At 38.0% G+C, this 72,089-nt stretch overlaps 1 protein-coding gene and 2 pseudogenes across 1 annotated transcript; 1 reads left to right on the top strand and 2 right to left on the bottom strand.

Annotated features, from left to right (window-relative positions):
• Positions 1–36,393: 36,393 nt before the first annotated feature.
• LOC130679410 (olfactory receptor 6C2-like) lies at positions 36,394–37,329 on the bottom strand (annotated as a pseudogene).
• A 12,544-nt stretch (positions 37,330–49,873) lies between these two features.
• Positions 49,874–50,824, bottom strand: LOC130679268 (olfactory receptor 6C2-like). The gene has a single exon (XM_057487892.1). It carries the CDS (start codon positions 50,822–50,824, stop codon positions 49,874–49,876), a length of 951 nt encoding a protein of 316 aa, XP_057343875.1.
• A 13,483-nt stretch (positions 50,825–64,307) lies between these two features.
• LOC130685091 (olfactory receptor 6C6-like) lies at positions 64,308–65,249 on the top strand (annotated as a pseudogene).
• The last annotated feature ends 6,840 nt before the right edge of the window (positions 65,250–72,089 follow it).

The raw sequence follows: 72,089 nt of genomic DNA, 5'->3' as shown, positions 1-72,089 counted from the left end.
AATAGCATCAAAAAAGAATAAAATAACTAGGAATAAAGCTAACCAAGGAAGTGAAAGACTTATACCCTGAAAACTATAAGACACTCTTAAGAGAAATTAAAGGGGTCACTAACAAATGGAAACTCATCCCATGCTCTTGGCTAGGAAGAATTAATATTGTCAAAATGGCCATCCTGCCCAAAACAATATACAGATTTGATGCAATCCCTATCAAATTACCAACAGCTTTCTTCAATGAACTGGAACAAATAGTTCAAAAATTCATAAGGAAACACCAAAGACCACAAATAGCTAAAGCAATCCTGAGAAGGAAGAATAAAGTGGGGGGGATCTCACTCCCCAACTTCAAGCTCTACTACAAAGCCACAGTAATCAAGACAATTTGGTACTGGCACAAGAACATACCCACAGACCAATGGAACGGAATAGAGACTCCAAACATTAAACCAAACATATATGGTCAACTAATATTCAATAAAGGGGCCATGGACAGACATACAATGTGAAAATGACAGTCTCTTCAACAGATGGTGCTGGCAAAACTGGACAGCTACATGTAAGAGAAGGAAACTAGATCACTGTCTAATCCCACACACAAAATTAAATTCAAAATGGATAAAAAAATTGAATGTAAGTCATGAAACCATAAATCTCTTAGAAAAAACCATAGGCAAAAATCTCTTAGACATAAACATGAGTGACCTCCTCATGAACATATCTCCCAGGGCAGGAGAAACAAAAGCAAAAATGAACAAATGGGACTATATCAAGCTGAAAAGCTTCTGTACAGCAAAGGACACCATCAATAGAACAAAAAGATATCCTACAGTATGGGAGAATATATTCATAAATGACAGATCTGATAAAGGGTTGACATCCAAAATAAAGAGTTCACACATCTCAACAAACAAAGAGCAAATAATCCAATTAAAAAATGGGCAGAGGAGCTGAATAGACAGTTCTCTAAAGAAGAAATTCAGATGGCCAACAGACACATGAAAAGATGCTCCACATCGCTTGTCATCAGAGAAATGCAAATTAAAACCACAATGAGATATCATCTCACACCAGTAAGAATGGCTACCACCCAAAAGACAAACAACAACAAATGTTGGAGAAGTTGTGGAGAAAGGGGAACCCTCCTACACTGCTGGTGGAAACGTAAATTAGTTCAACCATTGTGGAAAGCAGTATGGAGGTTCCTCAAAATGCTCAAAATAGAAATAACATTTGACCCAGGAATTCCACTTCTAGGAATTTACCCTAAGAATGCAGCACTCCAGTTTGAAAAAGACAGGTGCACCCCTATGTTTATCGCTGCACTGTTTACAATAGCCTAGAATTGGAAGCAACCTAAATGTCCATCAGTAGATGAATGGATAAAGAAGATGTGGTACATATACACAATGGAATATTACTCAGCTATAAGAAAAAAACAGATCCTACCATTTGCAACAACATGGATAGAGCTAGAGGGTATTATGCTCAGTGAAATAAGCCAGGCAGAGAAAGACAAGTACCAAATGATTTCACTCATATGTGGAGTATAAAAACAAAAGAAAACTGAAGGAACAAAACAGCAGCAGAATCACAGAACCCAAGAATGGACTATAGTTACCAAAGGGAGAGGGACTGGGGAGGATGGGTGGGAAGGGAGGGATAAGAGCAGGAAAAAAGAAAGGGGGCATTAAGATTAACATGTATATTGTGGTGGTGGGGGCACGGGAAGGGCTCTGCAACACAGAGAAGACAAGTAGTGATTTTACAGCATCTTACTATGTTGATGGACAGTGACTGTGAACAGGTATGTGGTGGTGGGGGACTTGGTGAAGGGGGGAGCCTAGTAAACATAATGTCCTTCATGTAATTGTAGATTAATGATACCAAAATAAAATTTTTTAAAAAACTGGAAAATCCAAAATATGTGGAAATTAAACAGAATGCCCCTGAACAACCAATATTCTAAACAATAGGTTAGCCACTAAAAGCTTTTTTATAGAGTTAAAAATAAATAAACCAAAAGTATACATAATATGGAAGCATAACAAACATTAATTATTTCTAGGTCTTATTGAATTCGTTTTTGGAGAATGAATATTCTTGCATTTCAAATCTCCAGATTTGTTAAGATATTGTGATGCTCCAGAATATTGATTACATTGGTAAATTGTCCATGAGCACTTAAGAGGAATGTGTGTTCACCTTCACTTTGGGGGTGTTATCCCTAAAGGTCATTTTGGACAAGGCAATTGTTAGTATTATTGCAGCCTTCTAGGTCTTTACCATTTCTCTGGACATGGTCTATCAATGCTTGAAAAAAGGGTTTTGAAATATTCTGTGTAATTATGTATTTGTTTATTTTCCAACCTTCCACTTTTAAAATATCTGTATATTTGTATTTCAAAAGAATGCCTAGTATAGCACATAGTTTGACTCTGTACTTCATCTAATATTACAATCTCTGCACATTTAGATTTACATTTATCATCTTTTTGCTTGTTTCCTATTTTTCATTATTCCAAAATCACTACAATATCTAAAATTAAAAAAAAGAATATCACATGCTGCTGTGGATTTGGTGCTAGAATTTTCATGTACCACTGGTGTGAGAGCACTAATTAGTAAAATGATGTTGGAGATCTGTTTCTGGCACCCATTATCACAAAACATACACCTTTGATACAATAATAGCACTCCTAAGTATATAATAGTGAAGCAAAAGGAATATTTATATGTCCCTCAAAAGAAGAATAAAAAGTGCATAGCAGCATTGCTAATAAATACCACCAACAAATGAAGTATGAAAAATGAGCATAGCAGCATTCCTTATGAATACCACCAAACTGGAATCACCCTACAGATCTTGAGAAGTAAAAGAATGAATTGTTATACATTTTTGCAATGAAAATGGTCAATGACTTAATAAAACAACATGTATAAGCTCACAATTATAATTTTGGATGCAAAAAAACCAGAAACTTTGTGATTTGACTTATATAAACTCAAGAAAAGTTAAAAATAATTATTGCAACTGTTAAGGTGAAGACTGTTGTTAGCTTTGAACAGATAAGTATTCTTTGGTATGGAAGGGGATTCTTTGATAAAAATTATCTTTATTCTGACTATGGTTACAAGGATGCACTCACTTTGTGAAAATTCACTAAAGCATACATTGATCTGTATACCTGATATATATATTTATACATATATTTATATGTGGTTCAATATACATTATAGCTAATAATGTTATCCTTCATCCAAGAAAGATATCCATATGACCAGAAAACATAAAAAAAGGTGTTGAATATTGTTAATCATCATGGAAAAATAAATCAATGAAACGAGACACCACCTCACAGCCAATAGGATGGATAGAATAAAAAAGTCAGTTAATAACAGGGACTGACAAGTTGTGGAGAAATACGAATGCTCATACAGTGCTGGTGGGAATGTAAAATGGTGCAGCCATGCTGGAAAAGACTTGCATTTACACAAAAGATTAAATGTAGAGTATAATATGACTCTATTCACCACAATTCCATTCCTAAACATATACCCAAGAGACATGAAAACATATATCCACATAAAAACCCATATACAAGTGTTTATGGAAGCATTATCCACAAAAACAACAATGTAGAAAAGAACCAAATGACTATCAGTGGATGAATGAATAAATTAAATGTGCTATATTCATATACATTTATATTTCAAAGGGGTCCTATTCCAGCATATGCCTGTGCCTGTACTATAGTCAATACGGCAATCCCTGCATGACTGGTTATATTAAATACTCTGATGAATGGTATAGGCCATGAAAATGAAGAAATAATAAATGCTATGACTTGGATGAATTTTGGAAACATTGTGCTGAGTGATAGAAGCCTGTCACAAAGACCAAATATCATATGATTTCATTCATATCAAACCTCAGAATAGGGAAATATAAAAGACAGATATCAGATTAGTGATTGCTTAAGGATGGGAAGGGGATATGTGTTGGACATAAAAACTAAAATGGGGGCCTCTTTGGAAGTGATGGAAATATCCTAAAATGGACTATGGTGATGGTGGTACATATGTATGAATATAATAATAACCATTAAATCATACACTTTAACTGGGTAAAACGTATGGCATATGAATTAAATCTCAATGATGCTGTTTTTCAATAATACCCTGTCACACATTACAGGAAAGGAATATTTCAGAATAATCTCTCTTGTGATTAAACATACAAATGTCCCAAACAAATGTTAACAAAATAGGTCTAGTGTAATACAGAAAGGATGGTAAACCAACATATACTTCTATAACTTTCTGAGATCATAGGCTGGTTTGATATTTGAAAATAATTAATACAGTCTCATTACATTCATAGAATATGAATAAAATCCTATGAATCTCTCAGTTGATTTTAAAATGTATAAAATTCCAAATCTATTTATGATAACCCATCAAAAAAAAGGGAACTTCTCTAATCTGACAAACTGCTTATATACCCACACATGCTTTGCAAACATCATGCTCAATGTTGAATGTTGATAGCATACTTCTGAGTCTCTAATAAGAAAATGATCTTTGATACATCATTTTTGCTCAACATTATATTGGAGCCTGTAGATAGAAAAATTAACAGAAAAGGATAATAGATATAAGAATTTTTTAATGCATAAAGTTGTTAATTGAGAAAAGAAATTATGTCTGTGTTGAAAATCAAAAATAATCTAAGAAAAAGTTTTAGAATTTATGACGCAACTTAAAGTTCATGGACAAGTCAATACACAATAATCAATTTTGCTCCTATGTACTGAAGGTGAGAAATTAGAAGATAAGTATTTGCAATCATTTCCTTTATAATATCATTCAAAACCAATGAATACTAATAAATAAATTTAATTTGTCATTTGCAGTAATTCCAAGTGCACAGACAAATATGCACTCAAAAGTAAAACTGTAAGATATTGAAAGAAGTTAAAGAATAACTAAATGAATGAACAGGGATACCATATTAATAGATTGGAAGGCTCTATACTCTGCAAATGTAAATAGTACACTGACCAATTGTTGCATTGATTTGGTCAATCAATCCATTTCACAAAGTCTATCAAAACACTTGCACACTATTTTTCTGTTAAGTAAATGTCTGATTCTAAAATTTGTTTGGCAATGCAGAAGACTAAGTCTCGAAAAACACTCCTGAAAAAGAGCAAAATTTTATTGACAGTAGTATGAAAAATAGACCAAAGGATAAGACAGGAAGCAAGGAAACAGACCCATGTGAATATGCCCCTGACTGTTTCTCCAAGCCTGTCTATCTCTGTGTCCCTAGGTAACTCTGGGGGGAAAAATATGTTCCCAGCCCAGGGCAAATAACCTTTCAAGCCAAAATCAATCAAAACGAGAAATAAAGTGGAAGAAATCAATTTATTGCTTTCAAGCATTCGTCTATCCCTGCTCTCTAATATCTATCCCAACCCCACTGTAAAAGGACCCAACCACATCTTTAAAGTCCAGGTAGGCCCTGGCCGCCAAAAGCTCCTTGTAATTACCTATTGACATAGGCACACTAAGGCCTGGAGGGAGATTCTGGAAGTATTTCACTTTTATCCACATCCCACCCTTCAGAAACTTCACCTCACAATCTACTCACTCCCTATCTTCTGCAATGGGTCCTGTTCAAGAAAACAGGAGTACTGTAACCAGACTAATAACAAACAAAAACAACAGCAAAAAAATCATGATAATCCTCAATCCAGAGAATTTACCAAGGTTCAAAGTCCTATGCAGATTAAGTCCTTAGCTTGCCCATTCCACAGAAAGCCAGTAGCTAGGGAGTTCAGAGATGTCATAAGGTGGCATCTGGAGAAATGGCGACGGTCAAAGCCACAGAGATTATAGAAGAAAATAACATTAAGGGCGATAAAATACATGTTTCAATAACACCAGAATATGCAAAACTTATCCATCTGGTATTATGCATGCAAGAGAGTCATCCTGTGATGGCACAGTGGCAGGAATGTGATCTCATTCTGGTCTGGGAGTTACAGGTGGGTCAGTATATATTGCTGCAGGATGTACATGTACTGGCAGTTTACATTAAAAGAAAACTTCCCCATAAGATGCTCTTACCTCCCAATCATTTTGGGAACACTACTGTGATCATTGGGAACCACTCTGCTGTTACTCCAGGAACACAGAGAAGTCCAGCTTCCAGACCTTTTTCCAAAGGTAGCAGAAGGGCCAGCCATCACTGGTCCATGAGTCAAAATCTCCAGGATCACGTCCACTCGACAGAGTCTCCAGGGTAAAAAGCAGATGGGCCTGGCAGGAGGATTTTGCCCCACTGGCCATATCCTGGCTGCAATAACTCCTTTTTGGAAGTCAAATACAACTGTATAGGACAGACAACAATGTGTGTTAGTATGTCCACAGGACTCAAGGCTCTCCTTCAGTGATTCTCACCCAAATGCTGTAGCACCGCCTGTCCATAAGCAAGATGACAAGACCTGCTGAAAGACTATTGGTATCTGACTTCAGACCAGATTTCTACAAACCATTTTACCTCTCTATCATGCCTTCCCCAATAGGTTTATGTGGTACATGAAACTTCTATTTTATTCCTAATTGCTGAACCCATTCTTGTACTGCACGTCCAGTAGAGTGCATGCCTTGATCACTCTCAATCACCTGCAGTCGGCCACAGACTGCAAAGAGACATTCTAGGTACCTTTTGGTCGTTTCATATCTGCAAGATGTGCAGGAAAAGAAAAGAAGAGTCCAGTAGCTGTGTCAACACAAGTCACGGTATACCAATACCCTTCTGATATTGGCAGGGGCCCAGTGTAATCTACTGTCACCGGACAAGTGGTATCAGCCCCTTTACTGCTGTCCCATGTTGCTGCAGGACTCAGTGTAAGTCCCTCTTAGAACACACAAGGCATTCCTTCTGGTCTCTGCTGACTTCCTAAAAGGTCAGCAGCATGCCCCACAGACAGACTACATCTAACATTGTATTCTGCCCTGTGTGCAACAGATTCTAATGTAACCATTGAACTACCTCAGAGGTAGGCTTTCCTTCTAGCCGGCAGACCTGTAATAATAAGTCTGCTTTATCTTTCCCAGGGGATACCAAAGGCAAATGGCCAATCATGTGATGTACAGTAACTGTCCTAGTCTGACCAGAGGCCCATAGGTCTTGCCACACCTCTTGCTCCCAATGGGGCCGGTGACCAACCATCCAGATGGCATGGTACCGTGTTAGTAGCCACATGGTCAAGCCCTGATAGATGGTCTACCTGTCAGTGCAGACAACTATAGTGTAGGACTCCTGGGTGATTGCGAGCCATACTGCCCACAACTCAGCCCATTGACTGCTCTTGCCCTCTCCATCCTCCATCCATATTGTCTCAGTCTTAGGAAGGAAGCCACAGCCCTCCACTTTGGGGGCTGCCCACAACTTGAGTTATCTGTATAACCAGTATCTTCAAGTATTAGGGGCTTTTCTCTCTTGATAAGGACTCTTGGCTACCATGGCTCAAAGGCAAGTTTATACTGCTTTCCAATACTGTATGTCACTGGCCCCATTACTCACTGGAGTTTTCCACTTATGGTGCTGGAAGACAGAGCACTATGCTGCTGTAAGCATGCACCCCATTTGGCCAGAGCAAACAAATGTGCCCACCACTTTGGGTACAGTTTGCACCCACCCTGCAATGGCATAGGTGGTTATTACCTTAGCTGGAGCTTTTCCAGTGATTGGTTCCATAGTCAGCAAGGCATGATACACAGCAGCCAGTTGATTCCTTATCAAGTTGTACCAGAAATCTTCTCCTTTCCATAGTTGTGACCAGAATCCAATAGGTTGGCATGTTCAAGTCACTGCTAAAACCCAATCCATAAACATCTTTGGTTACATGAACATCTAACTCACATCTTCATGAGTCCATTACACGCAAGGCCCATATGGCCTTGGCTGCTTTGCTGTTCAGTCAGCAGCAATAAAATCAGCTGCACATGTTTCATCCCAGTCCCATCTGATGCCATCTTGTACCAACCAGTATAAGGGGTCCAGAATTTGTGCCAAGTGCAAGATAAATAATCTGAAGTAGCCCAAGAGACCCCAAAACTCTTGTAATACTGCCACAGTGGTAGGGGTAGGGAAAGCCTGTACCTTGTCTGTGTCTGCTCCTGGGATAACTTTAGTTTTACAAGCCAGACAACCCCTAAGAATTTACAGACAACCCAGGTCCCTGAACCTTGATGCTGTTCAGAGCACATCCTTTCTCTTGTAGATGTTGCAGCAGTATAGCAACTGCCCCTTCTAACTCTGAAGGAGAATCAGATCTGAGCATGATAATGTAGTGATACAACCACATTGTTTGCGGTTTCTTCCGTGCGGCCGCAAGTCCATGAAATATGGTGGGTCTGTGGAGGAATCCCTGTGCGTGGACAGTGAATGAGCACTGCCAGCCTTCCCACATGAATGCAAACTGTTCCTGAATTTTCTGTGCTATGTCAATAAAGAAGAAATCATTAGCCAGGTCTACAATATAATTATGCATCCCAGTTCATGATTGAGTGTATCCATAATGGTCAATTCCCTATAATCCATGATTATATGCCAGGAGCAATCTGGACTTTTTACTGGTCAGACTGGGGAATTAAAAGGACTATGAGTGGGCTTTATGATTTTCCAACACTTGTAGAGCCACACCAATTTCATTGTGCACCCCAAGCAATTTAGACTGCTAAGTATTTGTCATCTGCAAATGTACAGTCAGAACTACACATGGATGCTTAGCATGTCCCCTCAGAACGGCCTTCACCACATGCATCCTCAGTCTGCACTCACCTGTAGTGGTGTGTTGCCACAGGCCCTGTAGGATATCTCCCTGAAAAGTATAATCAACGATTGAAGAAATGTACACAGTACACACTCCTTTGGGGGTACATGCCCAAGCCCCAGTGGGATGTGGACTTTCTTCACTCTAATTTTCTTACCTCCATAGCCATCTATCACAGCAGAAGTTCTAGGAAAATGCTCTGGTTTGCTATAAATTAGAGAACACTCAGTTCCTGTGTCCACTAGCATCAAGACACATTGTACACTTTTTGTACAATTCATTGACAATTAAGGGTACCAAGGAATTGCTAATTCTACATGTGACCTCTGTTCCCCACCATGTCCCCCAAGATAGGGATCTTTGCCTCCCCGATTCAAACCATGATGCCCAGTCGCCGTCCTGTGGGGTGAGGGCCCAAGCAAATTCTGAGTACTTTCCCCCAGGAAGTTTTGCAGGGACTCAGGCCGGATGTGAGGCTGTGACTCCAGCTTCTGTGTCCTGGACCTCAGCAGCCAGATGCACTGCTCAGGCTTTAATTGGTGCCACAGTCCTAACTAATTCCTATGAGCTGTCCATCAAAGTTTTATTTCACTACCCCAGCCATTATCAAATCAACCCTCATCTGGGTCCTCGATGGGTCTTTTGCATCTCTCCTTTCAGTCATAGCCTATACCTACTTCTCTGATCTTATTGTTTCAATCTCCCCCAGTTCTGCTATAGTTCAAGTAGCCTCACTTTGGGTTGCCCTATGTGGGGGACAAGAGTAGTCACTAGGGACCCAAAGAAAGATGTGGAAGCTGTATGGAGCACCAGATTTCTCATTCCCACTTTGAACAACTCCTCACTGGAGTCTTGATGTCCATACTACAGACAATATTTTTCATGCCCAATTTCAGCCATACCTGTTGGAGCTCTACATATGTTTTCCAGCTAGTGGGTAAGTATGATAAATCACCCTGATTAGGCCAAACTGCCCTGATGGCAGCTATCAGCCAATCCAGAGGTGTCTGATTCCCTGAGGTATGATGGGCACTTTGCAACCGCTGCCAGAGGGAAGGGTGAGTCATCAGGGAAGCCAGTCTACTCATTTCAGGACCAGACATGACAATATTTTCCACCCCCATATCCCAGAGACATTAAAGCCATGCAGGAAGAGGTTCCGAAGGCTTCTGCCTGTACTGGACGCTCAAGTCCCCCAGCTCATCCTGGGTGTAGGGGCGAGGCATTGCCTGCTTCACAACCTGGGGAGGGGGTGACTCCTCCCACTGAGGAGCCCGCGGTTGTTTCACTTTTATTTTTTTAATTACAGCTACGTGTGCTTTTAACACAGTAGAGACTGGTGCATCAGGCAGTGCCGTGGCAGCAGATCAGCTCCTGGCCCCGCCTCCTCATCCTCTGCACCACCGCTTCCCTCCCCCAGCTCCAGCTCCTCCACCATCTCCGGGCTGAAGGTACCGCTCCTTCCTTCCACTCCCCAATATCCTTCTGCAATGTGGCTTCTGCTTCCTCGTCCCAGGAGCGTGATCCATCGTCTCAATAATGGTCTCTCTTCTTTAAGGGCATCCCATAGGTTACCACCCAGCACCTCTAAGCGATGCAAAAGTTTGTCTCTCTCCTCAATAAACCTTTCCACTATCTTGACAAAGATCCTACAATGTCTGCTGCTACAAAGACACTCAGGCCTCTAAGCACCCTTCTATCACACAGTGGGCTAATTTTGCAGCATCTGATGCCTCCAACCTTCCCCAATTCTGGGGAAGGCCCAAATCCTCTTGGAGGTACTTTATACGAGACCAATTCCCCCACTAAGAGCTCCTCAATTGGAAGCGACACAGGTAGGGGCTTCCCAGGTGAAGCTGCACCTTCAACTGCTGCAGCCACTGGTGCCTTCCCATTATCTACATTGGAGGTTCTAGGCATCTCCTCACTATCTCTAGGGTCAACCTACCAAAGGGTCACACCCGTGGAGACAGATTTCAGGTTCAGAGGTCCTGCCAACTACAGCCCGTTGTAACTCCAGAGAGGAAATTTCAGGGCAAAATACCTTTGAAACTGTAATCAATCAAAGGGAGAAATAAAGTTTAAAACCCATTTATTGCTTACAAGCATTCATCCCGCGTCTGTCTCTCTCTCTCCTATTGCATCAGAAGCGAGCAAATACTTCCCCCAACCTTTCTGGTTCAGATGGACTACTTCTCTCCACCCCTTGGAAACACCTGTTGATATGAAGATGCACTAAAGCTGGGTGAGAGATTCTGGAAATGTTATAATTTTACCCACACTGTTATGCACACATTCATGTCAAATGTTAATTCTGTGTCTTTTCTACTCACATATTAGTTCTCACTTTTCATTGTCAGAAGTTTCAAATCATCATATTGGAAAATTGTCTATTAAGTAAATAGTATTTGTCTGTGTCAGGCATAAAACTTTCTAGAATTTGGCCTATGAGGAGACCTTGTCAAATGTATTTGCCGTTGAGAGTAGAATAAGGAGAAGTAAACATGCAATTGCAGTTTGGTAAGGAATGAAAGCAGCCGGTAAGTGATGACAGTAGTAGGAATGAGTTGAACTAACCCAGGCCTGGGGTCCTGCTGGTGGAATCATAAGACAAGGTCAGCAATAAATTCTTGTGGGAATGTCATCTAAACTGGAGGTTAGGAAGTTAAAAAATGAGGGGTAAATTCATGCCTACACTGTCCATGAAATGAGAAGTGACCTGAAATACAGAAAAAGAAACAAAGGAAATTTTACTATGTTGCTTTATGGATGAGGAAGTTGGAACAAAATGTACTGAATAATGAAATGCTGGTGTTTCTTTGAGGGATTATAATTAGGTGTGTAATTTGGTTTCTTGAATTGACATATTTTTCATTTAAAAAAACATATCATCACATTGATATTTGTATTCACATTTTATGCCATTTCTCATTTGTTCATTCCTTATATAATTGGCTTAAGGCTCATTAATATTTCACTCTTCTAGCCCTATATTAGTTTTCTTGGACTTGCTGCCATCCTTTTGCTAAAATACTCTACTCTACATACAAGATTAAACAACTTAATTGGGATACCAAAATAAATACATTTTATGAAATTTCAGTGAAGGATTTATCTTTAACAGAAATTACAAATGCATTGTTACTTAATTCATGACACTTTCTCAAATTTTAAATAACGTTCATATTAGATAGGATCTAGTCAATAAAATATGTGAATTGTGTGATTTCAAAGATTTTCCATTAGTAAATGCTTCTTTCAAATCCTAAATCTTATATTTATTCCTCATTTAAAAATATATCTTCAGTTTATGAAATTTTTCTTATAACACTTAGACAAGTATTGATTCTTTTCAAAATTAAGTCTCTTATTTAAGTAAGGTTTTTGGTTTGTTTTTTGTTTCTGTTCTATTTAAAGGAATGGTGTTCACTATTGTGTTAATATTTCAAGATAAATTTCCCAAACCTCTTAGAATTGGAAAGTAAATGTTAGGAGTGAAGTCATGCTTAGATTTCCTGAGACATCTATTCTAATTTTTTTCATTACAATTATCATCTGAAAGAAACTTTTTATAAGGAGATCAATGGGGTGACTTGACCAGGGCTGGTTCAGAATGGATGCCAAATCTAGATCACGAAAACGCAAAAGGAGACATAAACTGAAGAAAATATGCTTAGGGATACTGACATCAACATTCCCCTAATTCTTTGAGAGCAATTTAAATCTTTTGACTAAGTCATTAAAGGCTCTTTTCACTTGTTTGTTCCTCAGAGTGTAAATGAATGGGTTCAGCACGGGGGAAATGGAAGTAGTGAGTATAGATACTCCCTTATTAATGGCCATTTCATCTTTTGCTGAAGGTTTGATATAAACAAAGATGCAGCTGCCATAGGTGATGGAAACCATGGTAATGTGGGAAGAACAGGTGGAAAAGGCTTTTGTCCTCTGCTGGGCAGAGGGGAGTCTTAGAATAGTTCTGATGATGTACATGTAGGACAGGACCACACACAGCAGAGTCATGAGGAAAGTCATCACAGCACTGATAATAATCATCTGCTCTATGAGCCATGTATCTGAGAATGAGATCTTCAGCATAGGGTTAGCATCACAGAGAAAGTGGTCAATGGCATTAGAGGCATAGAATTCCAGGTCCAGTCCCAAGCAAAGTGGTGGCAATATGATCAACAGAGAAATCATCCAACAGCAGAAGATGAGCTTTTTGCAGACCCTGAAGTTCATAATAGTCATGTAACGCAGGGGTTTACAGATGGCTACATATCGATCAAAGGACATGGTAGCCAGGAGAAAAAATTCTGTTATTCCAAAAACATATGTAAAAAAAAGTTGGCATATGCAAGCATTATACGTAATAGTCCTGTCACCTGTTGATATACTGTACAAGAATCTAGGAATGCAGGCAGACGTGAACGAGATTTCTAAGAAGGAAAAATTTTGGAGAAAAAAGTACATTGCAGTTTTAAGGTGAGAATCCACTAATTTGAGGATTATGATGCTCAGGTTTCCAGTTACACTCAAAATGTAGGTGATCAGTAGAAATATAAAAATCAGAATCTGTAGCTGAGGGTCATCTGTCAATCCGAGAAGGATAAAACTGGTTACAGATGTGTGGTTTCTCATTCCAGGGGCGCTGAATTTTGCCCAAACAGCATGTAAAAGCGTAGGATGTAAGTTCTGAGAATATGGTGGTAAAATAGTCTTATTATGGTTTTGTTCAGATAAGTAACACGTATTTTACGTGTGTTTTGTTTTATTTAATAATGAATTTTAAAAATAATTCATACTCAGCTGTGTTGATAGCATATCATTACATGGATCAGAAACCTGGTTTTCAAATGTTTTTACTACAACATATGGTAATTTAGACATTTTAACTGCATCCCAGTGTACAAGTTCACACACCACAAATACTTAAATACATATACTGGGAACAAAAATGACAATAAAATACTGATCCTTTGGTGCCCTGATCTCTGATGTTTTATGTTCTAATGTATCTCATTTAAAATAAATACAAATAGCATCAAATTGATTTTATAGCCTACTAAATGGTCATGACATGTGTTGGGAAAAATTTAAGTTTTTATGGGTCTTTTGAATACTGTAGTGTAAAGAAAACAAAATTTTCCCTGATAATTTTTTTAATGTGCACTATTCTTTTAATTTGCACTTTGGAATAGATTAGTTCATCACACATTTGTTCCCTTAAGACTATTTCCCTTATCAGTAACCAAAATTTTACCCAGTGTCACTATCTTTTTGTAGCCCTTTTTTTCCCTGAATAAACTAAAAACACTTGAGGCATCTTTTTGACACAAGATATATCTAGATCCATGTACTAATGCCGTTGAAGTCTCTGTTCCCCTGCACAAGTCACGTTACATGAACTACCTGCTGTCTGGAAAAAAAATATTATCTAATTGTCTTATTTTCTCTCTCCCCCTTACTTCATCCATTTGCTGATTCTGACATATACCTGACTCTTTGTGATTCATTCGTCTGTTTTCTACTTGCACTCTTTAGAGAAGTACTTCCAAATCTCCCAGGACACTTTAAAATTTTTCTATGTGTTTTTGTCACACTCTATGTTAATTAGAGGGTGTAAAAAATTTGTTGGAAACAGGATTTTTATCTTGTATAATGTAATAACCACAGAGCAGTGTGGACTGAGATACAGAGTTACTTCAAGGTAATATATAACCTCACATCTAGATAAGTCATTTGTTTATAATGTGGATTCAATTTTAAAACTACTCTGACAGTTGCCAAAGGGAAAGGGCCTGGGGGTGGTGGGTGGGAAGGGAGGGAGAAGGAGAATAAGGAGCATTAAGATTAGCACACATAATATAGGAGGGTGATGGGGAAGGCAGTATAGCACAGAGAAGACAACTAGTGACTCTATAGCATCTTACTACGCTGATGGACAGTGACTGTAATGGGGTGTGTGGTGGGGACTTGATAATGGTGGGAATCTAGTAACCACAATGTTGCTCATGTGATTGTATATTAATGATACCAAAATGAAAAACAAAACAAAACAAAACAAAAAAACTACTCTGACAACTGTTACTTTTGCCAAACCCCTTTCTCTACTTTACGTGACTCTTGTTGGCTTTTATGTGTGGTGGAGGAAATGCTCTGAGTGACTCCTGAGTCACACCATAGCCTGACTACCCACTCAGCATGTATGTAATACCTGCAAAGGCAAATTGTTTTACTTGACATCACTAGTTTTTTTCATAGAAATAGCTTTCCTTTATGGATTCCATTCATACTTCTTCACTACACCTGCCAGAAATATATTAACACCACAGATTAAAACTCTTAAATCCTGCATTAAGACCATCAACTGCTCTGTGGTTGATCCTTATTAACACCAAATAACTACACTAATTCCTTCCAAAAATGATTTCAATACCCAATGTTTGTTTAAAGCCATAAGTAAATTGAAGAATAACCAAGTCATTTGTTATAGAAATTCTAATAAACTGGCTATGAGAATGTTTCACTTAATTACTTTAAAAATAGTCCTTTCCTTCAGAAGTGGGACATACTCTGTATCAACCAGTTGCCTATTACCCGTAGTAAATCTCCAAGAGTTTTCAGGTTTCATTAAAGGAATGAAAGGATGACCCTGGTTTGATGTTTTAGGATGAGCAGGGCATTCCCATGAATGTGAACATCACACAACTAACAATAAGTTAAGTGAATAGTTATAATAGGTTCAGTAATTAAAATAATTAAATAGTTGAGTCAACAGAAGATATGGAAAAGGAAACATATACAGGCCACCTACCTCTCCTTTCTTCTGTCATAACACAACTCTGCCCTACACTAGTCTTGAAACTTTAGGCCATGTCCCTCCCTGCTCCTAAATATCGTGAAAATAAATTAACACTATTGTTTGACTACTGTATGTTTACTTCTCTTATCTTATAGAAAACTAAACATTTTAGAGAGTGCAAGGGTCTAAATTATGTCAGCAGATGATTTCCAATTCAAGGTTGCTTCCAGAAGTCCTTTGTTTCACCTATTTTAGGTGACCTAATATATGTTGATATACAAATCCAGCCCTATCAAAGCCTTCAATCAACTCAAAATTATAAACTCTTGTTTCTTTTTAGCACAATTCAATTAACTATTCATATCTCTCTAATCTTGGTAAAACATATAAAACTGTTTCTTAAAGAAAATAATTCTCTATGTCTCTCAAAGACTACATACATGGTGGTTTCAGTTGCTTGTTTATCCCTGATCATCCTGAGGGTTAGAAGGATGAGGAAAGGTTTGCATGGCTTGTATGTGGACTCAAGTCCCAGATGAATTAGGATCCAAAGTTATTTATGAATCTTTTGTGTAATATTTTGGCAAGGACTGTGAAACAAGCTGCAGTGGGGACAACGTCCTCAGAGAATTGAAGATTCCACAATGCTATCCAACAAAGGACTTTACACAAAATATAAATCAAATGAGAAAGAGCAAGCCTACTTTGTACTCCTTTTCTTCAATAACACCTATAGTGGCTAATTACTGTAAGAGAATACAATAACACCTTTTCTTCTTTGGTATCATATTTTTACCATAAGTAATGCCTATTTATTATCAAAAATTTAACGTAAGAAAAATGGAAAAATAAGGTTAAGGTAATAACCACCCTTAGTCTATTATACACTTCCATATAATCCAATGTAAAAATATTCTTATGAACTGGCATATTCACAAATATGAAGCATCCTTTATGTGATGGCTTTCCAATTATTTTGACAATTAAAAACAAACCTTTTTACTCAATAGTTAGAAATATCTATCATTTGGAGAAGATGCAGGGTTTCATTTTGGTGCATTCCATCACAATTTGAAATCAATTCTAACAGTTGACACTTTGTGATTGCTTAAAAAACCTTTCACTATTATAAAAAATGACTATCTTGAGCTTATTAAGTGATTCTACAATTTTTATTATAAATATATAAATCTTTTTAACTCAACCTAAACTGTGATGCAGACATTTTTGTACAAATATCTTCTTCTACTGACAGTATTTCCTAAAACTAAGCATAAATTACTATTGCTAATGTATATATATCTTGTTATCTATGTACATATATCTTGTTATGTGTATTGTGACTATTTCACCACTTGTAAGATGGTCTTTAAATGTGTTTATTCTATTTTATCCACATAGAATCTCATTACTTTACAGAAAAAATTTATATTTTTTAAATTGGCCTCATACATTTTTTGTATCTTTCATACTCAACACTTTTTAAATGAGTCATGCTATTTATTTTTGAAATTCTTTCTGTTAAATATTTGTTAATTTTATTACCACTAATAAAATATTTAATTACTAAATATTGAATAATGTTAAATAAAAATTTTCATTTAATATTTAGTAAAAAGTTAAATATTTCAATATTGATATTAATAGCTTTCTATGAAACAAGCAGAGTAATAATCAGAAAAAATAATAATCTGGAGGCATCACACTTCCTGATTTCAAACTAAACAAGAAAGCTACAGATGGTCCTGGCATCAAAACATTCATACAGAACAACAGAGTAGAATAGACAGGCCAGAAATAAAGCTCCACATATATTAATTGACAAGGAGTGCAGATGACATGATATTGTACATAAAAAGCCCTAAAGAATCCACTCCAAAACTACTAGATCTAATGCCTGAACTCAGCAATGTTGCAGGATACAAAATTAATACACAGAAATCTGTTGCATTCCTATACACTAGAGAGGAACTAGCAGAAAGACAAATCAGGAAAACAATTCCATTCACAATTGCAACAAAAAGATTAAAATACCTAAGAACAAACCTAACCAAGGAAGTGAAAGACTTAAACTCTGAAAACTATAAGACACTCATGAGAGAAATTAAAGAAAATACCAATAAATAGAAATACATCATGTTCTCATGAATAGGAAGAATTAATATTGTAAAAATGGACATTTTGACTAAGGCAATCTATAGATTGAAAGCAATTCCTATCAAAATACAAATAGCATTCTTCAATGAACTAGAGAAAATCCTTCTAAAATTCATATGGAACCACAAAACACACCCCAAATAGCCAAAGCAATCCTGAGAAGGAACAATGAAACTGGGGAGATTATGCCCCCAACATCAACCTCTATGACAAAGCCAGAGTAATCAAGACAATTTCGTTCTGGCACAAGAACAGACCCATAGACCAATGGAACAGGAAAGAGAGCATAGATATAAACCCGAACATATATGGTCAATTAATATATGATAAAGGAGCTATGGACATACAATGGGGAAATGACAGTCTCTTCAACAACAGGTGTTGACAAAACTGGATGTCTACATGCAAGAGATTGAAAATGGATTATTGTCTAACCCCATACACAAGAGAAACCGTGAAATGGATCAGAGACCTGAATGTAAGTCATGAAACCATAAAACTCTTGAAGAAAACATAGGCTAAAATCTCCTGAATATAAACATGAGCAACTTTTTCCTGAACGCATCTCCTCAAGCAAGGGAAACATGCAAAATGAACAAATGGGACAACATCAAACTTAACAGTTTCGGTACAACAAAGGACACCATCAACAAAACAAAAAGACATCCTACAGTATGGGAGAATATATTTCTAAATGACATATCTGACAAGAGGTTAACATCCAAAATATATAAAGAACTCACACACTTCAACACCCAATAAGCAAATAACCCAATTAAAAAATGGGCAGAGGATATGAACAGACAACTCTCCAAAGAAGAAATTCAGATGGCTGACAGGCATATGAAAAGATGCTCCACATTGTTAATTATCAGGGAAATGCAAATAAAAACCACAATGAGCTATCACCTCACACCAGTTAGGATGGCCAGCATTGAAAAGACTAAGAAAACAACAAATGCTGGAGAGGATGTGGAGAAAGGGGAACCTTCCTACACTGCTGGTGGAAATGTAAGATAGTTCACCCATTGTGGAAAGCAATATGAAGGTTCCTCAAAAACTAAAAATAGAAATACCATTTGACCTGGGAATCCCACTCCTTGGAATTTACCCAAAGAATACAACTTCTCAGACTCACAAAGACATACACACCCCTATGTTTATCACAGCACTATTTACAGTAGCCAAGATATGGAAGCAACCTAAGTGTACATCAATAGATGAATGGATAAAGAAAATGCAGTACATATACACAATGGAATACTATTCAGCCATAAGAAAGAAACAAATCCTACCATTTGCAACAACATGGATGGAGCTAGAGAACATTATGCTCAGTGAAATAAGCCAGGTGCAGAAATACAAATGCCAAATGATTTCCCTCATTTGTGGAGTATAACAACAAAGCAAAACTGAAGGTACAAAATAGCAGCAGACACACAGACTCCAAGAGGTGACTAGTGGTTACCAAAGGGGAGGGGTGGGGGAGGGTGGATGGGTAGGGAGGGAGATGAGGATTGAGGGGTCTTATGTTTAGTACACATCGTGTGGGGGATCATGGGGAGAACAGTGTAGCACAGAGAAGGCAAACAGTGAACCTGTGGCATCTTACTACACTGATGGACAGTGACTGCATTGGGGTATGGGTGGATACTTGATAATAAGGGTAAATGTAGTAACCACATTGTTTTTTCATGTGAAACCTTCATAAGAGTGTATATCAATTATACATTAATAAAAAAATTTTTAAGTACATTATAGCTGATAATTATATCCTTTTATCCAAGTAAGATATCCAAATTACCAGAAATCCCACAACCACTAGGATGGCTAGAATCATAAATTCAGTTAATAATAAATGCTGAAAAAGTTGTGGGGAGCTTAGAATGCTCGCACAGTGCTGGTGAGAATATAAAATGTTGCCGCCATTTTGGAAAACAGTCTAGCATTTACTTAAATGATTAAACATAGAGTTATCATATGACTCTACTCCCAGCAATCCCATTCCCAAATATATACCCAAGAGAAATGAAAACATGTATCCACACACAAAAACCCATATGCAAGTGTTCATAGCAGCATTATTCATAAAAACCAAAATGTAGAAAACAGCCAAATGTCTACAATGGATGAATGAGTAAACTAAATGTGGTATATTCATATGCATTTATATTTCAAAGAGATTCTATTACAGCATATGCCTGTGCCTTTTGCTATGGTCAATATGACAATCTCTTCATGTTTGGTTATATTTACTAGTCTTCTGAATGATATAGGCCATGAAAATGAACAACTAATACATACTGTGTCTTGCATGAATTTTGAAAACATGGTACTATGTGATAGAAGCCTATCTATCACAAAGACCAAATATCACATGATTCCATTCATATGAAGTCTTAGAATAGGGAAATCTATAAAGATAGGAAGTACATCGGTCATTGCTTAAGTATGGGAAAGGGAGGTTAGTTGGGGATAAAAGCTAAAATGGGGCCTCCATTGTAGTGATGAAATTATTGCAAAATTGACTATCGTGATGGTGGCACATATGTGTGAATATACTAAAACCCATTGAATTATACACTTTAAGTGGGTAAAATGTATGGTATATGAATTATATATCTCAGTAAAATCCTGTCACACATTACAGGAAAGGAATATTTCAGGATAATCTCTCTTGCAATCAAACATACAAATGTCCCAAATGAAATGTTAGCAAAATAGATCCAGTGATTCCCAAAAGGGATGGTAAACAAAGATAAACTTTTATTAATTCCTGAGGTTCAAGGATAGTTTGAGATTTGAAAATCAATTAATATAATTTTATCATATTATTAGAATTATGAATAAAATTCTATGATTCTCTCAGTGGATTTTAAAATGTTGAGTAAAGTTCCATATCATTTATAATAAACCAATAACAAACAAATAGGTAACTTTTCTAATCTAATAAACTGCCTATATACCCAAAAAACTTAGCAAACATTGTGCTCAATATTGAAATGTTAATGAATTATTTCTGAAATCAGTAATAAGACAAGAATATTTGATAGATCACTTCTGCTCAACATTATATTGGAGACTCTAGCTAGAACAATTAATCAACAAAAAGGGTTAAAACATATAAGAATTTAAAAGGACTGCATAAAACTGAGTTTTGTTACAAGAGAATTTCAATTTATGTTGAAAAAACAAAATAACCTAAGAAAAAATTTTAGAATTTATTATGCAACTTAGAGCTCATGGATACCAAGTAATTATAAAATAATCAATTTTGCTTCTTTGAACTAGAGGTAAGAAATTAGAAGATAAAGTATTTGCAATGATTTCCTTTACAATAGAATCTAAAAAATTGACTAATAAAGAAACTTAATGAGTCATTTGCAATAATTCTAAACACACAAACACATATGCATCCAAAAGGAAAACTATAAAATATTGAAAGAAATTAAAGAATAAGTAAATAAGTGAACAGGGATACCATGTTAATAGACAAAGAGACTCAACATTCTAAAAATGTAAATTGTTACGTTGTCTGACCAAATTGACAATTGATTTGGTCAATTGATCAATTGATTTCACAAAATCCATCAAAATCCTAGCAAAATATTCTGTGTAAAGTAAAAGTCCAAATTTTTATGGAAATGCAGAGGACCAAGTCTAGAGAAATACTCCCGATAAAGAAGAAAATCATATTGGCAGTAGTAGGTAAAATAGACCAAAGGATAAAACAAGAAGTACAGATACAGACCCATGTGAATGCGCCCCTGCCTCTGTTTCTCCAAGCCTGTCTGGCTCTGTGTCCCCTTGTAACTCCAGAGAAAAAATATATTCCCAGAAAATTCTTCCTGCTTTCTTCTGTTATATGCCACTGGCTCCAAAAAGAATGGAGTTCTGCACTTAAGGGGCTAGTAGAAAAGGTGCTATGCTGCTGAAATTATGCACCCCATTTTGTCAATGTAGGCGTCAGTGACATAACACTCTGTGGTCTTTGGATCCAGTCTCATACCACCCCATGATTGGATAGATTGTTATTACCTTGATCAGAGCTGCTCCACTGATGGGCTCCATAGTCAGCAAGGCATGATATTCAGCAGTCACTTGCTTCTCTATCAGGTTGTACCAGACCACTGCTCTTTTCCATAGTTGTGACCAGAATCCAATAGGTTGGCAGATCTGTTTAACCTGCTGCCAAAGGCCCCATCCATAATCATGTTTGGATACATTAACATGTCGCTCATAGGGCCTTGATGAGCCCATTAGATATGGCCTTGAATGCTCGCTAAGCAGCAGTAAAAGCAGCTTCATGTTTTGTCCCAGTACCACCTCATGCCCTTTTGTACCAACAGGTATAAGGGCTTTAGAATTTGTACCAAATGTGGGATGAACAATCTCTAGTAACCCTAAAGAGTCAAAAACTCTTGTAATAATGCCACAGTGGTAGGGATAAGGAAAACTTGCACCTTGACTATTACTGTGTCTGGGATAACTTTAGTTTTACCTGACCAGACACAACCCTCAAGAACTTAATGACAGACCAGGTCCCTGAACCTTGGTGCTGTTCACATCCCATCCTTTTTCCTGTAGACAGTACAGCAGTCTAAGAACTGCCCCTTCTAAATTTACAAGAGAACAGCCATACCATTTGTGGTTTCTTCCACCTGGCCAAATCCTAGGCTAAAAACCATGAAAATGGTGGGACTAGGGAGGTATCCCTGTGGACGGACACTGAATGTCCGCTGCCAGACCTCCCATGTGAAGGCAAACTGTTCCTGACATTCCTGTGATATGTCAAGAGAGAAGAAAGCATTGGCAAGGTCCACAATTTAATTATACATCCCTAGTTCATGACTGAAGGTGTCCATAAAGGCTGCTATAGAGGAAACAGCAGCATGCAAAGGGGGTGTGACTTTATTCAGTTCCCTGTAACCACGGTCATACACCAGGAGCCATCTGGCTCTTTCACTGGCCACACTGAGGAATTAAAAGTACTATGAGTGGGCTTTATGATGCCTACCTTCTCCAACTCTTGTAGAGATTCTCCAATTTCCTTGTGTCCCCCAGGCAATATATACTCCTTAGTACTTGTCACCCACTGAAGTAAAGGCAGATATACAGGTAGATGTTTAGCATGTTCCCTCAGAACTGTCTTTACCACACATGCCTTCAATCTGAACCCACCTGTTGTGGTCTGTAACCACAGGCTCTGCAGGATATTCCCCCAAAATATATTCAGAGATGGGAGAAATGTACACAGTATACTCCTTTGGTGGTAAATGCCATATCCCAATGGATTTACTTCCTTCACTCTTATTGCAATACAATTATAGTCATCTATCAAAGCAGGGGTCCCAGAAAAATGCTCAGGGTGCCCCTATATCAGAGAACACTCAGCCCCTGTGTTAACCAGCACTACAAGAAATTGTACATTCATGGGGGACCAATGCATTACTATTTCTATATGTGGGCTCTGATCCCCACCATGTACCCAAAGTAGAGGCCTTGACCTCACCCTCAATCACACCACAAAACACAGTTGTCCTCCTGTGGGGGTGAGGGCCCAGGTGAAGCTTAAATATTGTCCTCCAGGAAGTCCTGCCGGGAGAGAGGCCAAGCATTGGGCTTTGCCTCCAGCTTACATGTCCTGGACCTCAGCACCTGGAATTACTGCTCTGGCTTTAATTGATGCCACAGTTATCACAAGATCCTACTGGGATTCCCATTAAGTTTTTCTTTCCCTACCTCAGCCTTTATCAAATCAACCTACATCTGGGTCCTTGAGACCTTTGTGGGGCCATTTGCACCTCTCCTTTCATTCATAGCCCATACTTCCTTATTGTTTCAACCTCCCCCAGGTCTGCTAAAGAACAAGTAGCCTCATTTATGGGTTGCCTTATGTGGGGCAATATATAGAAACAAATTAGAACAAAAATACAACAGTCCAAAAATTGTGGGACACCACAAAAGCAGTTCTAAGAGCAATACAGGCCTACCTCAAAAGCAAGAACAATACCCAAAATACAGTGCAAACTCAGAACAAAAAATATAAACCCAAAGTCAGTAGAAAGAGGGATATAATAAGGATCAGAGCTGATATACATAAAATAGAGAAAAATAAAACAAGAGAAAAAAATCAATGAAGCTGACAGCTGGTCCTTTGATAAGAGAAACAAAGTAAACAAATCTCTAGCCACATTTATAAAGAAAAAAAGAGGACACAAATAAAATCAGAAATGAAAGAAGAATAGTTACAACTGACACCACAGAAATACAAAGAGCTATTAGAGAGTTCCATGAAAAATAATATGCCAATAAATGGAACAACCTAAGAGAAATGAACAGCAAGAGCTATTAGAGTGTTCCATGAAAAATAATATGCCAATAAATGGAACAACCTAAAAGAAATGAACAGCTTCCTAGAAAAGTCCAACCTTCCAAGACTGACCCAGAAAGAAGCAGAAAATCTGGACAGACTAATGACCAGTAATGAAATTGAACTGGTAATCAAAAAACTCCCAACAAACAAGAGTCCAGAACCAGAGAGCTTCACAGATGAATTCTACCAAACATTTAAAGAGCTAATACCCATCCTTCCTAAAGTATTCCAGAAAGTAGAGAAGGACGAATTACTTCCAAACTCATTCTATGAGGCCATCATCACTCTAACCAAAACCAGGCAAAGACACTCCAAAAAAATAGGCCAATATCCCTGATGAACATAGAGGCAAAAATCCTCAATGAAGTATTAGAAAACCAAATTAAAAGTCCATCAAAAGGATCATCCACCGTGACCAAGTGAGATTTATTCCAGGGATGCAAGGATGGTACAATATTCATAAATCAATCTATGTAATACAAGAAATTAACAAAAAGTAGATTAAAAACCATTGATCATCTCAGTAGACGTTGAAACAGCATTTGACAAAATTCAACAACCATTCATGATAAAAACTCTCAACAAAATAGGTATAGAGCAAGCAGAGCTCAACATAATAAAGGCCATATAAGACAAACCCACAGCTAGTATTATACCCAATGGCAAAAAGCTCAAGGCTTTTCCTCTAAGTTCAAGAGCAAGATAAGTATGTCTACTCATGAATTTTACCCAGCATAGTACTGGATGTCCTAGCCATGGCAATCGGACAAGATAAAGAGATAAAGGCATCTAAATTTGTAAGGAAGAAGTAAAACTGTCACTATTTTCAGATGACTTGATACTATATATAAAAAACCCTACAGACTCCATCAAAAAACCATTAGAACTAATAACTGGATTCAGCAAAGTTTCAGGATACAAAATTAATACACAGACATCTGTTTCTTTCCTATATATTAACAATTAACTAGCAGAAAGAGAAATCAGGAAAACAACTCCATTTACAATTGCATCAAGAAGAATAAAATACCTAGAAATAAACCTAACAAAGAAGATAACAGACCTGTACTCTGAAAACTGTAAGACACTCATGAGAGAAACTAAAGACAACACAAATAAATGGAAATCTGTCCCATGCTCATTTATAGGAAGAATTAATATTGTCAAAGTGACCATCCTTCCCAAAGCAATTTATAAATTCAAGGCAATTCCTATCAAATACCAATGGCATTTTTCAATGAACTAGAGCAAATAATCCTAAAATTCATATGGAACCACAAAAGACCCAGAATAGCCAAAGAAATCCTGAAAAAGAAGAACAAAGGTGGAGGTATTACATTTCCTGATTTCAAGGTACACTACAATGCTACTCAAACAGCACAGTACTTGCACTAGAACAGACTCATAGATCAATAGAAAGCACAGATATAAACCCACAAATATACATTCAATTAATACATGATAAAGGACCCATGTGTATAGAATGGGAAAAAAACAGTCTATTCAATAGTGTTGGGAAAACTGGACAGCTACATGCAAGAGAATGAAACTGGGTTACTGTCTAATTCCACATATCACAGTACACTTAAAATGGATTTAAAACCCAAAGGTAAGACAGGAAACCACAAAACTCTTAGAAGAAAACATATGCAAAAATCTCTTCAGTATCAGCATGCATAATTTTTTTTCTGAACATATTGCCATGGGCAGGGGAAAGTAAATAAAAAAATGAAAAAGGAGGACTACAACAAAGTAAAAAGCCTCTGTACAGCAAAGGAGACCATGAACAGAAGAAAAAGGCAACCTACGTTAAGGGAGAATATAAGTAATTTATTTGATAAGGGGTGAATACCCAAAATATATGAAGAACTCAGACAACTCAACACCAAAAAACCAAACAACCCAATTAAATCATGGCTGGAGGACTTGAACAGATTTCAAAAAAATACACACAGATGGCCAACAGGCACGTGAGAAGTTGCTCCACAATGCTAATCATCAGGGAAATGCAACTCAAAACTACAATGAGCTATCACCTCATACCAGTCTGAATGTCCTCTACCCAAGAGACAAGAAATAACAAGTGTTGGCAAGGATGTAGAGAAAGGGGAACCTTCTAACTATTGGTAGGAATGTAAACTGGTGCAGCCACTGTGGAAATCAGCATGGAGGTTTCTCAGAAAACTAAAAATAGAAATACTTCTAGGAATCTACTTGAAGAAAACAAATCCCTATTCAAAAGGATATGTGTGCCTGTATGTTTATTGCTACGAAACAGACCCTCTCAGAGCCAACACTTGAGATGAGACCAGGCTGGATGGTGCTGTGACTGCAGCCCCATGACAGCCAGTTAAGCTCTACCCTGGACACCTTCCCACAGAAACTGAGATGTTTGTTGTTTTAAACTGTTATGTTTGTAGTAATTGATACCCATAATATATTACTAATTTAAAGAATTATCTACTCTAACTATTCAAATGTATTGAGAGAAGGTTTCCATAATACTCCCATCATCATCTTAAAAATTCCAGCAACTATGATTATGTCCACTTTCTTCACAGTACTTTTCTACTATGAAAGGAATGGGGCTATTCATCAAAGAGTAACAGGCTTCAGAAACTGAAATGGCATGCCTGGGACTGCATCTTGACAATGATGAATGTGGAGATGAGTCACATTATGAGGCTGGATAAGGAAGAGATTATTGACATTGAAGGAGAATTCAGGATCAAACTCAGACATGGATATCTGGACATGATGCTAAGATAGTGCTGGGACGGCTCTCTGAAGGTATAAAATAATAGACCAAGGTTAATAAGGTAGAGCTGCTGAAACCACCATGTCAGAAAAGGAATTAAGATTCAAAACAGCCAAAAGGTGAGCAAGCAAAAATATATTTATAAACTAAAACTAGAGAATCCATCAACTGACTATAAATCCTAGAGAGGCACAGAGGATCCTACCTTCATTAAACACTAAGGAATGCATTGGTGAGACTGGGCGCCATGGAAACAATTTTTATTATCCTTTCAGATTCTCTAGAGGAGTAGAATCTGTTATGGAACTAGATTCCCTGTTGCCAATGGAGACAACAGATTTCAGTAAAACAGACACCAGACAATAGAACTTAAGTATCAGAGGCAAGGTAATATAGTTATTGTACAACACCAGAAGAGAAAGTAGGGAACAAAAGAGCACCTGATCAGCAGAAATTTGTGGTAATGGCTAGATGACCATGGTGATGGTAAAGGTGAGATAGAAAAAGGCCACCAAGGATGTCAATATACTATAATAAAAACTGATTGAGAATGCATGAGCAGAAGGCTGATAGAGCAGCCACAGTGGGAAACTCATGTGTCTCCAGCCAGGTCTCAGCACTGGTCCACCTTTCAGGCTCAGAGCTCCTTCAGGACAGGGAGACTATATGCCTTCAGTGCAAGACTCTGAAGGACATGAAGAAAGGTAATGAATCCTCCAGTCCCTCCCCTAAACAATCCAAAGGCATGTACCTAATTAGATGGACACTGAAGAAAGAATTCTAGACATTTATAGGACTATTGGGTAGAATCTTAGCTGAGGAATATATCAGATACAAAATTCTATAATGAAACCAATATATTTCAGGTGATGGGAAAAGAGGTGACACATGGAGTCCTTACCCAAGACTAGCTCACAGTGCATTCAGTGCTTCTGTAATCATACCTTATTTAATTTTCCTGATCTTTGAGTGCCATCAGAAAGCATAGTTAGAAATGACAGAGCCCTCATTACAGGTCACTTTACAACCTGTGGAGTAAACACCAAATGTAACTGCCAAGTGAATTGCCTGCCTTGGCCAAGTTTAATAAATCAAAAATAAGAATACATCCTGTGAGAATGGCCAAGATAAGGGGCACCCTAAATTATTTAAACAGTGCAGGATTTATAGGTCCCATCAGAGCCTCACTTAAATTATCAGTTTGCTTCCTGCAAAACTTTTGGAACATAGTGATGATAGCAGCTGTCTTAAACTTAAACAAGTCCGGCTGCTTTGCAGACCAAATCTCTACCACATCTGACACTTGCTATTCAGAATTTCATTTGATGAATTCTCTTTTTGCAGTTCCTATAGAGAAGTTGGCATCTGAAGTATTTTGCATTCACTGCAATGACCAGTAAAAGCATTCACAATCACATCTCAAGGCTGTGTTTATTCTACTCTTTATCACTTTAGAGACCAAAAGGAGCCTGATCATCTGGACATTCCTCAGCATGTCGTTCTGGTCCACTTTAATGATGACACTGTGTTAATCAGACCTAGTGAACGGAAGCTTCAGGTGTCCTGAATGTCAGGTAAGAGTGTATACATGGAAAGTGGGAGCCTGCTACATGAGCAAAACTTTAAAGGTCCATCATCAGGGGCATCTGAGGACATCCCCTTTAAGGATAAAAAAGAAATTATTAATTCCTGCACCTGAAGCGTTTGGTAGGCTTCTTCACAGACTACGCACAGATCATATCACCCTTGGGAATGCAATTCTGACAGCTTTATCGGGTGATTCAAAAGTACCCACTCTGAATACAGCCTGGTGAGCATAAGGAGGGTGTGCAGCAGACTCAGGCTGAAATACAGCTGCTCCTGCTATTGGACCATAGCATCCAGCAAATTTCGTGTTGCTAGAGGCATTCATGGTACATAAAGTTGCTGGGGGTAATGTCTGGGGGCCAAACAACAGAGATGCTGCATAGAGATCAAAAGTTCTGGAACAAAGCCATTCCATTGCACCAAAAATGTATTCGTGATTCAAACCAGTTCCTGCAACCTACTGGGGCCTTATAAAGACTGAACACTGAGACAATGAAGATTGGAGATGACATAAGAGGTTGAAACTATGTGACAGGCAACAAGTGTGTATCTCTCTATCCTGTATCAATGGCCATTTGAAAGCATCTATTGCACATGAAGCCCTGACCAAGCAGGTGGATTGCCTCCTGGCATAAGTAGCCTAAAATGACCAGGCAAAACTTATTTTGTTCCTGGTAGAAATATTTCTCCCACTCGCAGCCATACTAGCATTTCTAGTCCAGCAAACTGTAAAGTTTCAGGAATGAGAAGCACAAATTTAACAACTGCTTCACTGAAGATAGAGAGGCCAGGGCCACTTGTCTGTCTATCACTTGGATCCTAGGCCTGTGTATCCTACCTATCAGGAATCAGTATCTTTAATAATCATTGTTTCAAGTACATACTTCATCTTTGGACCAGTGCCCAATCTTCACAGGACGTCACTGGTACCCAAGTTAAACAATTGCCTTTTATGAGGCCTTTGCTGTGCTTCATCTTCTGGGTGATGCAGTGTGTGTTGGTACAGGAGACACCATGGTCAGGTGCCTTGGTTCAACCTGTTTTCCATAAAGTGGTTCCTTGAAATGAAGAGATAATCTGCAGCATCCTGTGAAGATAAGTCAGATCATGGATAAACTCTCACACATTGGTCCTGGACAAGGCACTGAGGAAAAGAAACATATCTCCAACATGTTTCAATCCAAGGAAGCCTGAATCACTATTCACTCCAAGATACAAGGGTTCTAACATAATCATCTTCAACTATGGCTGCTTGCTTTAACTTGGCTGATCCATGCGTAAACCAAGCCTGGGCACACAAAGAACTTCCATATGTCAAACCCCAACAAGTACAAAGCACGGTCAGACTCCAGCACAGGAATAGGTGCACGAAGGGTTCAGGCCACTGCTTCGTGCAGCCTGACTTACTCCTGTCTTAAATGCACCATTTGTACTTAAAGATGGGTGCTTGGTGGGCAATACCTTCCTTCTTGGGGCTTTGCTCTAAGCCACGCAAAAATACTGATGTCAGGAGAGAACAACACTTGTGGTTGATTAGTAAGAATTTCTGTCCAAATAAAGGTATACTGGGCAGCAGTGTCTGGCAAGCACTGTATCCAAGACCCCACAGGGCACGTTGGATGAGTATCAATGTCTTTCTGTCACAGGCTCCATTTCTACATAACTATAGGTCAACTGAGTCAAAGTCTCACTAGAACTAATGGCCCATTTGGGAGAACCGTCTGTATAGCCTCTTGGGTAATAAGCCTAAACACCCCAGCTTTTACCAGCTCACTAATCAGTATAGTGATTTCTTCATGTCTCCTGTTCTGCACTGCTTTAAGATAACCACTTTGGTGAACAGAGGAAGCCTATGGACTCCAAGGTGTGCATGTGATCCGCCTCCACTGTTCAATTGGTGGCAGTTCCTTATTGGAATATCAGTTGTCACAAGGAGAAATACTGCACGCACTTAAAACGTCTGGTCCCTTAAAACAATACATTCCTCATTATCAGTTACAACCCCATGATTGTATTGAATATCCATAAAACAGGATGACTATTGGCCCATGGCTACATTGCTTTGCAATGAAAGGTGCACCATGTCAGTTATAGATGTTCTGAAATGCTGACAAATGATAGATAATTCAAGGACCACAATTATCTATGTACAAAAACTTGGAGGGTAGATAAATACATCTTCAATAAATAAAACTACCTACAATAAATCTTGACCCACTCACTTGTTGCTAATGGCTCGGGAGCTTGTCCCATCAGACCTCTCTACTTTTGACAGGGTCCTGAACAGGGCAATGTTTCCTGACACACTATGGACATACACAGGACAAGAAGGAACACATCAATTTCATAACACATTTAGCAATGGGAGTTATAATAGGTGTACCTTGAACCAATGAGAGGCTCCATCCCAATGGTTACTTTAACTTTTCATCTCACAATGAGTCTTGATTTAATCCTCTCAGTTGAATTCAGGCACCCTTTTTCTCTAAAACAGACCAAGGTGCCCTAACACTTGTACATTAGGGTTTATAACAGCTGCCAGAAAGTCATGTCATCTCCAGCTGGGAGCTAAGGGAGAGCAGAGGATGGGAAAGGTACCCAGGGAGCAGGGAGATGGCCAGACAGGCAGAGAGCTGTTCTTTCCTTTGACTTTTCCCCCCCAAGCTCAGTGCCCCCTCCTCCTCTGCACATCTCTCAGTGTCAGGAGAGACTGGGGCACAAGGGGCTCTTACTTTTGGCCCCTGCACAAGCACCACAGCTTTGCCTGCATCTCTGGGAGTGCACTGCCAACCTTCACTTGGAGCCTCCTTCCCTGTGGGACTGGGTACGGTGGAACCTGGTTCGCTGATCCCAGAAGATCTATAAAGATGTCTACTCCTTCTCTTCCCCAAGTTTCACAACTCACATGGCTGTTTACAGAAAGCAGCTGAGGCCAGGAAATAGAACTCCTTCATGCACAGCAAACAGCCGTCCACCAGCGGTGGCCCAGAGGTGCTTGGTCTTCACCCTCTGCCTTCTGTAGATGTTAACCTTTCAGTGACCTGGGGCACTCGAACTTCCCTCATGCTGGGGACAGATACCTGGACTATGAAGGGATGGCAGTGCGCAGGACATGAGGTCATTGTTCTTGATGGAATAAAGCAAAACCAGATCAAAATCCACAGTCTCAACAAAGATGTCATAATGGGGAGTATTTTCTTTTCTTTCTTTCTTTCTTTCTTTCTTTCTTTCTTTCTTCCTTCCTTCCTTCCTTCCTTCCTTTCTTTCTTTCTTCCTTCCTTTCTTTCTTTCTTTCTTTCTTTCTTTCTTTCTTTCTTTCTTTCTTTCTTTCTTTCTTTCTATTTTTTTTTATTTTGGTATCATTAATCTACAATTACATGAAGAACATTATGTTTAATAGTCTCCCCCTTCACCAAGTCCCCCCCACATACCCCTTCACAGTCACTGTCCATCAGCATAGTAAGATGCTGTAAAATCACTACTTGTCTTCTCTGTGTTGCACAGCCCTCCCCGTGCCCCCCACGCACTATACTTGCTAATTGTAATGCCCTCTTTCTTTTTCAATGGGGAGTATTTTCTTACATAATCTAATACAATAATTATATAAATTCTTCTGGAGAATTCTCCTTTGGAGGAACATTGTCATCCTCTGCCAGATTTGGACCAAAGAGCACAAAGCCACATTTTTTTTAGTGTGACTATTGCCCAGATATTGAAGCTTTAAATAACCTCACTAAAACAAGTACTTCCTGGAGTGGAATTGTGGCCTTATCTAAATCAATACGGGACTGTACTAGTTCAGTGTTCTGAGAAAGCAAGGTTTCTCTCACAGCCATCTAAAACCTAAACAAAGCTTCTATCAGAACAGTAATCATGGATTTAGTAAAGTAGGTTATAAATAAGAATGTGTATCTATAAGTAGAAACATAATTCCATAATAATTCCTAAAAGAGACAAAAAGATAAAATACACCCAAAAAAGAAAGCACACACAAGAGCTCCTAAGACTGTTCAGAGGGAATACTATAGCTTCATTAATCCTAATAGTATTACTCCTGAGTGTGTAGGCTACCATCTAATTTAAAAATCAACAATGACAAAACAAAACCAGAGAAACATAACTAGAGAAGCCAGAAGTTAATAACTTTTCCTTTTAAGTTTAAAAATATCAGATTATATGTGGATTCCCAGGGCATAAAATCATATATTAGCACATGGAGAAAGATGAATAATCATCTCTGTAATGTTATGTTCATCTAATCAGTAGCAGAACTATCCAGCCCGGTAAAGGGACATAGAAAGTTGTGTTTCCCAAAAGTGAAAGAATGTTCAGTCCCTGATCAATATTCATTGTGAGAATTTTCCTGAGTCACATCCAATAGATTACAAAGTAAGGTGATAGTTAATTATAATCTTGGGCCATTATTCCCACGGAATCCACTAATAGATGGAAAGCCCAATAGAACTGATACGTATCTAGTAGAAAAGCCCAAACACCCCTTTGCCCTCACTTGCACACTACCCCTGGGGGAGCAAGACAGCTCAGCTGTTCATGGCAAAACACAACTTCACACAGAGCACCTGAGGGAGTGAACAGAGAACCTAAAGTTCTTTGTCTATTACTTTTAATAAGTAATGAAGAGGGTATGAGAAGCTTTTGAAAGACCACTTAAAAATTCTTACATTAAAACAATGATGTGTTATGACTTAATAATTATTTTATCTTGGAACTTTGTGTGGTGTGTGTGTGTGTGTGTGGTCCTGAAAACTTCCCTTATTGTTAGTTTACAATGTGCCGTGGACCTTTCCTCCATGCATATGGGTGAAAATTCCCTCATGAGAAAGCGCTGTGGCTGGATCCCAGCCCTGGGAACATCAGGGACACAAGCCAAGTATCAGCTTAAGGCTAAAACACAGGGCCTGGCAAAGTCTTCTAGGGGAAGAGGGATCTGCAGCATTCTCATCAGAGAAATCAGAACCAAAGCCCTGGAGATGCAGGACTTCAGGTAAGTGCCTTCAACCCTGCCTCCACCCCTCACTCCCACTGCACTCCCTTGGCCCCTTGGGACAAATGAATCCTTTACAACTCTTGGCATCCAATGAACCCCTCCCCATTTTCTGTTTTTTCCTTAGCTGTCTGGGAGGCCTTGACATCTTGACATGCCTGCATATTTCTCAACATCTCCTCACTGCCCACTGCCAGCCTGAGAGGCCTATTAGCCTTGGGGTATCGTGACACCTGTGAGGAGGCTCCGGGAGCTGGTCCCCATGACCATGGAGCACAGCGCCAGGACCAAGTGCGGCTGCTGGCTGCTGGCGGCACCTCCCCCTCCCTGAGAAAATGTTCTACTGTGATGTGCCACTGTCATGATTTAACCTCAGCCTGTCTTTGTAAATGAAGGCTTTTCCTGAGTCAGTCTTTTAAACCACCTGCTGAAAGGCGATTGTTCCTTGGGCCACTGACAGGTACTGGAATTACCACAGCTTTGGAGTCACACAGAAGAGGATTTGACTCATGGATCCATCCAGTATAAACCTGCCGGGAATGGCCAGCAATCCCTGAGATGACGGATGAAGGATTACTCCACACCTTACCTTACAGCAAGAGAGGAAGAGGAGGGAGTCAGTGCTCAGAGGCGAAGAAACTTTTCCCCTGTTCTCTCTCGTATTTATTGTGTGCTTTCAAATCCTTACATCATGATTAAAAATGCCACAGGTGCAGATCACAAGAGTGCAGAAAGTTGCAGGATGTGATTAGTCTTAAACCTTTCATACAGTTAAAGGTTTTCAAGTGTTGATTATTATCAGAGACACAAAGCAGAGCTCTATGTGTGCTATGTGCTTAGTTTAACTTAGAACTATAGTGTGCAAAAACAACATTTGTGAAAAACACCTTCAGGCTCATGGGAACAGCTGGAGCAGGTGACTCGCGTGGCTTTTCAACGATGAAGGCTTTACACAAACCCTGGCATCCCAAGGGTCTACGCCCCATCCAGTAGTCACATGACACCCTCTGGAAGTTTCTATCTATATCTTAGCAAGCCAAGCACTGTGCACAGCCCTGTCAGTAACATTTCCATCCCGCACATAAATCTAAACTTTCATGAATCTTGTTTTCTTTACCTGTAAACAGTTACAGTGTAAAATGTTGTTTAGATGATTCTCAATAATGTAAAATGGCAAGCACCTAACAGTCTAAAAACATTAGCTTTCCTAATGAATTGAGAGTATTTCCATTTTTAGATAAGTCTGCCAGACTCCAATAATTTTTATTATAGTCTCTGGAAACTTTGGAAATGTGATGTATTTTCAATAGGCCTGATTGATTTTATTATACAATATTAGTATATCAAAGCTTTGGGAGTTTCTCAAATGTGTGAGTTATACCTTTGAAATATACTGTAGAAAGATGAGCAAAATTAAAGGTAAAGCTTAAAGGATGTGTATGTGGTACTTCCACCCCCTGGAGTGTCCACATTGTCACTCTGGCCCTAGGAAGCCACCACAAGTTCTAAAAATCCCCCTGTCCCCAGGCAGCCCTTTCCTGTGCCCTTGTTTCAGTTATCAATTGCTTTGTAACAAATCACCCCAAATCTCAGTGTCTTAAATATATCGACTTAAAACCAATTATTTTCATGGTTCTAGGGGCTGACTGGGATGAGGTAGGTAGTTCTTGGGTCTGTCATTTAGTTGTAATCAGATGGTACTGGGGTTGGAATGGTAAGAAGGCTGTAGTGGGCTTCTTTACTCATGATGGCTTCTTCAACCATGTGCCAACACCACAGCTGAGAAAGGCTGAAGAGATGGGGCTGACCAGGCATCTCCCTAGGTCTCCCCAGGGGGCTAGCTTGGGCTTCCTCACTGCATGGCAACCTCAGGGTATTCATGCTTTTCACATGGCACCTGGACTCCGCAAGGGCACGTGTTCCCAAAAAGAAGGGGGAAGTTACAAAGCTTCTTACCTCTCACATCATGCACTTTCATGTCTACCACATTCTCATGATCAAAAGCAAATCATAGACCTGACCAAGCTAAAGGGGAGAGGAAGGAAATTACATCTCTGCTGGGCAAATGACAAACTGAAGAGTTTGAAAGAAGAGTTTGAAAGAACCTTTACTCCACCCCAGCCATGAATCTGAAAATGCCCCTAGTGGAAAAATTACCTGCACATCATCAGTTCACCCTTCATCATATCTACCCTTTGCAGAATCATGGCCCTTTGATCTTCACTGTATCACCAGCAATCTGATCCTTAAGCCCATGATTTTTGCATCACATCTGGCTTTCCTGGGAGTTCTTAAAGCAATTACTAGAAGAGAGGAAAGTTTATCAATAAACTTGAAAGGCTATGTAGTTACACTTTTTGTATTGCTGGGACTTTTGCCAGTATTTTTATTATCATTTTTAAATACATTCAGATAAGAAGGAACACTGAGTATTATTACATTACATTTTGTACTACCATTTTGTATTGTGAGGCACCATTGACAAGCCTGAGTGAAGATCAAGACAGTTTTACATTTTCTGAAAATTTATCTTCTTGAAAAGGGAAGACACTTCAAACAGGTTGTATTACAAGAAGAGAAAAGGAGTAACATGTCTATACATAAGAATCATGACTAGTGAAAATTTGCAAAGTCTGAGTAGAATTGATTGAATTGTATTTAGAAGGCGATATAACATATTCATACTTTTAGGGGAGTATAAAAGTGCCTGCCTCTTAATGCTTATCCTTTAGTATTCTTTCTTAGAATTTCTTCTCATCTTTCTTTAACACCTGTCAAGCGTTAGCAGTCTCAATACCTTCAATTTCCATCCATACTCTGATTATTTATTTTTTTATAGTGAGTTCCCAGTTTACTCTTCTACTACTTCTTTGAATAGAATACAAATCTTTTGAGAGTGTCATGGAAAGACTGTTTTACTTGCTTATTTCTTAGGGTATAAATGAAGGGATTGAACAGAGGGGCAACAGATATAGTAAGCAGAGAAACTGCCTTATTAACAGCCACTTCTTGCTGGACTAAAGGTTTGAGATATATGAAAATGCAGCTGCCATAGGCAAAAGAAACCACAATTATGTGGGATGAACAAACAGAGAAGGCCTTTTTTCTTTGCTGGGTCGAGGGTAATCTTAGAATCCTCCTAATGATGTATATGTAGGACAGAACTACACATACAAGAGTCATTATGAAGGTCAACACAGCACAGAATAGAACCAGCTGCTCTATGAACCATGTATCTGAGCATGAATTCTTCAGTATTGGAGAAGCATCACAGAAAAAATGGTCAATAACAGAGTCACAGAATTCCAGATTAAGGCTTAAACAAAGGGATGGGAGGATAATCAATAAACCAGATACCCAACAACTGAGGATGAGATTCCTGCAGACTCTGCTGCTCATGATGGTCACGTAATGCAGGGTTTTGCAGATGGCCACATAGCGGTCATTGGACATCACAGCCAACAGATAATATTCTGTAGCTCCAAAGAAGATAAAGAAAAATTCTTGGCTGAAGCAGGCTTAGATGGTAATGATTTGGTTCCCACTTGATATGATGTACAGGTATGCAGGGACACAGGAAGTTGTGAGTGAGATTTCTAAGAAAGAAAAATTTTGAAGAAAAAAATACATAGCTGTTTTTAAATGAGAATCCACCAAGACAAGGAAAATTATGGTCAGATTCCCAATTACACTTAACATATATGTAGTAAGCATGAAGAAAAAGACCAGAATCTCCAGTTGTGGGTCATTTGTCAGTCCCAGTTTGATGAAGGTTGTTAATGTTGAATGGTTTCTCATCATTGACCATCTATTGCCACTCTTCACATAAAACTCACAGAAACAGGATCTGAGAAGAAATGTGAAATGTGATGGATCAAATACTAACAATAAATTGCAATTAAAACTATCATATGTATTTCCTTCTATAGTTCATCTTTCACGCGGTGATACTTCCAACCCCACTGAATAGACACGGGGAAGACTGAAACAGTGTCTCTGAGGTTATGTCATATCTCTGTCTTCTCCTAGCTGAGCAACCTTGGACAAATCACTTAACCATTCTCTGCTCCCAGTTTTCCATTCTGTAAGAAGGGGTTAATTACAAGACCACACCACAGAATTACTGTGAGCTTTCAAAGACTTAAACCATGTGAAATGCTTATAATAGCACTAAGGAAATAATAAGGACTGTACAGATATTGTTTTTCTTATTTTATGAAGCCAATCTCTGATATCTCAAGAAGGCATTTAGCTCTTCAGGTAGCATCTCTCCCTCTCTGTTTTTTACATTATTAATTTCTTCCACGTTTCTAGAGCATATCATCAGCATATGAATCTGCTGTTCCCTATATAACTTTTAATAGTCCTTCCCATTAGAGAAAGATGCTTCTTATACTTTACTATAGTTTCATATAGTTTCACCCTTCAGAAACTTTTCATAATGAATATTCAAAATAAAGTTAGTTTTAATTAATGGAGATGGTAAAGATGACCTAACACTGAGAGCAAATTGGATAAAAACAGACCATTTTCATCTCAAGTGAACACCATTATCATACCAATTCAGGGAAAAGGGAGGACTAATATAAGTTCTTATGAACATATTATCTAGCTGTATCCACTCAGCCTTGGTCTGAAACAGGAAGAACTGGAAACAAATCCTGAACTCTTTTTAGTATGCTTCTGTTTTCTAGTGGTATGGACAAAGCTATGCTGACTATTTTAGATCTATTATGAACTAATCAGAATATGCTAACTATCAGGGTTTTCAACAAGGAATAAGTACAAATGCAGAAAAACAACTAAGAACCTGAATGGATAGACTGGAATGGGAGTTATCAGTGTAAATTTATAATTCCTAAAATGTATATATGAAGGTATATATACATCTATCTATGCACATATGTATGTGTACACATATATGTTAAACATGCATGTGCAGATATTTATATGATGTTATATAGGTATATATATGCTTGCTTACACTTCTAAAGCCTACTACAATTGCTAAGCAAAAAGATATCCAGTTAGTAATGAGCTTACCTACATCGCAGATTTGGGGCTGTGTTCTCAACTAAAATGATCCAATACTCCCTAAAAACTGCTTGATCCAGGACTGAAGTAGAGTAGGTACAAGGTGGGCATACGACATCCAGTTATGCCAAAAGCCAGGGATAAAATTGAAGTATGGACATTAAATCTGAGTCATGCCAAGGTCCAGAGAAGCCAGCTCGAAGAGTGTCTCAATGACATAATATATGACAATTTGAGCACCGTGATTATTAAGTACAGCAATTATTTACAGGCATTGAAAACTAGGAATTCATTAATCCATGCATATTAATCCAGTTGCATCAATTATAATTTGATAAGAAGGGAAAGCTGTTGGTTATGATAGAAAGCCAAGGACCAGCTACAGGTGGAAGGAGGGCTGGAGTTGGAAATCATCCTTTACAATCATCACAATAAAGAGCAAATTAGTTAAAAACCATCAAGACATGCAAGATCAAGGGGAACATTTTGTTGAGGAGTAGGATACTTGCATGGTCTTAAGATAGTCTACTTAGTTGCTGAAAGGGAAAAGTAGTAATTGCATGGTGGAGTAATTGGACAACTTAACCTGGCGATCAGATGTGTCACCCTGAGGATGACATAATACCATCTGTGTGGTACTCTAGCTGTGAATGGATGTCTCGAATTGAATCATGAGAAAACTTCCAAGAATCCCAAACTAAGGAAGTTCTATTGAAAAAAGAGGGTAAAGGGAGACTGTGTTCTACAAAATATAAAAATATATATAGACTATAGAAATGGTCCAAATAAGGAGGCTAAAGAATCATAACATTCAAATGCAATACCTGACACTACATGGATTTTGTGTAGAAGGGAGAAAAACAGGCTATTCAGGATATTTGTCAGGACATAAATGAATTATGGATCACAAATTAGAGGAAATTATTGTGTTTGTGTTAAATTTACTGAAATTGATAATATTATTGTGGTTTTTCAAGTAAATATTCTTAGGACATACACACTGAAATGTGTAAGAATATAGCAGTAAAGGACCATGATGTTTGTATTTTAACCTCAAGTGTGTCTCAAAACTATTATGAAGAGAGATCAAGGGAAATAGGAAGAAAATTCTAATGGTACGTGTATCTGATTATTCATGAGTTTTGGTACTACTCCTAATTGTGCAAGTTTTCTATAAAGTTTAAATTATTTCCAAATAAGAGTTAGAATTCAAGAAAACCCTCACTTTGTCATTACTGCCTATCTATAACCTCAGTTTTCTGCTCCATCTAACAGCCACTTGCCTCCAAAGAGGTATATTTAGTCTATTTTAATTTTCTTGCTTTCCAGCACTGGTTTTTTTTTTCCTCATGGGAAGAGTTTTTACTGTTATTAGAACATTAATGGTTTCTTTTCTTCCTCAGATTTTTTACTGTGGTAAGAACAGTTAACATGAGAGATATCCTCTTAAATTTTTAGGTGTACAATGCAGTAGTAACATAGACACTATAATGTACAGCAGATTCCAGAATCTATTCATCTAGCATAGCGGTTACTGTGCACCCATTGCACAGCATCTCCCCATTTCACAATTCTTCCTACTTCTTTTCAGCTTCACTCCAATTACTGTCAAAAGTTCTTTTATCAGGGGAACTGTTCACCTTCTTCTTATCAAGCGGCATAACCGTTCATCAATCTTTATGTTTGTCACACTTGATTATACTTTAACAGCTTCTCCTCAAAAACTCATTTTACTCCTGGCCTCTCTACTACCACACTCCTGGTGTTATTCATACCCCACTGCTTCCTCCTCTTCAGGGCACTTCTCTAAACCAGCTTGCAAATGACAAAGGACCCCTGCCTCCCTTCTGCCCTCATATCTACATGCGAGATCTCCCAAGGGGATCATGTCCAATCACATAATTTAAAAGGCATCCAAATCTTAGTAATGATCAGATTGAAAGAGAGAGATGTACATATATATATATATATACACACACACACCAGGGGCTCAAGTAAAAATCTTATTAGATGCCCTTGGGTCTTTCCTTTTTCTCACACCTAGACCAGTACATCAGCAAATGCTGTCTTTTTACATTAAAATACATCTCTAAAAAAAAAAAAAATACATCTCTAATCCATCAACAGCTCACTAGACAAAACCCCCATCATCTCTCTCTCAGTTGGTTTCTCTGTTTACAATCTTGCGCCTTCTCTACAACGATTTTCTCAGATACTATTTGTTTCTAACAGCCATTAAATTATATTTTTCATGGATAGATTATATTCACTATAGTAAGAAAAATGACCAAATGTTCTGGATTTATCCAATGTGTCATATCCTCTAAGCAGAGACTTGGTGTTCTCCTTCTTATTACAATTTCTATAAACTCAGTTTATCTGTCAATGTGGTAAGAAGACCAATAGCAAACCAGACAGTCACTCTGGGCAAGAACATCAAAATTTTGTTCTTACATATCTAATTTATTACATCGGTTTATTCAACTCTGTGCTACCTTCAATCACTGTTCTCTATCTTTCCTGTCAAATATAGTAGCCACTAGTCATATATGGATATTGAGCACTTAACATGTGGCTGGTCTGATTGAGATGTGCAGCAATTGTAACATACACACAGTATTTGGAAGACTTGGTAAAAAAACTGATAAAAAATATTTCATCGATTATTTTATTTGTATACATTTTGAAATCATAATATTCTGGATATACTGACATAAGGAAAATAGGTAATTAAAATTAGTATTTACTTTTACTTCTTAAAATGAAAGTACTGGAAATTTTTTAATTGCAAATATGGATGGCATTGAATTTATGTAGGCTAGAGTTGTTTCAATGTTTCATGTCTTCCCCCACTAAAGAATAAAAAAGGACTTTCATAAGATCCAATAAATTTGGTGTCTAAATAGTCTTCACTGTAATTTATTATTCCCAACAAGTATCTTTGCAGTGTATGTTGCCTTCATCAAGGGTATGAAGCTCCCTTATCTTTGTGAAAAGAGTGAGTAGTATAAGCTCCACTAAGCTGATTCCCCAGTACAATGCCGTGGCTGTAGATCATTATTTTAGAAATAGGGAGAGACTGATAGTTGGCAGGTAGGTAATCCCAGTGCTAAAAGAGAGTGATGTTTTTTAAATTGAATCTTTATCATTAATAATTGAGATAAATGGAATAGATAGACTTCCAGATGGACACATGATAGATAAAAAGGAAAGACAGACATCATAGAGAGCTAGACAAAGGTAGAGGTTTGAAAACATCTGGGGAGTTGTTTCTCTGTACCAGTCAAACCACTGTATCTGGAATTCCACCAATTTAATGATGCTTTAAATGAGTCATACCCACAAGTTCAATCTGATGAAGGTTTGTTTGCTCTATAGAGAATCTCAGAAACTATTGATTCTCCTCATAAAATAGCAGAAATAAAGTGCAAAAGTAGTACTTTATTTTTGCTCCTAGAGTGAAACACATACAAAGTCAAATATATTATTAGAGTGAAAATAAGTATCTACATCATCAGCTACAAATAGAAAGGTACCTGACTAATGAAACACCCAGTACTTACCTCTGACACTCTTCATCGTTTTATTGGAAGCTGTACCTCAGATGACTTAAGTGACCATCCAACTCAACAAAAAGATACCGGTAGGAGCATCTAAGTGCATTCATAGGCCCTCACCCTTAAGAACCTCTATTCACTGTGAATATACACATGGTTTCTGAATTATAAGATAAACCATCATATTTTAACATTAGGAAATATTTCTGTGAACTCTGGGTAGCTCACAGGAAGATAACAAAGCTTTAAATAAGGAAAATTAAAATGTTTCTCTAGCATTTCAAAAGTGGGTGTTCTGGTATACAATGGGCAAACAGATTTTTACAGTAAAGACCTTATTTATTTCCTTCACTGATAATAGTGTACAGAGAAAAAAACTAAGTAAAGAGGTCCTTGGAGGCCCTGAATCAAAATTCTCTAATGAATCTAACGTTGCATTTATTTTGGCAAAGTAATCCCAATGCAAGAACCAATGGGGTGAATGCCCTGGAGAGTAAAAGATACAATAATGGCTTAAATACAATTTAGGCATAGAAAAACAATATTTTAATTACAAATCAGAAAATATTCTTCATTGGTTATTCACCCATGATTTAAGAAGTGCAGTGAGTTAGAAAATCACTTTCTCATCTAAAATTGCACACATAATATATATTCAACATAGAAAAATTAAACAACTAGATACGAAAGCTCAGAATGTCTAACATCCAGAAATATAAATGGTTATTTTGATGTTTGTCCTTCTAAATGTTTTCAATATTTATGTACACATAAATATTTTAAGTATATGTCCTCTATGCTTTATGTACATACCATTTATACATATATTTTAATTGTACATATCATTTTTAATTACATTGTTATCTCAGAACATATAGTAAACATCTTCCTATTTTGACAAAGAAAAATGTAAGGCAGTATTTTTTATTCTACTATGGAGCTTGCTGTAAATTTTCTTTAATTATGTTAAGGAAGTACCTTTCAGTTTCAATTTCCTAAAATTCTTTAATCATTAAGAAATGTACATTAATTTTACCAAAGCCTTTTCTACAACTATGGAGATCATTATACATTTCTCTTCTAATTCAGTTAAAGTGGTGAGACATAAAAAGGTTTTCGAATATTAAACCAACCTTGCATTTCTGAGATGAAAACACTTTGGGTGAACTATGTGATACTTTCAAAATATTATTGACCTGTTTTATTAATACTTTCTTAGGATTTCTGAATCTATATTCCTTGAGTGATTTTCCTCTATTATATTCTATTCTTGACAGTCCTTGTCATGTTTGGGTATTGAACTGTTACAGTGATTTACAGAAGAGTTTGTGAAGTAATTTCTTCTTGAATGATTAGTAAAATTGTTATTTAAGCCTAATAGTCTCAGAGTGTTTTACGAGAACATTTTTGACTATTTATTCATCCCCTTAATGGTTAAAACATAATTTTTCCATTTAAAATCCATGTTAAGAGTGTGGTAAGCTCCAGGTCTCAGAGATATAAAAGAGGGATCTGATCCAAGCCCTCAGGCCTCAGGTTAGGAGAGGAAGAGGAGATTGGGGCTATGGGGTCTCAGATTGCTGGGCTTGGAGCAAACAGACCTGCATAGCTGAGGACCATGGGGGCAGCTATGTCTCACAGGTGCCACCCAAGCCATGGGTCTAGTGCCATGGGGGTGAGGAGATGTCAACAATGGAGCTGGATCAGTGGGCATCACCCATCATGGAGAGGCCCAAACCTTCATGCAAGCTCATGCTTAAGGACACAGCATGCTTAAGTAGCAGCAATAGGAGCAGATCACTACACCTCCTGTACTCCAGGCCCCTAGAGCCACAAGTTTAGCTTGAGCTTAAGAAAGGAGGAAAGATTTGAATCAAATATGAAATTGGAATTCTAAAACAAACAAGACTTGAGTTTTAATAACTGAAATGGTGCAGAGTTACACAGTTGAACTGAGATGTCATTAAGACAGCCCTCAACCCAACAGCACAACACAGATAGGGACATTGGAAAGATAAAGCCATTTTATATCTGCACCCCCATGTGTTGAATAGCCAGTAGTCAAACTACCTACACACTTCATTGACTTTGGGGGAGAGAATGTCATAGGTAGGGAGCTAACTTGGAGTCTATGGCTCTAGGATGAATGCTGCACTTACTAGCTGATAGAAGATACCATACCATAGGACCTATAATTCCATTTCTAGATATTACCCAAAGAAACCAAAATAAGCCCCTTTGTGGTTTGTGGGGGGGGGGTTGCTTTTTTTTTTATTTTTATTAAGGTATTATTGATATACATTCTTATGAAGGTTTCACATGAAAAAAATAATGTGGTTACTACATTGACCCATATTATCTAGTTCCCACCCATCCCCCAATGCAGTCACTGTCCATCACTGTAGTAAGATTCCACAAATTCACTATTTGCCTTCTCTGTGCTATACTGTTTGTCCTGTGACCCCAACATCATGTGTACTAAACATAATACCCCTCAATCCCCATCTCCCTCCCTCCCAACACGCCCTCTCACACCCCTCCCCTTTGGTAACCACTAGTTCCTTCTTGGAGTCTGTGAGTCTGCTGCTATTTTGTTCCTTCAGTTTTGCTTCATTGTTATACTCCACAAATGAGGGCAGTCATTTGACACTTCTCTTTCTCTGCCTGGCTTATTTCACTGAGCATAATATCCTCTGGCTCCATCCATGTTGTTGCAAATGGTAGAATTTGTTTCTTTCTTATGTCTGAATAGTATTCCATTGTGTATATGTACCACACCTTCTTTATTAATTCATCTATTGATGGACACCTAAGTTGCTTCCATATCTTGGCTATTGTAAATAGTGCTGCGATAAACATAGGGGTGCATATGTCTTTTTGAGTCTGAGAAGTTGTATTCTTTGGGTATAGTCCAAGGAGTGTGATTCCTGGGTCAAATGATATTTTTATTTTTAGATTTTTGAGGAACCTTCATATTGCTTTCCCAATGGTTGAACTAGCTTACATTCCTACCAGCAGTGTAGGAAGGTTCCCCTTTCTCCACATCCTCACCAGCATTTGTTGTTCTTAGTCTTTTTGATGCTGGCCATTCTTACTGGTGTGAGGTGATATCTCACTGTGGTTTTAATTTGCATTTCCCCGATGATTAGTAATGTGGAGCATCTTTTCATGTGTCTGTTAGCCGTCTGAATTTCTTCTTTGGAGAACTGTCTCTTCATATTCTCTGCCCACTTTTTAATCAGGTTATTTGCTTTTGGGGGTTGAGGCATGTGAGTTCTTTATATATTTTGAATGTTAACCCCTTGTCAGATATGTCATTTACAAATGTAGTCTCCCATACTGTAGGATGCCTTTCTGTTCTGTTGATGGTGTCCTTTACCATACAGAAACTTTTTAATGCAATGCAGTCCCATTTGTTCATTTTTGCATTTGTTTCCCTTGCTTGAGGAGATGTGTTCAGGAAAAAGTTGCTCATGTTTATATTCAGGAGATTTTTGCTTATGTTTTCTTCTAAGAGTTTTATGGTTTCATGACTTACATTCAGGTCTTTCATCCATTTCGAGTTTACTTTTGTATATGGGGTTAAACAATAATCCAGTTTCATTCTCTTGCACTTAGCTGTCCAGTTTGGCCAACACCAGCTGTTGAAGAGGCTGTCATTTCCCCGTTGTATGTCCATGGCTCCTTTATTGTATATTAATTGACCATATATGGTTCAGTTTATATCTGGGCTCTTTAGTCTGTTCCACTGGTCTATGGGTCTGTTCTTGGGCCAGTACCAAATTGTCTTGATTACTGTGGCTTTGTAGTAGAGCTTAAAGTTGGGAAGCGTGATCCCCCCTGCTTTATTCTTCCTTCTCAGGATTGCTTTGGCTATACGGGGTGTTTGTGGTTCCATATGAATTTTAGAACAATTAGCTCTGGTTCATTAAAGAATGCTGTTGGTATTTTGATAGGAATTGCACTGAAGCTGTAGATTGCTTTAGGCAGGATGGCCATTTTGACATATTAATTCTTCCTATCCATGAGCACGGGATGTGTGTCCATTCATTAGTGTCTTCTTTAATTTCTCTCCTTAGTGCCTTGTAGTTTTCAGAGTATAGGTCTTTCACATCCTTTGTTAGGTTTATTCCTAGATTTTCTATTCTTCTTTTTGCAATTGTGAATGGAATTGTTTTCATGATTTCCTTTTTTGCTGGTTCATTGTTAGTGTATAGGAATGTAACAGATTTCTGTGTTTTAATTTTGTATACTGCAACATTGCCGAATTCAGATATTAGATGTAGTAGTTTTGGAGTGGATTCTTTAGGGTTTATTAAGTACAATATCATGTCATCTGCAAACAGAGACAGTTTAATTTCTAGGAGTGTTGAAGTCTCCTAGAATGAATGCTTTTAATTCTGTTAGTATTTGTTTCACATACATAGGTGCTCCTGTGTTGGGTGCATAGATATCTATAATGGTTATGTCTTCTAGTTGCACAGACCCCTTTATCATTATATAATGTCCTTCTTTGTCTCTTGTGACTTTCTTTGTTTTGAAGTGTACTTTTTCTGATACAAGTACTGCAGCTCCTGCTTTTTTCTCTCTATTAGTTGCATGAAATATCTTTTTTCATCCCTTCAGTTTTAATCTGTGTATGTCTTTGTGTTTAAATTAACTCTCTTGTAGGCAGCATAAAGATGAGTATTGCTTTTTTTATCCATTCAGTGATTCTATGTCTTTTGATGGGTGCATTCCACCATTTAAATTTAGGGTGATTATCCATAGGTATGTACTTATTGCCATTGCAGGCTTTAGATTCATGGTTACCAAAAGTTCAAGGTTAACTTCATTACTATCTAAGAGTCTAACTTAACTCACTTAATATCCTATTACAAAGACAATCTAAAGCATTTTTTTTTGTCCTCCTTTTTCTTCCTCCTTCATTCTTTACATATTAGGTATCATATTCTGTACTCTTTGTCTACACCTTTATTGACTTTGGATATGGTTGATTTCATTTTTCATTTTCTTAGTACATAAACTGTTCTTCTTTCTTTACTGCGGTTTTATTACCTCTGGTGACAGCTATTAAACCTTAGGAACACTTTCATCTATAGCCGTTCCTCCAAAATACAGTGTAGAGACAGTTTCTGGGTGGTAAGTTCTCTCAGCTTTTGCTTATCTGGAAATTGTTTAATCCTTCCTTCAAATTTAAATGATAATCTTGCCAGATAAAGTAGTCTTGGTTCCAGGCCCTTCTGCTTCATTGCATTAAATACATCATTCCACTGCCTTCTGGCCTGTAAGGTTTCTGCTGAGAAGTTTGATGATAGTCTGATGGACTTTCCTTTGTATGTGATCTTATTTCTCTTTCTGACTGGTTTTAATAGTCTGTCCTTATCCTTGATCTTTGCCATTTTAATTACTATATGTCTTGGTGTTGTCTTCTTTGGATCCCTTGTGTTGGGAGATCTGTGCACCTCCATGACCTGAGAGACTATCTCCTTCCCCAGATTAGGGAAGTTTTCAGCAATTACGTCCTCAAAGACACTTTCTATCCCTTTTTCTCTCTCTTCCTCTTCTGGTGCCCCTATAATGTAAATATGATTCCACTTGGATTGGTCACACAGTCTCTCAATATTCTTTCATTCTTAAAGATCCTTTTGTCTCTCTGTGCCTCAGATTCTTTGTTTTCCTCTTCTCTAATTCCTATTTCATTTATCACTTCCTCCACCATATCTAATCTGTTTTTCATACCCTCCATTGTGCTCTTCAACAATTGGATTTCTGACCAGAAATCATTCCTGAGTTCTTGAATATTTTTCTGTACCTCCATGAGCATGTTAATTATTTCTAATTTGAAATCCCTTTCAGTAAGATTCATTAGGTCGATTTCATTTTAATCTTTTTCAGATGTTGTATTCATAATTTTATTTTGAACCAGGTTCCTTTGGAATTTCATATTTGTATATGGTGCCCTCTACTTCCCAGAAGCTCTACTCTCTGGAGCTGCTCAGTCCCTGAAGCAATGTCAGGGTTGCAGGGGAGTGGTATTGGGTCCTGGGGGTAGAAAAGAGCTGTTTCCTGTTTCCTGGCTTCTATGCCTTCCTCCACTGCCAGAACCAGTGGGCCTAGCACACAGGTATAAACCTCTGTGCTTCACATTTGTAGTTGCTGTAGACGGGGCTTCCCTCTGGCTGGCCTAAAGCTAGGGTAGGGTTTTCTGGTTTGCAAGCCAGGTGGGGCTGGCTGGGAGAATGGCGAGTAGGCTGCCTATCACAGAGGGGGTCCTTGGAGCTGCACTTGAAGATCATGAAAGTTCCCAACCTGCTGGGTAGAGTGTACTTGGACAATTATGTCTACCTGTCCTTTCTCCTGAGCAGTAAACTCTGTGCAATCCCTGCCCCTTTAGCAGCCCTCTGCTGTTAGGAAGTCTCTCAGACTGCCACCTTTCTTTTGTCCCAGAGCAGCCGGATATGGATCCCTGCTTTCCTCAAGTGGCTGGAATCTCAGTCTCTCCAGGTATTCTGCCTCTTAGCTTCCCAATCCCCTAATCACAAGAGTACCATGAAAGCACCATGAAATGTAGGTTTGTGCTCCCAGAGCAGATCTCCGGAGTTAGGTATTCAGCAGTCCCAGACCTCCACTCCCTCCCTGCTCCATTTCTCTTCCTCCCACGGTGAGCTGGGATGAGGGAAGGGCTTGGGTCCCACTGGGCCACAGCTTTGGTACATTACCCTGTTCCATGAGGTTTATTCTTTTCTCCAGGTGTATGCAGTTTGGCACAGCCCTCTTTCCTGTTGCTCTTTCAGGATTAATCATATTAATTATATTTTCATATTATATGTGGTTTTAGGAGGAAGCCTCTTTTTCACTTCTCACGCTGCCATCTTTAATGCTCCCTGTCAAGGCCCTTTGTTTTTATTGCAGCATTATTCCAAATAGCCAAGATATGGAAGCAGTCCTAATGTCCATTGATACAAGAATAGAAAAAGAAGATATAGTATAAATATATAATGGAATATTATAGAGCCATGAAAAATAAACTCTTGGCATTTGCAACAAATGAATGGATCTAGAAGGTATTGTCCCAAGTGAAATAAGTCAGAGCAAATACCACTGGGTTTCACTTATATGTATAAAAATAAAGAAAAGAAACAGACACAGACAGAACAAACTGGTGGTTGTCATAGGAGAGAGGAAAATGAGGATGGGAAAAACAGGTAAAGTGGATAAAAGACACAAAATTCTGACTGCAAAATAATTCATTTTCTATTCATTTTGCATTGTATGCAAAAGTACAGCATACAAAAATATAGCCCACAATATAATATCTTTGTATGGTGATAGTGGTAAATACATTTAGTATGATAAGTGTTTTGTAATGTATGTAATTTTTGTATCACTATGTAGAACTCCTGAAACTAATCTAATACTGCAAGTCAACTGTACTTCAATTTAAAAAACAGCCTGTGTTATAAGTAGAGAGCAGTGACATAGACACATAAGATAATGAGTAATGATTATGTAATAAGACTGAAAAGAGTTTATTATAATGTGGTTGAGGAAGAATAGAAGTTTCAGAAAACTAGAGAAATGTCCATCTGTGTAATTCTGAATTTTCGCACTTTTTTCTTAGACATTATTCTCAATTCTATATATTTTGGCCCTCAAAAATATGAGACTGGATAACTCCCATCACTCAATTTTCATCCATATGCTGATAATTTATTTTTTACTTTAATTTAAATTTCTGATATGAATATCTAATATTTCTTTGAAATAAATGCAAGTCTTTTGAGACTATCATGGAAAGACTGCTTTACTTGCTTATTTCTTAGGGTATAAATGAAGGGGTTCAACACATGGGCTACAGACATAATTAGCAGAGAAACCACCTTATTAACTGCCACTTCGTTCTTAGCTGAAGGTTTGATATAGATAAAGATACCGCTTCCATAGGTGATGCAAACCACAATCATGTGGGAAGAACATGTAGAAAAGGCTTTTTTTCTTTTCTGGGTTGAGGGTAATCTTAGAATCGTCCTAATGATGTATACATAGGACAGAACTATACACACAAAGGTCATTATGAAAGTCAACACAGCAAAGAATACAACTAGCTGTTCAATGAACCATGTGTCTGAGCATGAATTCTTCAGTATTGGAGAAGCATCACAGAAAAAATGGTCAATAACAAAGTCACAGAATTCCAGATTAAGGCTCAAACCAAGGGGTGGAAGGATAATCAATAAGCCAGATGCCCAACAACTGAGGATGAGGTTCCTGCAGACTCTGCTGTTCATGATGGTCATGTAATGCAGGGGTTTGCAGATGGCCACATAGCGGTCATAGGACATCACAGCCAACAGAAAATATTCTGTAGCCCCAAAGAGGACCACAAAAAAAATTTGACTGAAGCAGGCTTTGATGCTGATCGCCCTGTTCCCACTTGATATGATGTAGAGGTATGTGGGGACACCAGAAGTTGTGAATGAGATTTCTAAGAAAGAGAAATTTTGAAGAAAAAAATACATAGCTGTTTTTAAATGAGAATCCACCAAGATGAGTGAAATTATGGCCAGATTCCCAATTAAACTTAATGTATATGAGATAAACAGAAATATAAAAACCAAAATCTCTAGTTGTGGATCATTTGTCAATCCCAGAATGATGAATGTTCTTATTGTTGAATGGTTTCTCATCACTGACTTCATCTATTGCTAATATTCACATAAAAGTCACAGAAATTGGATCAGACAAACAATGTCAAAATATGACAAGTTCAGACAGTGGTTCCAATACCAAGGAAAACCAGTCACATGTGTTTCCTTCTTTAACTTGACAACCAGATTTTGATAATTCCCTCAGCTGCATTGAAATTTAACACATAGAAGCTAAGATTGTTGAAAGTTTCTCTTGAAAATTACTGCTACTGAAATTGTTTTAAGTATTCCAGGATCTCCCAATTCATAGCACTTTCTCCAACTAATTTCTTCAAGTCCATACTTTGGTTGACGTTTCCCCTGCTGAATCAGTAACTGCTTGTTTTTGAGTGATATTTTCATGGGGAATTGTCTTCTTTGTTCCAAAATGTTTATTCACAAAAGTTAAAACTTAAAATTCCTTTACTTCAAGTTGTGGTTCCTGATTAAAATGGAAATTCATAGAAAATAGTGATTATACCCTACCTAGACTCTCCAGATGCCTCCTCAGTGAACCAGGCATTATTTATAGGTCAATTCAGATTTCTCTCAGGTATTAGTCCTTTAACGGCTTTTTCTCTTGACTCTCAATTCCTCTATTATTCCCTATTTTCCATCTGTGCTTCAGCAGAGAGGGCTTTGATGCTTGATTATTTTAATATAAGTTAAAAAACATGGGCAAAGTATAAATAAATGAAGAATATCAAAATGTATTTTGCTTTCACTCTTTCATGACAAGTGTGATGCATGTTTCAGCAACACACAGGAGCTAAGTCTATGGACCTTGGAACAGTTAGTGTAGGATCAAGTCACATCTCTGTCATCTACTAGCTGAGTGATCTCAATTTAATCTATCATTTGTGCCCTCGGTTTCCTAATTGGTAAAAGTGAATTAACAGGAATACTACCTCATGGGATTACAGTTAGGTTTAAGTGAGTAGTACCAGCTCCCATGAAGTACAAGTTTACCATGATACATTGCCAGGTTACAGATATCACGATGAAAAAAGGGACATTAAGTTGGGTTTATTAGACAAAGAGTTTGCATATAGGTGATACTGGTCCTGAAAAAAGGAAATATTAAAAAATGGGATATTTGCTGATAATAATTGAAATACATGGGATATGAAATTTATAGATAGTTGATAAATAAATGAGAGACAGATAAAAGGAGAGGAGAATAGAGATTAATACATTTTTTCTGTGTGTTAATCAAATTCCATGGTACATGCAATTGCACCAATTTAATGAAGAATAAAATAAGACCTATACACATTTGCAATATGGTGGGTTTGAAAGCATCCCAGTACTTACTTTGGACATTCTTCATTGTTTCATGGGAAAGACATGAATCAAAAGACTTTATGAGCCTCACAGTTAAACATAAGTATAGTAATATGATTATCTGAGAATATTCCTAGCCTCCTGTCCCGAGACACCTGTACTTACCAAACGTACACACATGAATTATGAATTTAAAGGAAATATCATCCTTACATTTCTGTATACTCTGGGTAGGTGAAAGGATGATAATAAAGATCAAAGAGCAAGGAAAAATTAAGAAGACTCTGGCTCTACAAAAGTGGGTGGTCTGATTTTCTTTGGACAAACAGGTTTTTATACTTATGACCCTGTTTATCTCTTCCATCTACAGCAGGTGTGCAGAAAACAGCTGACTAAAAAAGCCCTGAAGGCCCTCATTCAAAACTCTCTGTTGAATATAAAATATAATTCACTTTGACATAAAAGTTCTCAGCCAAGCCCCAGTGGGGATAATGTCCACAGAGAGACAAAGAAGCATTAATGGCAACCACCTCAGTCCACGTGTAAAAGAAAAAGACTGCAATGACAATTTGGAAACCTGCTCTTATATATTTGTTCACACATGGATTATGCAATACCGTGAGTAAGGAGATAACTTTCTTGTCCAAAATTACATGCATAATAAATATATTTAATGTAGAAAATTTCAAACACATATAAGAACTAAAAAAAGTTATAGAAACTTTAATATCCAGAAAAATGTTATTATTTTGATGCTTGCCCTTCTGAATATTGCCCATAGCAATATGTAAGTGCTGTACTTCCTACTTTCAGTTTATTAGAATTAATACCACTCAGGAACAGCCAAATAGCAGAAATTCATAGGGCAAGGTATGGGGCATAAGGAGCAAGAAGATGTTTTTATTGAAATATAGTTGATACACAATATTATATTGGTTTCATGTATGCAACACAGTGATTAAACAGTTATATACATTATTAAAGGCCCACCCCAACTATTGTAGTTTCTGTCCATCAACATAGAAACATATTACAGAACCACTGACAATATTCTCTATGAGGTACTTTCATCCCAGTGACTAACATATGATAAAGATTTTATGCCTCTTTATAACCTTCATCTATTTCACCCATCTATCCCCACGGTAACCACAAGTCACTTCAGTGTTATGAGTCTATTACTGTTTTGTTCTTTTTGTTTTGTTTTGTTTAGAGGTCTACATATAATTGAAGTGATATGGTATTTGCCATTTCCACCTAGTTTATTTTACTTAGTATAATACCCTCTCAAACCATCCATGTTGTCTCAAATGGCAGGATTTCTTTCTTGTTTGTGTCTGAATAATATTCCATGTGTATATGCACCACACCTTCTTTATCCTTTCATTTATTGATGGACACTTTGGTTGCTTTCATGTCTTGGCTACTGAAATAATGTGGCAATAAACATAGGTGTTAATATATCTTTTTAAATCAGGGATTTTGTTTTCTTCAGGTAAACTCCTAGAAGTAAATTTACTGGGTCAAATGGTATTTCTATTTTTAGTTTTTTTAGGAAACTTCATACTGCTTTCCACTGGTGGCTGTACCAATCTCCTTTCCCACCAATAGTGTAGGAGGGTTCTCTTTTCACCACATACTCACCAACACTTGTTATTTCTTGTCTTTTGGATAGTGGCCATTCGAACTGGTGTGAGGTGATATCTCATTGTGGGTTTGATTTGTAATTCCCTGATGATCATCAAACTGGAGCATCTTTTCATGTGCCTGTTTGCCATCTCTATTTCTTCTTTGGAAAAATGTCTGTTCAGGTCCTCTGCCCAGTTTTTCATCAGATTATTTGGTTTTCTGATGTCCTGTCATATGAGTTCCTTATATATTTTGGATGTTAACCCTGTATCACATATAGCATCTACAAATATATTCTCCCAAGCTGTAGATTGCCTTTTTGTTTTGTTGATGGTTTCCTTTGCTGTACATAACCTGTTTAACTTGATGTAGTTCCACTTGTTTATTTTTGCTTTTGTTTTCCTTGCTTGGGGAGATGTGTCCTGAAAACTATTGCTCATGCTTTATGTTCAAGGGTTTTTGTCTATGTTTTCATCTAAGAGTTTTAAGGTTCCATGTCTTACAGTTAGGCCTTTAATCCATTTTGAGTTTGCTTGTGTGTATGAAATTAGACAGTAATCCAGTTTTTTTCTCTTGCATGTAGTTGTCCAGTTTTCCCAACATCAATTGTTGAGGAAACTCTTTTCCCCAGTGTATATTCTTGCCTTCCTTTGTCATATATTAATTGACGGTATGTATGCGGGTTTATTTCTGGGCTTTCTATTCTGTTTCACTGATCTACATATCTGTTCTTTTCCCATGTTGTTTTGGTTACTGTAGCTTTGTAGTAGAGCTTAAGTCAGGGAGTATAATAACCCCAGCATTGTTCTTCTTTCTCAAGATTGACTGTTTTGGCTATTCAGGGCCTTTTTTGATTCCATATAAATTTCAGGATTATTTGGTTTCATATAAATTTTAGGATTATTTGGAGTTCACTGAAAAAATGTTATTGGTACTTGGGTAGGGATTGCATTGAATCTGTAAATTGTTTTGGGCAGGTTGGCCAATTTGACAATATTAATTCTTCTGTCCATGAGCATGGGATAGATTTCCATTTATTTGTTTCTTCTTTGATTTGTCTTTTCAGAGTACAGTTCTTTTACCTCCTTGGTTAAGTTTATTCCTAGGTGTTTTATTCTTCTTGATACAGTTGTACATGGAATTGTTTTCCTGAATTCTCTTTCTGCTAGGTCATTGTTAGTATATAGGAATGCAACAGAATTCTGTGTTTTAATTTTGTATCTTACAACTTTGCTGAATCCAGTTATTAGGCCTAATAGTTTTCTTGGTAGAGTCTTTAAGGTTTTCTATATATACTATCATATCATCTGCAAATACTGACAGTTTACTTCTTCCTTACCAATTTGGATACCTTTTATCTCATTTTCTGGTCTGATTGCTGTAGCTAGGACCTCCAGTACTATATTGAATAAAAGTGGTGAGAGTGGGCATCCTTGTGTTGGTCCTAATGTTAGAGGATATGCTGCCAGCTTTTCACCATTGAGTATGATGTTAGCTGTGGGTTTGTTGTGGCCTTTATTATGTTGAGATATGTTCCCTCTATACCAGTTTTGTTGAGAGTTATAGCATGATGTTCAATTTTGTCACATACTTTTATAGCATCTATTTAGACATACAGTTTAAGTCCTTTTGTTAATATGGTATATCACATTGACTGACTTATGAATTGTACCACCTTTGCATTCCTGGAATAAACCCCACTTGGTTGTGATAGATGTTCTTGATGTATTTTTGAATTTGGTTTGCTAATATCTTGTAGATTTTTGCATCTAAGTTCATAAGGTATATTGGTCTGTAGTTTTCTTTTTTGTAGTGTCTCTTGGTTTTTGGTATTGGAGTGATGCTGGCCTTATAGAATGATTTTGGAAGTATTCCCTCCTCTTCTATTTTCTAGAAGACTTTAAGAAGAATTGGTGGTATCTCATGTTTAAATGTTTGGTATAATTCACCTGTGAAGCCATCTGGTCCTAGATATTTGTTGAGAACTTTTTGATTAACACTCTAATTTCATTATTACTAATCACTGTGTTCAGATTTTCTGTTTCTTCCTGGATCATTCTTGGAGGATTGTATATTTCTAGGAATTTATCCATTTCTTCTAGATTGTCTAATTTATTAGTGTATAATTTTCCATGGAATTCTCTAATAATTATTTGAATTTTTGTTGTGTCAGTTGTAACTATTCTTTTCTTGTTTCTGATCTTATTTGTATCCTCTCTCTTTTTGTCTTGATAAGTCTGGCTTTTTGTCTTTTTGTCTATTTTGTTTATCTTATCAAAAAGGCTCTTGGTTTCATTGATTTTTTTCTATTGTTTTCTTTGTCTATATTTTAATTATTTCCTTTCTGATTATTATTATTTCCCTCTTCCTACTAATTTAGGGCTTTGGTGATCTTTTTAGTTCCTTTAGTTGTACAGTGAGCTTGTTTAATTGAGCTTATTCTTGTTTCTTGAGGTAGGCCTGTGTTGTTATAAACTTCCTTCTTAGAACTGCTTTTGCGGCATCCTACATATTTTGAACCATTGACTTTCTGTTTTATTTGTCTACACATATTGTTTAATTTCCTCTTTGATCTTTTTCTTGATCGCCTGATTATTTAGGAGCATTTTATTTAACTCCCATGTGGGGTTTTATTTTTTTATTCTTTTCCTTGCAACTGAGTTCTAGTTTCATACCACTGTACTCTGAGATGATTGATACAACATAATCAATTTTCTTAAATTTGTTGAGGCTTGTTTTGTGTCTTAATATTTGATCAATTTTGGAGAATATTCCATGTGCACTTGAGAAAAATGTGTATTCTTTTGCTTTGGAGTAGGATATTCTGTACATATCTGTTAAATTAATGTGGTTTAATGTGTCACTCAGCACCTCTGCTTCCTTATTTATTTTTTGTCTGGATGCAAGTGTGCTATTAATGTCCCTACTATGATTATGTTCAGTTAATTTCTTCCTTTAGGTCTGTTAGTATTTGTTTTATATACTTAGGTGCTCTTATGTTGGATACAAAGATTGTTACGATTTTTACATCCTCTTCTTGGACTGATCCTTTTATTATTATGTAAAGTCCTTCTTTGTCTTTTGTTACTTCATTTTGAAGTCTACATTGTCTGATGTAAATATTGTCATTCCAGATTTTTTATCCTTATTTGCATGGTATATCTTTTTACATGCAAATAAGGATTTCAGTTTCCGTCTGCACGTGTCTTTAGGACTGAAGTGAGTCACTTGTAGACAACAAACAGATGAGTGTAATGTTTTTATCCATTCAGTCACCCTATGTCTTTTGTTTGGAGAATTTAGGCCATTTACATTTACAGTTATTACTGATATGTATCTACTTATTGTCATTTCGTTGAACATTTTCTGGTTGTTTTTGTTGTTCTCTCATCCTTTCTTCCCCTCTTGCTCTCTTCTCTTGTGTTTTAGGAATTTCTTTAGTATTCTGGTTGGGTTCCCTATTCTTCCACTTTTATGTATCTATCATAAGTTTCTGGTTTGTGGTTATCATCAGGCTCCTACATGACATCCTATGAGTATAACAATCTATAATAGACTGATGGTCACTGAAGTTCAAACATATTCTAACGGCACTACATTTCTTACACCCCCTACTCCATGTTTTATGTATTTATCTTCTTTTACAAAATTTATTAAGTGATTCCCTTAACTAATTGTTAGATGTAATTGCTTTTGCTACTTTTTTATTTTTTACCTTAATACTAGCTTTTAAGTAATTCATATGTTACCTTCCCCTGCTATACATTTGATTCACCAGCAGAAGATTTTCTTTCTTAAATTTCTTGCTATTAGAGAGGGTATTTTCATTTCTTCTTAAAGAAGTCCCTTTAACATTTTTTGTAAGGCTACTCTTGTGGTGGTGAGAATTTTTAACTTACATTTATCTGTGAAGCCCTTTATGTACCCTTCAGTTTTGAATGGTAATCTTGCTGAGTAGAGGATTCTTGTTTGGAGGTTATATGTGTTCAACAATTTGAATACAGCAAGTTATTCCCTTATGGTCTGTATATTTTCTGCAGATAAATCAGTTGATAACCTTCTGAGGAATGCCTTATATGTAATTTGTTGCTTTTCTATTACTGCTTTTAAGATTCTTTACTTTTGATCTTGACATTTTAATTACAATGTGACTGGGCATGGATGTTCTTGGGTTCATCTTGTTTGGAGTTCTCTGTGCTTTCTGGACCTGGTAGACTGTTTCCTTCCCCATGTTAGGAAAGTTTTCAACTATTATCTCTTCAAATACATGTTCCACTCCTTTCTCTTTCTTTTCTCCTTCTGGGACTCCTACAATGCTTTACGTTAGCACACTTAATGCTGTCTCAGAGCCCTCTTACCTATTCTCTTTTCTTTTTTCTTTTCTTTCTTCCTTCAGTGTTCAACTTGGGTGCTATCCATAACTACCTTCCAAGTCACTGATCATTCTTTCACATTCTTTAGTCTGCTATTCATTCCCTCCAGTGGTTTTTTTTTTTTAATTTCATCTATTGAATCTTCATCTCTGATTTTTTTTTAGGCTTTCTACCTCTTTTTTGAAGTTTGTCTTGAGTCACAGTATTGTTTTTTCACATCCAGTGAATATCTTCATAACCATTGCTTTAAACTCTTTATCAGGTAGGTTGGTTAACTCTGTTTAATTTAGATTTTTTCTTTCTACGGTTATCTCTTAAGCTTTTGTTTAGAGCACATTTTTCTTTCTCCTCATTTTGTATGACTTTCTGTGTTTGTTTCCATGAGTTAGTTGAAAGGGCTATATTCCCAGTCTTGAAGTGTTGGCCTCGTGTGGGAGAGTCCCCTGTATAGACTATGTTTGCCTTGTGATTTTGGCAAGCTGGAGGCTGTTTGTGAGAAGGGCTTTTCCTGGTGCTGGTGCTCCTAGCACATGGTTGCAGCTGTAGGGCCCTGGTAGCCTGTTGGAGGGGCTCCTAGGTGGACACCTATGTGATCTGCACTAGCAGGGGATGGTGGTGGATGGGAGGTGAGTCAAGGGTGCATTAAAGTTAAGTCTCAGATTGGCACCAGCTGAGTCTCCAGGGTCTGCTTACCTGTAGGCCAGTATCCCACTTGTGGTATGAAGTCAGGCTCTGTGCACACAGCCCCTCAGCCCCTGCACACTCTGGTATACTCCTGATAGCTATCGCTTTGGTGCCCATAGTCCTACTTGTGTCTTGGGTCAGGCAGAGTGTTGCCAGGGTCACTTCTCATTCTGGGATGCTTCAGGGAATTCCCATGTTGGTACCCACTAACATTGCCAGTGGTCAGGGTCAGACACCATGGGCATGTGCTTTTACCCATGCATCAGGGGTCACCAAACATGCATGATCCCCTGCATTGCTCTGGGAAGTTGCCTTGGTGGTACCTACCCAAAATTTCAGGCACCCTCCTTGTGGGCCAGGGAACTACCTGGTACTGCTGATGTTGGCTGGGGCAGGGGTTGGAGCAGATCTCCTGCCAACCTACTGCTTGCACCTGAGAATGGTGCAGGGGTCAGAGGGCTGCCTAGGCCAAGTCTGAGATTAGCATATGCATGCAGAATCTGCTCTCAGTGCACTAAGATGTGCAGAAGGAGTGCAAACAATGGTGCTGCCTGGCTCCTTGGATCCCAGATGGCCTCCAGTGGTTCCTTGCATGGTGGTGGAATTTTAGCTCTTAAACTTGGGTTCTTTCACTATGGCCTAGTTGCGTGTTAAACCACAGACTTTACTCCTGTACCTCAGGGTAGGGAGTCCACACCAAACTCTCTCAGTGACATCCCTCCACTCACCTCTGCTGGTGGAGGAGTAACCTGCTCCCAAAGTTACTATTTATGCCTCTCTTGCCATTTTGGGATTTTTAAATTTTATCTTTCTGACCGGCATTATACAGAAAGTGTTCACTTCAGGCTCTGTGCACATAGAGGTTTGTCTTTGAAATGCTCTATGTGTTGGTGGAGATTCAGTGTTTAGATGGGAACAGGTGGATTCAGGCTCTCTCTACTCTGACATCTTCCTAAAGGAAGTTTTTTTTTCAGACATATGACTGCATTATTTTAGAAAAGAAAGCTTTTCACCTTCTTTATGTTCCAAAGGCTGAATTTTCATAAATATTATTGATTGTATAATTTTGTATATATTGCCATTTCTTTCACTGGACAATGTATAAGTTTTTTGTGGCAGAATCTTTCTGGTGTAACCAGTTTGGAACTCTAGCATCTACTGAAATCTTGCAATTTCCAGGGGAAATCTAGATGATAAATTGCTGTTAATTAATTTTGGCTCTTAGCATAGTAGAAGCTACACATCCTACATCCCCCACCTGCATGGCAGGCACCTAGCAGCTTGCACACAGTTTGCAGGATCAAGGTGGGTTGAAAGGATTCTGTCCTCCTAATATTAGGAATCACCCTTGGTCCCGGATTGCTACTTCTGACCCTGCAGGTGCCCATAAGGAGGCAGGAAGGATTGCTCTTAGACCTCCCTACATTGGTGTAAGCCCTTCTGCCTCTGACTGAAGTGAACTTCAGGAGATTTAAAGGGACTGGTGCCCTTCCCCACCTTTTCATTTTTCTCTTGTTTCCCTTCTGTGACCACACACTAAAGTCTAGAAGATTCAAAAGTAGATGTATAGAAAGAACAAATTAGAAAGTAGCTGTGACTGCCCTGGGAGAGGCACAGGCTTAGAAGGGACATGAAGACTTGAATTTATACAAAGCTGATACAGAGGAGACTACAACAATCAACACATAAAACAAACAATGATAAAAAAAAAAAAACAGCAGCCCTTAGGAAGGGGAGAATCTGCATCCCAGAGTCATTATGTTATTATATTCAAGTATCCAGATCTCGACTACAACATAATCACAAGCTATAAAAAGAGACAGGAAAATGTGATCCATTGAAAACAGATCAACAGGAGGTATCCCTGCAAAGACTTAGGCAGATCTACTAGGCAGAGACTTTAGAAAAACTGTCTTAAAGTTACTAGAAGAAATAGAGGATGCTATAGAAAAGTCAAGAAAGCAATGTATGTCCAAATTTGAAATATCAAAAATGAAATAGAAAAACCTTCAAAAAACTACCGAGATAAAAATTACAATAAATAAATAAATAAACAGCAAATGCACTAGTGTTTGCAAAAATATAAAATAATTTAGCTTTTCTCTTTTTAATTCATAATAAATGTGGAATACTGCGTCCAAGTTCAAAGTATCTAACATTCTTAAAAGCACATGAAATATTTACAAAATCAACTATGAGCTTAGCCTAAAGGAAGTTCCAAAACGTTCAACAGGCTTACATTTGAGGAAGTATACTTTCAATTATAATGAAATTAAGCAAGAACCATTAACGGACAAATAACTGGAAAATCACCAAATGCCTATAACCAAAATTTTATAATCCATTCACCAGCTGATTGGCATTGGATTGTCTCCAACATTGGCATTGGCATAAAATATATTTAATAGATAAAATTTAGTTTACTCAAAAAATCAAAAAATTTTCATCAATATCCACCCATGCCTCACCTTTTAATGTGATAATAAGCTATGGTTACTTATTACTTATATATTACTTATAAGTCACATATGTACACCACTAGGCACCAGAGTGAAAAATGGTTTACAATGGTTTAAAATTGTTTCTGTTGTTAATTGGAAGCAAGGTGATGTCTTGGGCTGGTATAAACCAGCTTGGGACTTCCCATTGTTGCCTCAGGACAGTGAACTACTCAGGATCCTGTGAAATTTGTAATTGAGTTTTTTAATCACTTATGATACTCCTCTGGGATACTTTCACTTCTGTTTTATTTAAAGAAGATGAACAGTGGTGTGTTTTATTGCTAATAATTAGTACTTTTAAAGCTCTGGTTTCCAAAGAAAATATTTTTTTCCTTACTTTTATTTCAATAGGTCCCATGAGTCTGTGGTAAATAGAAAATTATAAAACTGGAGCATTTTATAAGTGTACAGATGGCAATGTGGTATCTCTTTCTTGGAACAGTTGCTTAGCTTTCATCAGATATTGCCCTGAGGTTTTTAAGTTGCCACTTTTTGCTTCACTTTACTTTAACTTAAAGAATAAATTCCTATTTTAAGGTTTTGAGTAACAGCAATTATATGAACAAAATTTCACAAAACGCACCTTATCTGGAATAGAAGATGGATATCCTTTAAAATTATTGACACCTGAGTTCTGAACTTCAAAGTGAGTATGAATTTGAGGGAACATGGAAATTCTTTACAGAAGCACAGTACATTACCTTTTCCTACAAAAAGCATTGGCAGTAAATATGCAGATTAGATACTACAATATGACCACAAAGGAAAATAACGTTGTAATAAACAATAGATATAATATATCTAAGAAAATATCTCAAATGTGCATTTTCACAGAATGTCAAAATCAGAAATTAAATCAAATGCACTATAAATCCAATTCAGAGTTAAATTTGACTGCCTAATTTTCATGTTTTATAATATTTCTAAATTGTAGTCACTTTATGGTTGTGTATCAACAAGTGTTGTAATCTGTTTTATTCAGACCCAGTGGCATCTAAGTTTTATTTTCTCTGATTCTCTTTATGAATTGTTACCCTGTATAAAGTGGTATGGGAAAAATATTGAGAAACTCTTCCCTATAATTCTAGAACAGTCTAGACACACAGGGTAACAGAAATTGTATGATTGACTCCTAGAACATACCTTTTAAAATCAGATGTAGAGTAACGATGGGAGCCATAGTATGGTCATCAATATATTTTATAATAAAACCTTGTGAAAACTTTGTAGCTTAAGACTGCATATCTTCAATTGCCATTCTTAAAAAGTAGCTATTCACTAATAACTGCTTTGGAAAACCACATTAAGCATTAAAAATCTTAGTTTTATTTTATCCGAGTGAGAAAAAGTAGTGTTTATAAGAATAGCAAATATTTATAAATAACAAATACAAAGGATAATAAAGAGTGCTTTAGTTGCCCATTTATTTTAAAAGTCCACAGGTAATATGTATAATGAAGTAGAGCTACATGTTTAGTAACATAAAAAGGGAAGATACAATATGGAAGTAAATAGAATTCCTACATAGAGAAGATAGAGAGTAATGCAATGCTGGGGAGGAAATATTTTCCTCTGTTTCAAGATTCTTCTGGCTGGTCAAATAAATTGCCATGACAGAGGTAAATAGGGGGAACTCAAATATAACTGCATATGTGTGGGGATTCCATAAAAAGATGAAGCCCCAAATCCATCAGGCAATCAAAGCTAATCTGCCATTCTTAGGTAAGGAGAAAGGGATGGAATCTGGGACTTCAGAAGGTAAGGAGATATTTCACAGGAAGATGAAAAGGAGTAAATGTTTGGAAAATAAATGTTTTCAGGGCCATACAGGAACAATGGAACATCAAGAAGAATTTTAATGAACTGATTTTTCTATATTTCTTCCTGTCTACACACCTTGCTCATATTATACTCTGGTTATCTACGGTGGTAACTCCCTTTATGGAACAGGTCTCTAAGTTCTTGCAGGCAGTTATGGGGGATGTAAAAGGAAAAACTTGCTGAGTCTTCTGTTTCTTAAAAATAATCAGCCTAAAATAATCCTCATGCTAAAAAGGCACATTTTGGGGTGGCCAATTCTGCTCCCCATCAACATTTTTGTAGAATTCAATAGTTGTGTAAAATATGAAAGAACTAAGAAAAAAACAATGCCTCAACTTATGTGGATACATATAAGAATCTATTTCAAAAAGGTTAATTATAACTAAAACAATATTTTTATTAAAATCATTGTTTTGTAATGATTTAATTTGTCATATATCAAGAAAATTGATAATAATGGTAATTATAAAAATTTCAATTTTATAAAAATAAAACCAAAGAAAATAATTCCAAAACTATTATAAGTAGGATCTTTAAGTGCTAAAAATCAACACTGCCTTAGTAATTGAACATGACAAGAATTGTTAACAAACTCTAAATCATGTTTTTGAAAAATCACCCTGATATTTATTCCAAAAAAGGCAAATAATTTAGTGTATTTTTACAGGTTGAATAAAAATGATAGAAAAATTCACTTAAAATAACCCATATTATTTTATTTAAATTATACATGCTGAGTGGATTCCTTTTGGAAGTGATGGGCAAGAATGCGTATTAATCACAAGAAATATCCAAGTTCTAGAGGAAAACTAATGAGGGACATTATAATAAAGAGAACTTGGGCAAGAAAGTATTTTAAATTGATTATCTGTGTCATCAGCAGTTTCAAACTGGAGAAACCATTTACAAATGGATAAATTAGAGAATGCATACCTTATTCTGCTTTAGGTGAAATGTATATATGTATTTATTAGGTTAATATACATATTTGGCAACTATATATGTATACTTACTATATATTCATTTGTTTACAGGTTAATTTATGCATATTTAGGTTAATTTATCTACACTTAATCTAATTTATAGCTATATATTTACACATATTTACATTCATAGATTAATCTATATTCTACCGTATTACATTCATCAGTATGTTCAATTTTTTATCTTTTTCTATGTATATTTGAAAAGACCCACAAACGGGAAATGAAGAACCAATCAAAAGACATAGAGTTTATTCTCCTAGGATTGACAGATGACCCACAATTGCAAATTGTGATTTTCCTGCTTCTATTTCTGAATTACACATTGAGCCTGATAGGGAACTTAACCATCATCCTCCTCACCCTTCTGGACCTTCGCCTCAAGACACCAATGTATTTCTTTCTGCGTAATTTCTCATTTTTGGAAATCCTATTCATTACAGTATGTATTCCAAGATACCTGATAACCATTATGACTGGGGAGAAATCCATTTCATACAATCATTGTGTAGCTCAATTATTTTTTATACTTTTACTGGGAGTTACAGAATTTTATCTTCTAACTGCCATGTCCTATGACCGCTATGTTGCCATCTGTGCACCCTTGCATTACCCAATCATTATGAACAGCAAAGTGTGCTATCAGCTTGTACTTGGCTCTTGGATAACTGGATTCCTAATAATCTTTCCTCCAATAACCATGGGGCTCAAGCTGGATTTCTGTGCTTCCAAAACAATTGATCACTTTATGTGTGAAACATCTCCTATCCTGCAGATATCCTGCACAGACACACATGTCCTAGAATTGATGTCTTTTATCTTAGCTATAGTGACTCTTGCGGTCACATTGGTACTAGTGATTGTGTCTTACACTTACATCATTAAGACCATTCTGAAATTCCCTTCTGCACAGCAAAGGACCAAAGCTTTTTCCACCTGTACTTCCCACATGATTGTTGTCTCCATGACTTATGGCAGCTGTATCTTTATATATATTAAGCCATCTGCCAAAGAAAGAGTGACTGTATCCTAAGGTGTGGCTTTGCTGTACACCTCAGTTGCCCCTTTACTAAATCCCTTCATTTATACCCTAAGGAACCAGCAGGTAAAAGAAGTCATCTGGGATATGTTACAAAAGATGTGGTGTTTTTCAAAACAATAGTTATAAAAAATGCTACAATGCATAACCTGCTGAATTGTGGTTTATAGGAAATATATATTTGGTCTTTGTCCACAGTTCCTGGTGCACGGCTCCCCAAACCCTTGGATTTTCCTAAGAACTGAGAGAGATAAAGGTGTCTTGTGTTATTTTAATAGGGTGATTTCTGGGTATCACCTAGGAATGCAGGCTGCTTGACAGGAGAACAACCATGTGACTAGTGAATTGGAATATTCAGTCCCATCCCCTGACCTCAAGAGAGGCTGGAAGGGCTGGAGGTTGAATCAGTTAATGGCCAGTGACTTGGTTAATAATAAAGCTTCCATAAAAACTCAAGAGTGATTTGGCCATTTTTTCCAAGTGCTACTGAGGTAGGCCCCAAGCAACATGATGACAGAAAGCTCCTTTGATCAGAAACTACCCCTATGTATCTCTTCATCTGGCTGTTGATGATCTTTTGTCATGTCTTTCGGTACACTGGTAAGCATAATTGTTTCCCTGAATTCAGTGAGCTGCTGTAGCAAATTAACTGAACCTAAAGAGGTCATTGGAACTTCCAATCTGTAGGCAGTGGGTCAGAAACACAAAAATAGCCACTTTGAAGTGGGGATGGGGGCAATATTGGAAGACTGAACCCTTAACCTGTGGAATCTATACTATCTCTGGTTTGATGGAGTCAAATTTGACATAGATTATCAGATACCCTGATGGTGTGTGAGCATTGCCTGGTTTCATCTTGTGTGTATGGAATTGAACCCCCAATGTTGATTGGGTTCAGGAATGTTAAAGGACAACCTTACCATAAAAGCAAAAAACAGGTTTCATGTACTTCTTCTGATAATGTTTTTCTACCTCATTACTTATCTCATATAGAAGATTCTTTCAAAGAGTCTTGTAACTTAGTTCTTACATTTTATTCTTCCTGATGACATTTGACCCTGCCACAATAATGTACTTCCTCAAGTCTGGATCTAAATTTTAAATAAGATTTCCTTATTGCATATTAGCTCTGGAAACCATGGTTTTGAATAAAATATGCCTGTGTAAGTGTAGCTTGCTACATGTAATTTGTTAATTAATTAAACATATATTTATTGTGTATTTCCCTTATTCCAGACATTGTGAAGGGCACAATCCTTACTTTTAAGAAACTTGCATTGCCTGAAAGAGACAAACACTAACCCCAGTATTGCTGCTCTTAATATAATCAATGATGCAATAATGGTCTATAAAATATTATGGGCCATGTTGGATGGCTCCTAGGTAATTTTGAAACCCACCTCCAGTGCCCTGTAGAAACATAATTTTCATCCAGTAGGCCAAAGGTGTCGGAAGTAACATGAATAGATCTCTTGGATTTAGGCATTCGTATTGGCCAGGAATTTCCAATAGTATCCTATTTAATGGTCTTAAATTGAACAAGATGCAAAATACATCTCATCTCTCCTGCTCTGTGCTCAACACTGACAACATTCTTTGGGCAGAGTCAATGATAGAGGCAATGATTTGCAACTTCTAAGACCATGACTTTGGTTGGAATCAGAGAATCTGGTTTGAATTTTCCATTACCAGTTCAGTATCACATATGACCTTTTGTTTTTTGTCTTAAGGGCAGAGAAGAAACTGGAGTCCCATTTCCCAGAGTGCCCTCTTCCTTGCATGATTTTATATGCAATTTGCCAATAAGATAACCGTGTTCAAATGTGAAAATTGTAATAAAACAGAAACTAATATCCTCCTGTGGTGCTTTAAAACAGATTTGAGATCCATAGTGGCTTCTTAGCATTGAGACATACCCACTTTACTGCTAAGACTGTTGGTATATGCTTTCTCAGAAATGACTGAAAGTCGCTGCTATTTAGCAGTAAAAGTATTCCTGAACCATTCTGATCAATGCTTCAAACTGAAATCTTCAATGTCAGTCTCAATATTCTAACCAGTATTTATGCTTTTCTTCAGTCTTTCATCATAAGCTTCTACCTAAAATTCTTATTCAGCTGCTTTGAACTTCTGCTACCCCAGCTTGTAGTATTCTTAGAAGCTGTAATACAATAGGGACCTAAGTATTAGGTTCTTTCCATTTACTTCCTTCCAGAGACCTAGGCTGATCTAATAATTAAGAAGATATAATGTTACCAGTTCATTTAGATCTCAAGTTTTTTAGTCTTTTCAAAGGAAAGGATTCAGTGAATTGACAGACTTGAAACAGTCTTGAGCACCAGGAGGGTATTAAGCAAAGTAAATATACTGTGAGTAAAATTACAGTATTTCCAGAATCTCTCATCTGGCCATAGTGTGTCTCCATAGTAATAGGTATTTCCAGGAGGTGGGGAGAAGTAGGCCATCTCCATATCAATAGGTGATTATAAAGGGGAGCAAGGGTATATCTGGACCGGAGAGGTTTCATGGGGACCTTTTGTATCTGGGTCATGAGATTTAGAGTCAAACAGAAGTGGACAATGCCTTTTAAGCAATAAACAGGTTTCTTCCACTTTATTTCTCCCTTTGATTGTTTTTGAATTCAAAGGTTATTTGCCCCAAATGAGAACGTATTTTCCCCCCACCTGGTGGTACTGGGAAGGACCTCTGACCCTGAAATCTGTCTTCATGGGTGCAACACTTGGGCATGCTGCTCCGAGAGAAAGTGGGGAGATGCTCAGAAATGTCCCTGAGGATGGCGGGGAGAGGAGGCCCCAGTGGCTGCTGTGATGGGCGGTGTTGACTCACCCTTCCATCAGGCAGTGGTGGAGGGTGCAGCTTCACCCAGGATCCCCCTATCTGTGGGACTTCCACTAGGGGAGTGCCTAGTGGGAATTAGTCTAGGGTAAAGCACCTTGTAGATGGGTGGATCCTTCCCAGAATTGGAGAAGGGTGGAGACACTGGAAGCTATGGAACTGGCCCTCTGTGAGAGAGAAGACGGCTTAGAGGCCCTGAGTGGGATTGTGGGATCATTGCTTCTAGAGGTAGTGGAAAGGGTTATCAAGGAGAGAAGTACACTTTGGCACTCCTTGGAGGAGCTGGTTAATGACTTATGGGATGTCCTTAAGAAAGAGAGACAGTTATTGAGAAGACAGGTCATGCTCCTGGAAGATGTATTAGCAGTGAGGAGGGGACAGCAGGAGAATCCGCATTGCAGAAGGCCATGGGGGTGGAGGAGGAATAGTGATCCCTTCAGCCCCGAAGATGGTAGAGAAGATGTCAGGGGAGGATGAGGGGGTGGGACAGAGGGGTGATCTGTTGCCGAGGCCACTTCCTGAGACACCAGCCTCTCCTGTATTAAAGGTCAACCCAGTTGTAATTAAGAAAATAAACACTCAAAGACCCCTCCCCAGGTTGTGGAGTACTCCATGCTCCTCTCATATACCCAGGATGAGCTGGTGCACATGAGTATTCAGTTTTGGCAGAGGCCCTTGGAACCTCTGCTTACATGTCTTTCACGTGTTTGGGATATTGGGGTGGAAAACATTGTAATGCTGGATTCTGAAATGGGTAGACTGGCTTCCCTGATGACTCACTCTTCCCTCTGGCAGTGGTTGCAAAGTGCCTATCACACCTCAGGAAAAGAGATTTCTGGATTGGCAAACAGCAGCCATCAGGCAGATTGGCCTAATCAGGGTGATTTATTATACTTATCCACTAGCTGGAAAACATATGCAGAGCTCTAGCAGGTGTTATGGGAGCTGGGCATGAAAAACATCATCTATAATATGGACCCACAAGGCTCTGATGAGGAGTTGGTCACCACAGAAATGAGAAATCTGGTGCTGCATAAAGCTCCTCTATCTCTCTTTGGGTCCCTATGATTATTCTTGCCCCCTACATAGGGAATCCCATAAGTGAGGCTACTCATACTTTAACAGATCTGGGGGAGGTTCAAACAATAAGAGCATGGAAAGAAGTACAGACTATGATAAAAAGGAAAGCTTCAAAGGACCCCATTAAGGTCTTGAGGACCAAGTATGGGCTGATTTGATAAAGTCAGAGTAGTTAAACAAAAGCTTGATTGGAAGCCTAATAGGTTCTCATTAGAACTATGGCACCAATTAAAGCCAGAGCAGCATTTCCAGCCACTGAGGTCCAGGACATGGAAGCCATAGGCAAAGACCCATGTCCAGCCTGTGTCCCTGCAAAACTTCCTGGTGGACAGTACTCAGGCTCTGCTTGGGTTCTCACCAACACTGGAGAACGATTGGGTGTTGTTGTCTGATTTGGGGGGGGTCAAGATCCCAGCTTGGGGGATGTGGTAATGATCAGAGGCATGGCACAGACACCTACACTGGGGCACAGATTTAAAGCAGCACAGCATGCTTCCCACTAGCCCCTTAAGTGGAGAAGTCTGTTTATTAGAGTCAGTGACACACAAAAGTGGAATACAGGAAGAACTTGCTTTTGAGCCATTGTTAGCTGAGAGTCCTTATCAGGAGGGAAAAACCCTATACCTGTAGATGCTTGGTATACCAACAATTGTTGTCCTAGGCAGCCGCACAATTGGAGGGCTGTGGCTTTCCGTCCTAATACTGAAACAATACTGATGGAGGACAGGGATGGGAAGAGCAGTCAGTGGGCTGAGTTGTGGGCAGTATGCTTTGTGATCACCCAGGATCCTATACTATAGTTGTCTACACTGAAAGCTGGGCCATCTATCGGGGCTTGACCCTGTGGCTACTGGCATGGTACCATGCCCACTGGATGATTGGTCACTGGCCCCTTTGGGGGCAAGACTTGTGGCAAGACCTATGGGTCTCTGGTTAGACTAAGACTGTTACTGTATATAATGTGACTGGCCATTTGCCTTTGGATTCCCCAAGGAATGATGAAGCAGACACTTTGGCCCAGGTGCATTGGCTAGAAGGAAAGCCTACCTCTGATGTAGCCCAATGGTTATACAGGCCAAATATATTTGGCCTTTGCCAGTATCAGAAAGGTATCAGTATGCCATGACTTCTGTGGACAGAGCTACGGGACAGTTTGTTGCCTTTCCTGAACATTGTGAAGATCATCAAATGACCAAAAGGGGCCTAGAGCATCTCTTAACAGCCTATGGCCAGCCACAGGTGATTGACAGCAATTGAGGCACACATTTTACTGGAGAGGAGTTAAAAGAATGGGTTCAGCAATTAGAGATAAAATGGAAGTTTCTTGTACCATCTAACCCTACTTGGGTAGGCATGAGAGAGAGGTACAATGGTTGTTGAAATCTGGCTTGAAGTAGGACACGAATCATCTACAGGGCTGGTCAGTTCACTTATGCACAGTGCTATGGTGTTTGAATGAGAAGCCCTGAAAAGGATCCTTGAGACCAGGGGACATGCTCACACACATTACTGCCTCTCCTATACAACTGTATGTGCAAAAGAGGAGTTATTGAAGCCAGGATATGGTGAGCAGAGCAACATCCTTCTGCCAATCCTGGAGACTCTGTTGAGTGCATGTGGCCCTGGACGTTTTGACTCATGGACCAGTGATGGCTGGCACTTCTGGTATCTTGGGGAAAAGGCCTAGAAGCTGGCCTATTGTGTGTTCCTGGAGTAACAGCAGAATGGCCCCCAAAGATCATGATAGTATACCCAAAATATCTGGCAGGTAAGAGCGTCTTACAGGGAAGTTTTGTTTTTTCTTTATGGCCAGTGCATGTACCTCCCATAGCCCTATATATTGACCCATCTGTAACTCCCACAGGGAGAGGGGTGAAGGTCTGGTACACTAGACCAGGACGAGATCCCATTCCTGCCACTGTCCTATCACAGGACCACTCTCTTGCATATATTCTACCTGATGGACAAGATTTGCCTATGCTGGTCTCATTAAAACATGTATCTTATTGCCCTCAAGGTTCTTTTCTTCTATAGTTCCTGTGGCCTGGACCCGCCCCTGGCTGCAGCTGCTGCCTGATGAATGCTGTGAATTCCCTACCCTTTCAGCTACTGCCCATCTGTGGAATGGGTGAGCTGTGGATTTAATCAGCAAATGAATTTGAACCTAACTGAATTCCCCAGCTTGAGGATTATCATGATGTTATTGCTGTTGCTATTGTTATGTTATTAGTCTATTTACAGTGCGGCAGCTTTCTAGCACAGCAGACATTGTGGAAGATGAGGAGTGAGTAGATTGTGAGGTGATATTTCTGGAGGGTGGTTGTTTGCAAAATTGCAGTATTTCCAGAATCTCTCACCTGGCCTTAATGCATCTCCATATGAGAAGGTGTTTCCAAGGTGTGGAGAGAAGTAGTCTATCTCCATATCAATAGTTGATTACAAAAGGGAGTGAGGGCATATCTGCACTGGAGAGGTTTTGTGGGGCCCTTTTGCAGCCAGTTCATGAGAGACACAGGCAAGCAGAGGAGGATGACTTATTCTAAATAATAAATGAGTTTCTCCCACTTTATTTCTCTTTGACTGACTTTAGCTTCAGAGGTTATCTGCCCCAGGCTTCGAGAATATTTTCCCCCTGAAGTTGCAAGTACACTCTTGAGAAGGTGGAGGCTCAAGCTGTCCAGAAACCAGAAGCAGCCCTGCCATTAGGGTTAGGTTTGGTTTTTGAAATGGTTAGAAAATCCCTCCCTGTGTCTTATATCATTTAGTTGACGTGTTGATTGAAAGTTTCAGGTTATGTAACACTTTTCCTAGTGCATAGGCACTCACCCGTAAGTACCCATGTGAAACCCACAGTGGGGGTCCAAAACTGTAATGTGAATTTGTTACAGTAACAGTATAAAGAACCCTGAGGTAACTCCAGGTCACTTCTTGGGTCTCAGTGTGACTGTGGTCAACCTGTGTTGGTAGTCTGAAGCCCCAATGGGCTTTTTTACATCTTGTTTGGTCCTGATAAGGCAGGAGACTAAA

The sequence above is a fragment of the Manis pentadactyla genome, chromosome 10 (genome assembly GCF_030020395.1).
Source record: "Manis pentadactyla isolate mManPen7 chromosome 10, mManPen7.hap1, whole genome shotgun sequence".
NCBI lineage: Eukaryota > Metazoa > Chordata > Mammalia > Pholidota > Manidae > Manis > Manis pentadactyla.
The sequence above is the reverse complement of the archived record's forward strand: the minus strand, read 5'-3'. Positions and strand labels throughout refer to the sequence as shown.

What these genes read in the sequence shown, in the direction of transcription:
- LOC130679268 (XM_057487892.1), bottom strand. Translation starts at nt 50,824, where the DNA reads ATGAAGTCAGTGATGAGAAACCATTCAACAATAAGAACATTCATCATT.